Genomic DNA, 69,936 nt, shown 5'->3' with positions numbered 1-69,936 from the left:
AATCCTGACGTCGTTAGTTTCAGGTCACCGGAAAAACATTTTTGGACGGAAAACTCAATTTTTTTCCCGAAAACTCAACATTTTTATCCCGAACATCTTGGTAACTTTGTATTGGATCTTTAGTAATCTTTTTCTAGCAAAAACCCCAATTACTGAGGTCGTTGGAATCCCTAGAACCATCGTCTGAATCGGTTGATGGTGCTCAAGCGGAGGTAGTTAGTTGGCGGTGAGTCAATTGGTGGTGGTTGGGGACTTGGGGTGTTCAAGTAGTGTTTTCCAGCAACAAATTTGAGTTTTCCGGCCAAAAATGCTATGGATCTATGTTATATTTAGTGCATGAAACGGCTCACTCACTTGTAGCCTATGTACATAAATATATCAATCGTGTTAAACCGACGTTCTTATCAACTCATTTAGACATCAAACAATGATGCTTAAAGAACCACATTTACAACTTGAATTTCTATGAACAAATATGGAAATTTAAACTAATTTTGCAAAACTAATGCACAATGAATGAAATCTTATTAATGTTTTTGGTAGTTCATAACTAACAAGAAAAAACAAAAACCAAAACAAAATTGATGAGATTTTAGATTTTGGAAACAATGTACAACATCTTCTTTCGTTCCCCGCTCTCACCAAACAACTTCAAGTGTACAAAACAATGGTTAAAAAGACAAATCTAACCCATCTCAGGATAGCAGAACCCCATGTCAGACCAGCACCAAACCCAGCAGTTGCTATGGTTTGACCTTGTTTGACTTTCCCCGCTTCTGACCGCTTCATCTAATGCCAGTGGTATAGAAGCTGCACTCGTGTTGCCATAGTTTGCAAGATTTGATATCACTCTATCCTTTGGAACTTCTAGTCTTGTTGCTACTCCATCAATGATTCTCTTGTTTGCCTGCAGCGGTCAAATAAAGTCAGAGTTGGCAATATCGACCCACTTACGAATAAGTTGATTTGGGTTTATCCCTAACGAGCCAGACAGGAAAATTTTGCTTAAATAAAATGAGTTGAAAGTTGCCCCAATATTGTTACTGCATTAAACCTAGGACTGTCCAAAAAAGCTCGTATGTAAACGAACTAAGCAAAGCCCGAGCCAAGGTTGGCTCGGCTCGTGGTTCGTTCATAACTCATTAACTGGCTCAATGGCTCGCCCTTTTGACTTGTAAAGATTAAACCTCAAATTAAAACAATGATAATAACATACAAAAATATTGGGGGAAATACAAAAAAAAATACTTCGAATTTGCCTCTAGATCTTTAAAGAAGTTGAAAAATAAAAGCAAAAAATAATACATAAAATATTATAAATTCTCTAGTTTATAACTTTTGCAATGTATATGTTAAAAAATACTTTTTTTGTGTTATATACATTAATATGAAATAAAAAACTACAAAAAAAAAATAATGATTCTGCTCAACGAGCCACGGGTGGCTAGAGCTTTTACAAAATAAGGTATTTAAACCTTCTGAATAATTTTATTCAAAAAGATTATTACTGAAATAATATAACTTTATAACCATATTTGACATACTAATTATCTCTAAAAAGCTCTAAAACATTAGAGAAAAAGGGTCTCCAGTTAACTGTACAAATAACTACTCTTTGACTGGTCTATTTTGCCACCTCTGTGTGGGACGCACGAGAGGGTCCTGTTCATACCTGATGGAGCAGTAGCCAATCAATATCTGAACGGTCAAGACCCGCATTTGCCAGTGATGCCTCAATGGTCTGTGGCACAACACTAACAGCAAACCGAAACACTTCAGTTCCATTCATTTTAATGCACGAAAAAGACGAGCGTTTCGGTGGGAACCCGAGGACCGATCCATTTGTACCCAACTCATGATGTGTTTCATCTTCTTTGACTCCAGCATTCAGGTGCCTGTTTGGGAGAAGGTTATGAAAAAGTCAACATTTTGACTGCATTTACAGTCAATAAAAAAGTTATTTGGTTTTAGGATTTTATAAACACCTGTTTCCGTCACCGTCACTGTGCAAGTCAAAACCGAATAAACCGTCCTCTTCACTATCACACGCCTGCAGAAAATGTGCATGAATTAGTGGCCCGTAAATTTTGGGAAGGGGGGGGGGTGTCAAATGGGTGACACTCAACTCATTTGACTAAAACGCTTTATTCAGCCCGGTTGGCTAAAAAGTTTTATTCGACCCGATTGATAAAAAGGTTTTTAATGATCCATTTGGCAAAAAAGGTTTATCGGGCCCGTTTGCTGAAAATGTTTTATTTTGAACCGTTTGGGTAATAAGTTTTATTCGACCCGTTTGGCTAAAAAGTTTTATTTAGTGCGTTGGTGAAAAGGAGCTATTTGACCCTTTTGGCGAAAAACTTTTATTCAACCCATTTGCGGGACTTAAGGAATAATATAAAAAATATATTCGACCCGTTTAGCTAAAAGGTTTTGATCAACCAGTTTGGGTAAAAAAGTTCTAATCGACTTGTTGGCTAAGTTCTATTCGACCCGTTTCACTAAAAAGTTTTATTCGGCCAGTATGGCTAAAAGGTTTTAAGCGAGCAGTTTGGCTTAAAAGGTTTTATTCGGCCTGTTTGGCTAAAAAGTTTTATTTGACCCGTTCGGCTAAAAAGTTCTATTCAACCAGTTGGGCTATTTGGCCTGTTTAGCTAAGAAGGTATTATTTGACCCATTTTGCTAAAAAGTCTTATTTGACTCATTAGGCTAAAAAGTTTTATCAGGCCCGTTTGAATCAAAAGTTCAAAACACAAACCAAACCAACCAACTCATAAGTAAATGGGCCGAAATTGCCACATCTAGTGTTGAATAACCAAAAACAATAAAAAAAAAGTAGTTAAAAGGATGATTAGTTAACCAAGAAAAAGGCTTGTTCAATATTCATTATTTCCCTCCATTAACTATTAACCAATGTTTATGGTGTGGGCCCCATGTTATCTGCTACTCAGTAGGACCCACTCAAATGTAGCAATACCTGAACCAAAACCGCACCAGCAGCATCACCAAAGAGAATGCATGTCCCTCTATCGGTCCAGTCAACATAACGAGATAGTGAATCAGCTCCAATCACAAGTACATTTTTGAAACCTCCTCCTGGAAACAAAAAAGTAAACATGGTCAAACTTACCCACGCATCATTTTGACCTTTAACCTTGTATCGATTACCTAAAATAGAACTAGGTTATAATAAAGATGGACCCAAATGTGTGCATGTGACGGTTTTGGACTCAAAACCGAACCAAAAACCGAAAATCCGTTTTTTGGGTTTTTGAAAAGCATTCAGTTTCGGCTTTTCCGGTTTTCACAATGTTTTTAGCTCTGTTTCGGTTTTCTCATTTGGGCTTGAAATTTTGAGCCCAAATAAAATTGGCCAAACAAATTAACTTAAGCCTAAATTTTTTTGTTAATTAATGATTAATTGATTATTTCACATCTGGGCCAAAAACTTTTTCGACCACGCCATTTATGATTTTCTTTATAAAAGCACTTTAACATTAAAAAAATTTAGAATCCATAAATTGAATTAGAAAGTTGGTTATGGTTTTATGGATTCGGTTATAAAAGTCGGTTCGGTTTTTACGGGTTGGTTAAGTTTTTTTCATTTCGATACATGAAAAAACGTAACCGAACCGGAAATTCAGTTTTTGAAAAAACATTAAACCAAACCGTCTGTTTTGGATTGGGTTTGGTTACTTCAGTTAGGTTATAACAATAAACGTTTTTTACCTCGAATATAACATGAAGCGGATACAAGGCCCAATACAAACCCGCTACAGGCAGCTGTAATGTCAAAAGCGAGTGGATTTCCTTTACATCCAAGTGCTTTTTGAATCTAAAATAACAAAATAATTAAAAACATTCTAAGAACATTTACAAATCAAGAAAAAAGCTTTATAATAATATTTGTTACAGGAAAACAAGATTAATCCATATCATCACGTTCAACCTGTGGAGCACCACCAAACAGATCTTCTGGAGTTGATGTGCACAATAAGATAAGATCCACGTCATCAGGTCCCACTTGTGCCATTTCAAGTGCCTTTAGAGCTGCCTCCGCAGCAAGACCGGTCAAACTTTCGTTCCCTGTGGTTGACCACACCAGATTACACCCATATTATGGAATAAAGAATAGTTTAATACAATAATAACAGTAAGAATAATGATAATAATAATAATAATAACCTGTAAGGATACGTCTGTTGCGAATGCCTGTTCGGGCAGATATCCATTCATCATTAGTGTCAACAATTTTTGCAAGATCATCATTAGAAATTTGGAGATGTGGTACAGCTGATCCGCACCCAACTAGTTTGCACCCTTTGCTTACAAGCCTGCAATTTATCAAAATTGAAAAAGAAAACAAAATCTCGAATTAGTAAATCTTGTGAATTCATAATCAACTACAAAATACAAATAAGGCTAAACAATATTTGATGCTAAATTATCTTTGACCAGGTACAACCAAGTAAGCTTTATTTGCAGCAAGATTTCATATCTCCAGTTGGTTTTACAAATAAAATTTATTTATCAAGTAAACCTTTCATAACTTCTTCATCCACGGATAGGCCTGTTGAGCCTAAAAAATTAATCTGTTGAGCCTAAAAAGTTAATAAAACTTAGACTAAATTGTAATGGGTGATATTACATTTCTTTATTATTAGACTAATCAATTGTAATGAACCTAAAAGATTTAAATGAATATACACACGAATGAACTTAAACAAATGGTAAATGAATAAACATAAAGTTCACAGACATAAATAAATAAAGAAACGAGATATTCGTTCATGCTCATTCATTGACTAAAAATGGTTCACAAACAGTTCCTGAACGTTGTTCGTTTACAAGCCTATCCATGAACCCTAACTTTTACCAATATGAGACGCGCCTTTTTGCCCTTGGTGTGTTTTTCTATGCGCAAAAGGCGAACCTTTAGATTGAGATAATATATAAATATCTTAACATAGATAAGTAACTACAAGGTTATACATTCTTGGTTTTAACTTTCATAGTCTATTCTACAAATCCAACCAATTTTTATAAAAAAAAAATCCATATAATAATAAAAAGAAGCACAAAAGGAAGCCAGATTGACCTAATGCTATAACCCTAAAAAAAATACAAATTTTGAAGATAAAAATTAATACTTGTGACCTCAAAAGCCAAAATGCACATAAAGCAGCAGTACAATAATTGCAGCAAGCAAAGATTGATTGACAATAAACTAGTCCAGTGTCTTAAATGAGAAAGCACACTAAACTAACTGACCTAATGATTGAACCCAACAAATATATACAAACTTTAAAGCTAAAAGTGCACATAAAGGCCCAAATCAAACAGAATATGAACCTGGGGAGACGAGGTGAAGAAGTCTCAAGTCCTTGTGAGGTGGTGGAGCATCGTATCCTTGAAGAAACCCTGCTGATGCTTGGAGCAAGAAACCCAGATGCATTCGCCATTCAAAGATCCAACTGTATTGTCAATTGGGTGTTTGATTGAGTGATTTATTTATAATAATAATATCGTCGGAGTAGTCGAAGCAAAGGAGCAGAGAAGGCCACTGTGACAACTGCAATCTGAGAGGAAACTCCGAGGCCAATTAATTATTTATTTATATTTTATATAAAAACAACAAACAAACAAACAGTGGTGGATTTCTTTTTAACAAATCTACAAAATCCATAGTATAGTTTTATATTATATGTTTTCTTAACCTTTTTTTTTATTTTGGTTTTTATGTAGATTTGCAACATAATAAAACAACAAGCTAATTAACTCTCTTGTGGCTAACGGAGTGATAAGATGGGTTTAAACCCTTGCAAAAATTTAGTCGTTCAAAAAAAATATTAAAAAAATTCTCTTGCAAAAATCCATCATTTGTGGTCTAGTGGTAGGAAGGTTTGGGTTCTCCGGTGGTGATTCGAGTTCGATCCTTACTTGTGTTATTTTTGGTGTATTGAGAAAATGAAAGATTTGAGCTAGGCCTTATGCAAGGTTACTAGTTTAAATCCTGAGCCAACCAGGGTTTTCGTACCACGGTGTGTTACGCCAGATAAGTCTGCTTATCTAGCGGCACAATGACTGTTAGGTGGCAGCCCACAGTATGGTTTTCCGGGGAAACGTCCAAGGCAAACTCTGAAGTCGGTGTGGTCACTATTGAGACAACATAGTCGGCCAAAGTGGGGCAGCAGGGCTCTCCAGTTTGGGATATGCTGTGGTTTAAACTCAAGAAAGTCGCCTTTCAGAAAAAAAGATCTCTTGAAACAAGTAATTTGTATTCACAAGGTTTTGTACTTGTGTGTTCTGATGTGTAGGTGTGTTTGTGCATTTACAGGTAGTTGATAACTCGATATACAAAAGAGATACGACAAGTGCAAAACCTTGTGAATATCTCACTAAGATGCTTGTACCAACTAATTCATGATTGGCGGACGAAGCGTGAGACATCATATCAAATCTTTCTTTTGGGTTTGATGCATGATGTGATGCTCCAAAAAGGTCTTCTTCCTCATGTTCTGGATTCTTCATAAATTCATCTTTTTATCTCGTCAGCAGAAATCTGATTCATAGTTAAAGTTTCTAACAAATTGAGAAAACCTTATGTCTTAGTACACCTTCTCATGAAAAGATACCATGTGTTATTTGGTTCGTTACTTGAATCAAGAGTCACATAATTAAATGATCTTGTAGTAAGTTGAATTTTGAGGTTATCATCTCCATATATTATTTTTAGTGCAAAAGAATCATTCTCAACAATCTCTTTGTGTCAAAGCAATATGGTATTTACAACTTATCTTTAATATAAGTTTTAGGGAAGTATAGACATCTCCTTTTGCTTCTATAAAAGTGACAAAATCTTTATTTGTGCATCAAATGCCCACACTGCCATAAGCAAGTTCTATGAGACTTTTTTACCTATAGAAAATAAATTATAAACTATTTAAATGTAGAAGATGGTGAATTTAAGCAACACCATTTTCCTCAAGGCACCTGATATAGAAAAAGAAAAGAAAATTAATTGTTACTTAATAATATTAATAATTTTGGATGTTGGAATCAAGTGCTGGAATCTTTAATTGAAGACTTGGTGGTGAAAGGTATAGTTTTGATGAAGTTGTCGATGAAAAATTCTCAAAGTTTAAAATCTGAAACAAAAACCACACTATATAAATGATTCCCAACTCTTAAGTCTTACCTATATCAACTATGAGTCTATGACACGTATAAAAATTGCCACCTTAGACATGTTAAAGAATTAGTACTTTTTAAAATGTATGAAAGTCATCGCATAAAATCAAGTTTAGGCAAGAGAAAAGAAAAGAAAAGAAAAAAATTGTCGCTGATGGTTCTCACAATCCCTCCCAAAATGTTTCAATTTTCTCTCTTGAATGAGCTCATGTGTGGCCCATTTCGCAATCAAAGGCCACACTACCGTGGACGATCTTTGTGTGAGCCAGGCAGGCTTATGGCCCACCCAGCTTTTGCACTCGGAAGTTTAATTTTTCCTACAATATATATATATATATATATATATATATATATATATATATATATGGTAAGGTTAAAATGAAAACCCACTTGAGTTGTGAAAATCCGCGAAAACCCTATGTAACATCGTTTTTTTTTTGTTACATGTAATATATGTTGTAACATTTAATACAAAACATCGAAACATCAAAAAAAAATGTTTTGCTATTTTTTTAACATTTTTTTACTAATTTTTATGTATGTTTTCAGAAGAGAGAAAAAGTTGTATTTATATTTACATTTTTTATTTACTTTAATTATGGACCACAAGATTTAAACATTAATTAAAAACATGTGGTTGAGAATGAGTTTCTAGAGTTTTCATAACTCAAGTGGGTTTTCATTTTATACTTAGCCTATATATATATATATGTGTGTGTGTGTGTGTGTGTGTGTGTGTATTGATTCCGGCCAATCTAAATTATTGTTCAAAATCCTCCGGCTCACCTATATCATGTGTTCAAGATCTGCCGCTATACACTACACGTCTACACTATACCCCCGACGCTAAAAATCTGATGATTTCGACAATAATGAATCACAAGAAAACGAAGAATATGACAAATAACCAGAAGGGCCCTGGGTTTCCTCACTTAAATGTGTGAAAGGTTCTTAGAAGTAATTTAAAATGGTCTCCAATTCTGGAAGGACGTCGGGTTTACTACCCAATCTTCATAATGAACGAACTCATTGTCTTAAAAAAACATACACAATGTCTTCCAAAGCTCAATTTCCAGCCATCGACCTCAGCAGGGACCTCAATGAAAACGATAAAAATTTCTCAAAAGAGTCGGAAATATTGCAATGCAGAGAGAAAAAAAATGCAACATCATCAACCATCGATTCTGAATTGGTAAACGTTACAACTGGCTTTACATATTTTAAAAAGGAAATTAGGACAAGAAAGAGCGCGTTCGAGTTGAGAAGTTGTGTATCGTACAAGATGCGCAACAAAATAAAATCGAAAAAGCAAAGCGGCTGTGCACTTTTGGAAGAACAGCATAGGGTGTTGCTTGAACAACAAAAGGAAAAGCAACTAGAGTCCTTTGTCAACCACATGATAATTTGTCCGACCGGTGTTGAATGCGGTTTTAACCTAGAAATAAGAAATTGTTAAATGCCGGGGATGTTAGTAAAATGCTTATCTCAATTTTATTTATGTTTTTAATTTGGCATATCTTGTATTTTTTTTTTTAGTTTCAATTAATGGATCGTTATTTCTGTTCGTAGTTACTTATTTATGAATAATTTTAATTTGGTTTTTATTTATTTGAATTAGTTAATTAAAAGATTGTTTAGAGATGAAGAAAGATGCATGTCACTGTGATTAGGGATGGTTAAAGATATAACATGAAAAAAGTGATATAATTACCTTAATATGGATAATATAATGATCACAGATGATTAGGGATAGATAGGCAGTTTCCTTCTAAGATTATGTGTAGTGGGTGATAAAATGGGTGGAATTTGGGTGATTCTGGGCGAGAGCATCAACCCCTAGACAACAAAGGGGCGATTTGTGTGTGGGGGGTGGGGGGACATACATTTGTCGCTTGCTTGTGTATGATGACTGTTGATGCGGCGATCAAGTATTGGGGAGTGGAGCAACTTGTGGGCTACAACACTGCCCTCTGGCCACGTGTCAACCCTCCTCATTTTATAGCTCTTCATTACACATAGCCTAACATATACTATGTATGCATGCATTTTTGCAATCCATCTAAACTTTTAGATCAAACGTTTCGATGTAATTATAGTGTATACAATATTACAATATATGCACGATAATTGCAGCAAATATAGTGATTAGTAAAGAAAGCATGCTAAAAGTAAAGGTCACTGTCTTCGGTATAACAAAATGGTAAGGTGAATGAAATGAATTATTATCATTTTATTGTGTGGTTTGGAAATGTAAAAAATCACTGTTGTTAAGACTTTGGTAGGCATAAAAAGATAGAAAAAAAACAAATGATAAAAATATTTATGGCTCAAAATAAATAAAATTTACTAAAACAAAAAATGATAATGGTGGCGACGGCGGTGGTGTGGCGAAGGTGGTGGCGGTGGCGGTCGTGTAGCGGTGGCGATGATGGTAGCAGACTAGCAACGGCGGTGGCAATGGTGGTTGTGGCGGCGGCGACGGTGTTTAGGTGGTGACGAGAGAGAATGATTAAAAGAGGAATTGAGTGAAAGAAAAGCAAAGGGTACTGATACGAACCAACCCCATAACCATTTCTTTTGCACGTTTACTTTTTATATTATTTGGTAGTTTCCAATTAGTTGGTAGTTTCTACCATGATGCATGTTCCCACGTTAGCAATGTTTGTTTAGGTTTTTCTGCATGTTTCCATTTAGTATTTGTATTTAAACCTTGTAGTTGTGAAAAGAAAGGGAAAAGAAAATTGAAGTAAAATTATATCTTGTTCTCTCTATTTTTTTGGAGTCTAACCCGCTCTAAGGGTCACTATCTTGGGAGATTAGCCATCTCGAATCGGCTTCTATCAGGTACGAAGAAAGGATATTCAATGTCTGGAATTTCAAATATCTGAATTTTCACGTGTCTAAGATAGCAAGTGTAATAACAAAATACTTTCCAAATTTCCGGTTGCTCGACAACACGGTTTATGGTTCTTAAAAGAAGACACATAAGAATTATGCATCGTGTACAAAAGAAGACGCTAAATATGTTTATAGAGAACCACATCAAACACATGCCTCGGCTTTCTGCTTTACCCCTTTCTTGACATTCCTTTTTCAATTGTAATCCTTTGTTTACTTTCTTTCACACGGGTTTCGTAATTTACTTTATCATAAAGTTATGAGCGAATTATGAACCATTTACCTGCATTCGATAATTGTAACCCACTAACCCACATCAAAAATCTTATTTTATTCACATGTGTCTTTAATTCCATAATGGCAATACAGTCTTTTCACATTATAGGATGTGGTTACGAGTCGTCGTGAGTAGATGTAAGAGAAAATGTTATACGGGAAACGTTAAATTTGGATTAATTTAAAAGTGGTTGTTTTATATATATAGAGAGAGAGAATTCTTTTTTAATATAGAAAAATGAAGTTAAGCAAGCGGCCATTTCGCGACTCAAACTGCATCTTGAGATCCTAATTGCCATGGTTCCACTGCATCACAAGGAGCAATTGTGATAAATAGTCATTCTAGAACAATCATTTGATCTGTTTCATTCTTTGACTGCTCTGCTCTCTCAAAAAAAATGGAGAGACTTGTTCTTGCTCTTCCAATTCAGAAGTAAAAGAGAGAGAAAAAGTAATGATAAATATATAAAAATTTATTTATTATGTAATTGAATGGGAAGGTTCATATATATTTTAATCTTAACATGAGAACGCGGAAAATAATATCAATTTATAAAAAAAATTGAGAACGTTAGAAACAATACCAATCTACATAAACAATGATTTATAATAACAAAGAAAAAAACCTAATTAAAAATTACAACAAAATAATCAAAATGAAGAACAAAATTCATAACAGCAAATACCAGCAAAAGAAAAAATATAATAACAACAAAATATAAATTAACAAATATTTATAACGTCTCATAATTGAAAACTGGCAAATACGAACAAAATATAACAGCAAACACCTATAAAAATAAACCTAATAATAACAGCAAATTAGTTCTCACTGTTTTCATATTAAAAATAAAATGTATTTGATTTTGTTTCTGTAATTAAAATGAAAATATAGCACCTTTTAGTCTAATTATGTGAATATGAACAGGAAATAGACCATAAATACTACCTTAAGATGTTTTCTATTGTATAATACTAATTTGATTCTATTTAGTATGATTTTATACCCTACTTGTACATTATGGCATTTTCAAGAACAACCCCTCTATGTATGTTTTTATGTGTCCATAGTGTGATTTGCAAGGAATGCGAAAAGCCAAAAGTAACCGATTATATATGAAAATAACGTACATGACATGAGTTGTATTCATACAGATGCAATAACTGTTGATATATTGTCTCATCATATCACATAAATTGATATAAATTACGAGTTATAGTGTAAATAAATAGTCATAAAGTTAATCAAATTAACATAAACCGTAACCAACTTTTTTTTCTAGTTTTATGACAATTTATGTCTATATATAAATGCTATTAATTTACAATCATGTAATAAAAATGTTATTTAAGACAGTATCATATTGGTATAATTCAATCCATAACAAAAGTGTATCTTGAAATACTTATAAAAAGAAACATATTTTCAAATTCATAAAAATATTATCTGCTGAAACTTATAAAACTTATATTTTAATTAGAAAACAACTATACAAGAGGTATATATCTAGTTATATAAAGGGTGTGCGGGCATAAGTAACCCAAAAGGTCAATGAACTTTCTTTATTCGTCATCCATGCCCAGAGTTATCATAAAAACATGTCGAGCTCTTTCTCTTACAAAAGTCACAAACCATATCCTACACTATTCTCTCATCCCCTTTCGTAGAAGCGTCCCTTTTCTTTCTTGGGACAAAATGTGATCGACTCTATCTCTCTCTTCCACGTCTACAACTCGTTTTCTTATGTTTGGGTGTGAACGACCCCATTATAGATTCCCATCGTTCACGTGGTTTAAAGATATGATAATAAAAGATTAAAGAATATTTAATAACGAGTTTACTTATAACAAAGATAAATGATAAACCACACAACTATGATAAGAATGAACGGACAAAAATAAATGTAAGAATAAAGATAACAACAAATGAAGATGATAATACCTATAAGGCGCTACTAAACGAAACTTTTAACATATTTGATGCTTGCTTAATACATTAGGTTTTTACTAATAATAATAATATAAAGAAATACGGTTTCTATTGGTAAATAAGGGTGTCACACACTATTTTAAGTTTCATTTCCGACCCTTATGCTTATGGAATATGAGTATTCACACCCTTAAGCAATAAAGTTGCAAACCTCTCTCACCAAAATACCTAATCCTCCTATAAATACATGACTTGCTTCCCTCTATTCATTTTCTTTCCTCACTCTAATATTCCATCAAATCCACCATTCATTTTTTTAAAATGCTCATATTGTCGTCCGGCAAAGATGGAGAATCCTCGGACCGTATCGACGGCATCAAATCCTCACTTCGTGTCATCCCTAACTTCCCGAAACAAGGTACGATCATCTCTTATAATCACATACATTCATGATCAGTGACAAATGCTAGCTTGATTATTTTATGATCATCAGGTATGGTGTTTCTGGACATCACTACATTGCTGCTTGATCCAAAGGCGTTCAAGGACACCTTCGATTTGTTCGTTGAGCGTTACAAACATGAAAATATATCGGTAGTTGCTGGTAATTATTCCAATTTCATTTTTTTTTTTAGATTTAATATCCAATCTCAAAGACATTGGCAATTCCCTAATAAAAAACACGAAATTTCAAATTAACCTTTTAGGTTTTAATCATTTATCCGATGTGTAGTGGCATGCTTCGTAGTTGTAATGTGAGTGCAGAATTTTAATGGCTTTGCTTTTGTTGTTATTATTATTATTATTATTATTATTATTCGTTATTTGGTTAAAAATCACACTATATGTCCTAAATAATATGTTGGTTAGTGAGTTTGTAGTGGGCTTTTTTATGCTTTTAAGTTACAAAAAAAATGTCTTAAAAGAGCAAAAAAGTGTCCCATAAAATACCCTTTTATGCTTTTGAGTTTTAACTGCAAAAACCATGTGAGGGTTTAGGGAGAATAATAAAAACAAAACTATTTTATATATATCTTAACTTTTTGTTATAACAATAAATTATTTTTAAAATTTATAAATTTTAAATAGTATAGGGGATGGCTCACGCAAGAAGTGATGTTAATACGAGAAATGGATCTTAACCATTGATAAAATGTAATCGCTGGTCTAAAATAAAAAATGGCAAACTTGTAACTAATAAAAAGTAATTGATCAGTTTTAATGAGAAAGGGCTGTGAGGTCTTGAATATTCTTAAAAGTCATGATGAGTTATTAATGATATTAATTGGTATTAATTACTAAATAAATCAAAGTTACAAACCAATTTAATTAAATTTAATTTATTTTTCTAATCAAATATGTTGTTAATCAAATACCAGAATATTTTTCATTCATAATTCGTCAACTACCTTAAGTACCAAATTTATGTTAGCTTAAACAGATTCATGTATTTCCTGCATAAATTCCTATGATGGTGACATTATGAATATGTATATAAAAATGTTACAAATGTAGATGATTAAGGGAAAATTTCTAAAATAAGCATTTATGAAAACAAATTTCTAGTTTTAGATATCATTTGCAAAAAATTTCAGAAATAGGTATTATAAACTAGTCGTGACGAGTAGTTTGTAGAACTAATTAAAACTTGTCGCGTATCCTTAAACTAACCGTAACAAGCACGTTCACCTATCATTTACTCGTCACGACTACATAAGTTTCATGCCTTGTAATCAACGCCCACGAGTAACATAAGTCCTTTAGTCGCGACGGCTAGTTTACTCGATTTACATTCCCTACACGAGTAGTTTGTTAGTAGGTAACTCGTTGCGACTAGTTTAATCTTATAATCTACTCGTCGCGATTAAAGGACTTATGAATTACTCGTGGGCGTTGATTACGAGACATGAAACTTATTTAGTCGTGACGAGTAAATGATTAGTGAACATGCTCGTTACGGTTAGCTTAAGGACACGTAGCAAATTCTAATTGGTTTATACAAATTACTCGTTACGACTAGTTTATAATACATATTTCTGGAATCTTTTGCAAATGATACCTAAAACTACAAAATTTGTTTTTATCAATGCTTATTTTGGGAATTTTCCCGATAATTAATATGTTTTTTGTTTTATGTGTAAATAAAAAAATAATTTATTTTGTTTCTATGTAGGTTTATACATATAATTTGTAGGTGTTATTACAAATTGATCGCATAGATTGTTGGTATTGTGTAAGTTTACAAATTGCCTATACGTATTGATAGTTCCTTTCATTTTCATCAGCACGCAACTAATATTTACGTACACATAGCTCGCATTTGCCTACACAGATTGTTAATTCATTTTATTTTCACCTACACATAACTCACAATATGTCTAGACATAAGAGATTAATTAAAAAAAAATTAACAAAACATGATTTGTAAATTCCCAATAAAAGATTGATTAAAAATCAATTAAAATAAAATTAAAAAAAAAGGCATGTCTTGGCCTTATTTTGGCGTTAGTATATGATGATTTGAACACAAAATTTGGATAATTGTAAAAGTGCTTCTATACAAAAGACAAATGATTCGTCATCGAAGATCATCAAATTATGAAATTGAACATAACTTTAATTATGTTGATTAATTGATGGATCAGCCCATCGTTTTTGTTTTATCTTTGTTTGTTATACCTTGATTTGGATAATCCATCCGTCAATTTCGTTATAGAAGAATAAATTTCTGACATAATATCTTTGTTGAATTGAGGATGAATGTTAAAGAAGAAACTTTTAGGTTAAATCTAACTATATTATTAAATCAACACAAGTTGTCTATATGACATTTAACTAGGCACTTCAAATAGGTTGCCAAGTAGATGTCATGCCACTGTTTTCTATTATTTATTATATTATGACACATGACCCGTTTTCCTATTATAACCCATGATCCGTAAGGCTTTATAAAATTTTGAAAAATATATTATTGTATGGTGCGGGTTTCAAACACAAGACATGTTTCAAATCAAATGTGCTTACCAACTCCAATAAAATGGTAATTTTATTTGATTTCTTGACTTAACATATATAAATGTGATTCTCTTAAAGTATAAAACCAAAATTATATTTAACTGTTAACATTTTCATAATTCACAGTATGACATTGTCTTCTAATATCTCTTTAACACAACCATTTAAGATTGTTCATCGTATCTCTCTTTATTTTAAAATATAATATATTTTTATTTATTTTCTTTTACAACAAAACCTTAATCTTTGTAAATTTAGTTTTTAAATATGTGACAACATTTTGTTATAAATATCATTTTTATACATCCAATATTTAATATAACAAAATCTGTATGAATGATTTGTTTGAAATAAATCAAAAATCAAGATTTGGTTTTCAACTTAAAATTATAGTGCATAATATATCAAAAACTTAATAAAAAAGTCATGAATAAACATTATTATATGAAACAATTGAATTTACGTATTACATATAATAACTTTTTATTTTTATTATATTTTTCACCCGTATGAAGCACAAGCTCCAAGCTAGTCAATTAATATATCGACAAACAGGGGTTTGTTAGACTTTGAAGTAGACTACAAAGTTAGAAAATTGATAAATTATAAAAAGTAATAATCTAAAAAGTAATATGTAACTTTTTCTAAATGATTGATTGTTTTCTACCAAAAATATATAAAAATCAGTTTTTACTAATAAACACCCATAATAAAATAAATTAAAAAAATTAAATTATGACTGATTGGATTTATTTCTCACATTAAGATCAATTCTTCCATGAACTTAAGTTTATATAAAGTTATGGATTTATCAATACTTAATTTTAAGTTTAATAATTTAAAATTCTTACGATAATGTTTTTAACTTTTTTAGGTATTTCATTATAAAAGAAAAGATTTTTTCGAGCTATAAACTTTTATAAGCATATGAAAACCATAACACAAACATAATAACCCTTCACCCAAACAAGAGAGACCAACCACCCGAGAACAATTACATCAAAATAAAAGAACGCCAATTTAACCACGTAACCGACCAATATTTCGATCTATTTTTGAATCATAAATAACCCTAAGACTTAAGAATAGTAATTAACAAAAACTAACTTATATCTATATATATATCTTAACTTTTTGTTATCAAAATTAGTTTTACTTTATATAAAGCTTAAATAATCAACTATATAGTTTTTTAATGCAACAACTTTAAATTTGTACTAGAATGTTATACCTTTTTAAGTGGGATATAGGTCTTCAATACTTCCAACTTTCATCTGTTTGCTGATAACACTCTCAACTTTTGATTTGTTACCCACCGGCCACCACTCCTAACTTTCACCCTATTTTCTTGTACCACTCCCCGTCTAACAGAACACTAACCTCGCTAGTGTTTTGGACATAATTAAAATGCCATTTAAATTAATTGATGGGTGAAAAAGAACTCTAAATATCACTAGCTCTAATATTTAAAAATTTAATATATAAAAATAAAAACAAACTAATATACGATTGAAACTGATTTGTAAGAATTACAACTTAATTCACACACCTAGGGTTTATGGAAAGTGTATGGCAGACACAAGACCACCTCCACTGTAAGATAACATAAACCATATGTTGATGAAACTGTTTGGTCTATTCCAGGAATTGAGGCTAGGGGCTTCATGTTCGGTCCGGCAATAGCACTTGCAATAGGAGCAAAGTTTGTTCCATTAAGGAAGCCAAAAAAGTTGCCAGGTATGTTACATCTGCAACCTATTATGTATTTTGAAAATTATATGGTTTATATGATTGCAAATATTTGAGAGTTATAAAACAGGTGAAGTAATATCCGAAAAATATGAATTGGAATACGGGTCGGATTGCCTTGAAATGCATGTTGGAGCGGTTAAATCTGGAGACCGTGCGATCATTCATGACGATCTAATCGCTACAGGTGGCACCATTTGTGCTGCCACGAACTTACTTGGTACCCATCAAACTTTATCCACTTGGGTTGACTTGGATTGACCCGAAACTTATTATATTGTTTATAAATAACCAGGCTATTAACTCATATATTATATATATTGAAGTAAATATATATAAAAATTTAGGAATTTAAAAAAGCGAAGTGTCCTACTAGGGACACCCAGAACCCCCTCCCCCCCTCTATACGCCCCGGGCTATACAAAGCGTATTATGGGTGCTTCAGCAAAAAAGGAAGTGTCTCTAGAACTCCCCAATAAAAAAGATTTAGGAATTAAGAAACAGAAATAAGAAACAAACTTACTTATTTAATGAAGAAATAAAGGTAGGAAAAATAAATGAGAATTGTAGAATTATTGTTGGCGTCACTCTCATTTACTTATTTATATATTAGATAGGTAATTTGATTTGAAAAAGGAAAATATGTAATTAATTTTATTGGTTAGAGAAATATGTAATTTATGTTGTTTTAGTAGTCCCTTTATACAAATATGTAAATATAGAATAGTGTGTTAAATCCGATTAAAAGATCATAATGTTTTGATATTATTATAATTTTTCTAAACAGAATGACTTTTTGACTTGTGAGGTTATTTGCGTTGAATATACATTTTAGTTAACTTTCGACCGAGATCACTATAGGGGTGTGCATGAAGTCAAAAATCCGATTTGTAACCCAAATGATTGAACCGAAATAGCCAAGTCAAACAAAACCGACAGCTTACTAATATGTGTTCGTAAAAACTAAATGTTTTGTTTGATTTCAATTTCACAACTGAACCGGACCATACTTCTGGATTTTCATTTTAATTTTGAATGCTACGTAGTCCATAAGAAATTAATAAATAGTATAAACCCAATATTTTATGTGAGGTCTATACTATATAATAAATAAAGATTTTTCTTATCACCTGTCATTCTCCAATGCACTCTTATTCTTTATTTCTGTCTCTTTCTCTTCTATTAATTATACATATCTTTAAGCTCTTTTTATATATTTTTTTTTGTTTACTGATTTCTGTAATTGCTATTACAAAATAAATATTTTTTATAAAAAAAAGTTAGGTTTGTTTATAAATCATTTTTATAAACTGAACATTTATTTAATTTGTCTAATATAAATTATATCTATACTAGTCTATAAATAAATGTTTTCTTTTGTCACGTGTCATTCTCTAATGCATTGTTATTCTTTCTTCCCGCCTCTCTCTCTCTCTCCTATTAATTATACATATTTTTTAAAGTTTTTTTTATATATTTTTTGTTTACTGATTTCTATAATTGCTTTTACAAATATATTTTTTATAAAAATAAGTTAGGCTTGTTTATAAAACATTTTTATAAACTGAACATTTATTTAACTTGTCTGATATAAATTATATCATTTTTATATACAAGAAAACATTTACATATATATGAAACATTTTAACTTCTAAAACTTACTCAACGGTTCATTGTTAAAAACACGAGTACCTTTAACTTAGCCTGACCTGCCATCTTTTCCCCTGTAACCGTAATCTCCTATTGATTCTCTTTTAGTGCACATTATTCGATTGATCAAAAACTTTCTTCCATTAATGACTGGTTCGTTTTGTTCCAATTGTACCGTTTATGTTATAATAATACTATTTTACTTAAGTTGTTACCATATTTTTAGTGTGCCATCTAATGTTGTATTGAAATAAATATTTAAAGATTTATGTCTTATTTTTAAGTTTGTGAATTGTAGTTGTAATTTATCTTTGTACTTTTCTAATGTAATACTTTTATTTGTCATTTTTTTTATTTATAAAGTTTTCACTTACAGAATTTAAGTCATTTAACCCATGTAGAACATGATACATAATGTAGTGTATAATTAATCAGCTACTCAAAACTGTACGGCATCCGATATTTAATAACCCGAATTTTTGATCACTCTGTTTAAACTTTGAACCCAAAATGAACCCAAATCCACACTCCTACCGTCCACCCAAGAACTTTGTACTTTTAAACTATATATGTTTTAGTTGTTTATGCTTAAACTAACAATATCGTCATTTACATGATTTTGCAGAGCGCGGGGGAGCCGAGGTCGTTGAGTGTGCTTGTGTGATTGAAGCACCTGAGTTGAAGGTACTTTCCGCATAGTAATTAACTAATACCATATTAGAGAGAGAATAATTACAGTTTTGGTTTGATTTTTAAATACTGATGTAGGGTCGCGAACGATTGATGTCACGCGGGAAGCCATTGTATGCACTTGTTGAGGTGCGGTCTAAGCCAAGTTGATGAAGGTTTCGTGCATTGAGGGAAAGGTGTACGTTAGAGGAGCCTTTATTATTATTATTTGCGTCCTAATATGTGTCTCCATTGGTAATTTTGGTGATAGTACCTTGGAGATTTAAGATAAAATAATAAAGATCAATCTTATTTCTTTTTATCTTAATTAATTTAAACACATATTAACTTCTGATAAAAAAATTATGATGATTCGATCTACTTATAATTATTTATCCATGCTTTGTTTGGTTATTCATCTTCTTGCTTCTCGATATTACATGCGTCATGAACCAAGCACGGGACATGAATAATATTTGTTGATTAATTGACTTAAAATACAAATAGAAGTTGAAAACTTGACTAATCCAGGTTAATTTGCTGATTAATTGGCTTAAAATAGAAGTTGAAGGGGGCAAATGGAACTTTACCAAAACATTTTGGTTATAAGATTAAAAATGGGCTAACCAAATCTCTTACTTTACCAAAACTGTTCATTGTTAGGACCTCGATTATTGAAAACACACACATAATCACAATGTCGAAAGTAAATGAACATTAGACACAAGGATTTGCATGGCCCTATCTAAGTTGACATACGTCCACGGGCTGCAATCAATTTTTTTTATTGCTTTATACTCTTAACACACACGATGGGAGATTACAAGTACAACCATATGAATGTATAGAGACTAGCATAGGTAGTGGCGGATTTAGAGTATAATTTTAGAGGTAGCATAATTTTTTTTAACCGTACATTAAGAAGTTTTTTGACTTGTTTCTTCAGTACAGCTTCCGGTTATGCGTTTCGCGTGTATCGGGACCAGGTTACGAGTTCCACGCATACCGGCGCCCAGTTACGTGTTTTGCTCGTCCTGGGCACTGTTTCACATTAAACATGTGTCGGTTCCGGGCTACCCGTTTCGCATGTATCGGTTCCGGGAGTTGCCCGTTTCGTGCGACGTATCAGCGCTCTGTTACGCATTTCGAGCGTGCCTTTGCCCTATTATTTAAGTTGGGCTTTTAAATTGTAATTAACCAGTATGCTTTTAATCATCTTGGGCTTTTAGCCTTTTAATAAAACTTTGAAATGTGAAGTTTTGGGCTTTCAAAATTTTGATATGTAGCATAATATAAATTCAGGGGTAACGTAATCATAAAACGCAAAAAATAAAATACAAAATTGCACTTCGCCGAAAAAGTTGAGGGGTAGCGAGACCATTGAGCTACATCCGCCTTTGAGCATAAGGTTTCTAGCTTAGTAAACGAGAAAACATAAATAAGTTCTAATATATAGATAAAAGGGCCAACGTAACAACCTCTCATTTCTCCAATTTTTATTGAACCCAAGCATATCTTCAACCAACCAGGCTTAAACCTGCACAAACACGACAACCCACAAGGCTTTTAGAGAGAGTAAGTTGTGATCGTGCCATTTTAGCAAGGGTTGAAGGCATGTAAAGCGGAATCTATCTTATTTTAAGCTTACTTGAATTGATTAACACCCCCTCTAGTAATTAAATTAGTTCTCCAATCTTCATTAAACCCACAACATAAATTCAACTAACCAAGCCCAAACTTCCACAACCCCAACATCTCATAAGGGTTTTAGTGAGAGTAAGTTGTGACCGTGCCATCTTAGCAAGGATTGAAGGCGTGCAAAGCGGAATCTAACCTATTTCAAGCTTGATGAAAGCTATTTGAACTGATTAACACCTCCTCTGGCAACTAAATTAGTTCTCTAGTTTAAGTTTGAGATTTAGCAAGGATTGAAGGCATGCGAAGCGCATAATCCAATACTAGTTGTATGCATTCAAAATATGTCATAAAATACACATTATCATTTTTGTTGAACTGGTTTAGTTTTTATCTCAAATAGGCTATTTAATATCTAATGGGATTTCAGATAATTTCATAAGCTTAATTAGGTAAGTTGTATGTAAATCAAAAAGTCTTTCCATGGTATAATGATCAGAACAAGTGATGGTTAGGTGTTGCTTATCTTGTTATAATATTAGGAGTAATATGCATATATATATATATATATATATATATATATATACTATAAGATATAACTCGATATTAAATTCCTTGTATTATATGAATAAGTTATTGCCTCAAATATGAAATATCGACTATGAAGTTGAGAACCTCTTTTTATGTCATTTGTTACTAACAGGTCATATGGGCCGTCTGAACAAATAACTAGTTAAGAGGGTATAAAACATATTATGATTGGGACAAAATCACTTATGTATTAATAGTTTTTCTAGTCTAGATTATTTATAAGTGAATTATAAGTTTGAGATGGCAAGTGTAAATTGATCTATTGATATCATGTGTTCAGCAAAATGAAGTGAAAATATTTTTAAAATAACGTTCACAATTGCTTCGTCTACAACGAGGTTCATTCAATAATAAAATATGATCAAAAGTAAGATTCTTTATTGTCATGGTGAAACCTAAGAGGTTTGGTGCCGAATAGGGATGACAATGGATCGGGTTTGGGTCGGGTCTAGGTATTACCAAACCCATACCCGGTTATAAAAGCCTATCCCAAACCCGTCTCAAACCTGACGGGTTTTAATTGGGTAATTACCCATCGGGTTTCGGGTTTTCTCATTGGGTTTCAGGTTTCCTATCGGGTTTTAACAAAATATAACTAATGGATTACAAAAATGGTTACCATAAAGGTAAAATATCTCAAATAATTGATATAAACAAGTTTTGACAACTAACATATTTGGAATATAGTATATATATAATATAATAAGCTATATCGGGTACATCGGGTATATAATCGGGTAAATGGGTCTATGTTATCACGTAATCGGGTCGGGTAATCGGGTATATTAGAAATCCCAAACCCGTCTCAAACCCGCGAAAAATTTCAAAACAAATCCTAAACCCGTCCCAAACCCTAACGGGTCGGGTATTACCCATCCTATTTATGTCGGGTTTTGGGTTTTCCCATCGGGTTCGGGTTTAATTGTCATCCCTAGTGCCGAAAGCAGAAAGTCCGACAAAATTACTCAACCGGAGTCATCCACCACCCATGGATGAACCACCCACCGCTGTCGGCGGCAACATCAATCTTCCGCGACATAAACAACGTCATTATATAATATTTCTAGCATGGTTGTAAAAAGCCCGCCTAGGCGCACGGTTAATCCCTAATTAATCGCCAGCCGATACCAGACCAACTAGACGCTGATTAACCCTTATTTGGTCCAAATTGAAAGTTTTATGTATAAAATTTGGTATATATACGTATATTTAAAAATTTACATGTAAATTTGCAATCCAATTAACCATATAAAAAGACATATTTACCCTTCATTTAATGTTAAAACACTAACGGTGTCAGCGAACTGAACAATATTGACAACAATTGGGAAACTTGAAACTTAAGTGGTCCAACTGCAAAAAGTAAACATTTTGAACGAAAGTCGCAAAAGTGTCCGAACTTTATGTACGACTTTGACAGTTTTACACTTTTTTAAATTAGCTGAGTTTTAAACTTTAAAAATCCAATAGCCCATAAGACCTTACTGGGCCTATATTCTAAAAACCCAAACCGGTTAAAACTAAAATCACACTCTCACCATTCACCGGCAACCAGACACCACTCATTCTCGCCGGCCACCGGACTCAACCACAACCCATGGACCCACCACCACCGGAAACATCAACCATCCGCCGCCTCACCAACCTCGACACAACACTCTCCTTAACCCTCTACAACCTCACACAACCCCTCCTCCCTCGCCCCATCCTCAAACTCCTCGAAATCTCCGGCGACGGCCGTCTCTTCTTCCCCATCCTCCTCTCACCTCTCCCGACCACATCCCCGACACTACTCTCCATCCTCGTCAACCTCCTCATCGGATCCGTCCTCGACCTCATCATCATCGGAACCATCAAACACCTCGTCCGACGACCTCGTCCCGTCTACAACAAGCACATGTTTTTGACCTTCGCCGTTGACCACTGGTCCTTCCCTAGCGGACACGCTTCTAGGGTCTGTTTTATTGCGTCCTTAATTCACCTTTCGTCCGATTTAATTGGAAGTGTGAATGGGTTGAGTCTGATTGTTATTACCTGGGCGTGTGCCACGTCGGTTTCTCGGGTTTTACTTGGACGGCATTTCGTGTTTGATGTTGCTGCGGGTGCTGGGTTAGGTGTGGTTAATGCGGTAATTGTGTTTCGGTTTCTGAATTGCGAGTTTTTTACCTCGGTAATTTCGACCAAACTGTTGAGGTAATCGTATTGTTTTGTATTGTATTGAACAATGTATACAATTTATATGAGATTACTATAATTGGAATCATGTCTACTACAGCTTAATTGATTACAAACTGAATATTAGATACTTTTTGGATGTTATCTTTGCACTATGCAATTGATTTGATATATTGATTCTCTTGTGATTAAATTAGGGGTGGCAATCTTGACCCAAACCATTTCAAATGGGTCAATTTGGGTTGTTTTAAAAATCATATGGGTTGGTTTGGGTCATAGATTTTAATAAGATGGGTCAAAATGCGTCACTTGAATTCTACCTTATTTTTGGGTCAAAATGGGTAGACAAATTTAAAGAAATGGGTCGATGTGGGTTCGTGTCTTAAGGAAAAGTGGCAGGCTCGGGTTGAAACGGGTTTTGGATTGGAACGAGTTCGGTTTAGGTTTCGAGCCGACACGAGTTTTCGCACCAGACGGGTTGGGTTTTGGTTTCTTTTGTTTGGTTTCGGCCTTTTGTTTCGTTGTGGTCGGTTTTTTCAGTTTCATTTCTGTTTAGTTTCAGTTTTTTAGTTTCATTTTGATTGATTTTTTCGGTTTCAATCAATTCGGTTCAGTTTTGGTTTATGTTTCGTTTTCGTCGACTTTCGGTTTCAGTTCATTTCTCGGGGTTTTTTAATTTTTATTTTATTTTATTTTATTATTATTATTTTTTTGTAGAACGAGGGCAAAGGCGGAAACGTTTTTAGTTTTTTTACATTTTTCGTTTTTGATTTATATTTTGAGTTATGATTTTTTTGAATTTTTTTGGAGGGGTTTTTATTAACAATAAAAGCCCCTCCAAAAAAAATTCAAAAAAATTAATAAAAAATCATAACTCAAAATATAAATCAAAACGAAAAATGTAAAAAATTAAAATGTTTCCGCCTTTGCCTTCGTTCTACAAAAAAAAATGCATTTAATCATTAAATACATTTTTTTAAACTTTTGGAGTTGTAAGTTATTGACTTGCAGGCATCCAATTTTAAGCTGGATCAAATATTTGTCACATATTTAATAAACCATTTTCTCTCTTGAAGTTATATGGTTTATAGTTTAATACCTGCACATTTCATTTGATGATGAACAGTGGTTGATACATGTTTGGCGGGTAGCGATTGATAGAGGACCAACCCTTTAGTGTATCTGTTATTTCCAAATGCTTGACTGATCTCATAGGGTAGTATTAATCAGTTTTATCTGTTTATAGTGTTACATGTACTTAGGCATTTAAACGTGCCGATTGAACACGAATGAGGGCTGTTCGTGTTCGTACGTTTAACTCTAACTGAACAAACTTACAGAAACATTTAAAAGGACGGATTTTTGCTGACAATGAACGTGCTTGTGTTCGTTTATGACTTTATGTTTATTCATTTTTATTCTAAACGAACATAATAAATGAATGAAGAAAATGAGCGTGTTCTTTTTTGTTAGTTAAATTCGTTATCGATTACCCGAGATTTGGGTGATGGTTGATGATGATGGACGGATAATATTGCTAATAAATAAATAAATTTATACATAAACGGGTAGACATAAATGAACAAATGTAAACAAGCGTAAATGAGAGAACATAACATGTCTTTATGTTCATTCATTTATTAAAGTAAACGAACTCCCGAACAGTCGCTAAATTGGTTCATTTGCAGGCCTACAATCAAATGCACTCAGCAATTTCTTTTTATTGACAGGCAAATCCTTTGTGCCTCCATCAATACTATTCTTTCATTACATTTTTTGTCACAAAGGAAACATATCAACCTCCCATTTGCATTCCTTTAATAAGCCCTTAAATCATATGCTTCATATCTTCTTATCATCATATGTTGGCATGTTGCTTTGTACCAAACAGAAACAATTCTTATAATATTGCAATTATGTTGTTGAATTTTGAGACACCCCTCAACCAAATGAGTTGCAAAATGATATATTTTTCCCTCCATGAATTGATTTGACCTGTGAGGGTGCTTATATGGGCCAAAAACTTTGTTCATTTAGTTAAAGAAGGTACATGAACACGTCTCGTTTGTCAATGTTTGTTTACGTTTGTTCATTTAAATTCGTTTGTATTCCTTTATGTTCGTTAGTTTGCATTTGTTTAAGTTCGTTAATATGTTAGGCCCGTTACAATTTAGCCCTTGTTGTTCACAATTACTTTTTATTGGTTTTAGGGCAGTTATGGTGCGTTCGTTTAAGTTCATGAATCATCCGTTCATATGGTTAAAGAACGAACATAAACGAACACCAACACTTTCATTTTCTTAAAGAACAAACACAAACAAAAGAAAACCCCATTCGTTTACTTGCTCGTGTTCCATCGTTTATTCAGTTAAACTTAAACAACCGAACAAGTACATGCTTCACTTGGGTTTGGTTGGTTCGTTTACAGCCCTAACCTCGGTTTAAACAATCGTGGGTTCGCCACTAATACTACATGAATAAAGCCTTAAGCAAAGTTTCTTTAATCTGGGTGTCCTAAAGTTGTTTTTTTACCCGAAAGTTTTGATTGCTGGCATGTTTTATAGCAGATTGCAGAGTGGTCTTTTATCTAACCCTAGCTAATGGCATCAAGCATCAAATTTGTAGTGGTAATTATCAATAACCTTTGTATAATTGGCTTATTTGAATGTGTGAATGGTCCCAAAACATAGCATGTTTTTAGGACACTGTAACCCTATATCTTGCTACTCATAAGGGTTTGCCAGATGCTATTATAATTTCTGTATTTATGATTTTATGAATAGAGTGTTAAGTTAAGATGGTACCACAAAAGATGCTTTTAACTCACATTGATGGTATATGCAGGCAAAATGTATTGAATTATCTTCTTGTTTCAGTTCCTTGTTGTGGACCAAGCATTTACAGTCATTTATATACTGACATAGTGACATTATACTGCATGTATATTTATTTCAAGTGGCAAATGTGAAAATAAGAAGGGTTTCTTTTGGTCTGACTTTGACTAGTATATTAAAATGTGAATACCTTCATTAGCCAAAAATATAATCAATGAAGAAACTACCCACATATCTGAGCGAGTCTTTTTAAGATAGGATGTTAATCGTCCGTGTAGATTTTAACAATTCACGCTTGACTCAAACCAAGAATATCATCAATGAAGAAACCTTCAAATTCTAAGCCTTAATTATCACCTCGTGACATTGGACTAGAGCCAACTGCATATTTATGTTATCGAGCGAATTTTTGTTCAATAAAGATCAATAACTAATTTATCAATTGCTTTTCAAATTTGTTAATTCTTGGTGAAAGTGGATTTTATATGTTTTTTCACCGTTTTTAAGGGAAAATATTCAAAATAGTCATTTTGACTAATCACTATTCAACTTTAGCCATGATTTTCACGTAATACCCAAAATGGTAATAATCCGTGGGAAGCAAAATGCCATTAAACGGATTAGACGGGTCTCTAAAATCTCGCCATGTTTCATGATGTTTGGTCTTTCAACGAAACACAAAGCATTTTCGTCTTCCGATGTAAAACTTCATTTTCTACATCTTAAACTTTAAACCTCTATAACCAACCTTCATCTCCATATTTCTTATTTCTCCACATAATCGAACAAATCCATTGTTTAAATTGCTTAGTTTTACAACCATAGTGTTTGTTTTTCACGAATCACTTTTGTTGATCTGCGTAAGAAAGTGACGAATCCTTTAGTTTAATTTAGAGAAATTCGATGGAGGGGTAAAGCCATCGGATCCGACAGAAGTAGGAACCGCACCGTCAGAGAACACGGTTTAATCTTCTGCGCAAGTATGGCTAAGATTGTAAAATGTTAGATTAAAATGACTATTTTAAGGATTTCTTTTTTTAAAAAAATCATATTTTTAGAGTATATACCATTATTATATTATTTTATTTTATTCATCAAAATAGGACCACATCTGGATATTTGACCAGAAAAAAGTGATAAAAGTGAAGAAAATGAAGCTACTTTTGGTGCGTGCATTTAATGACCTCAATGTTGATTCATTTTTTTTTTTTGAATGTTTAAAAAAACATAATCGGTCCACGTGAGGATGTGATGAAGATTAGGGTTTAAGTATAAAGTGGACCGATGGTGTGGTGAATTGGATTGTGGTGTGGGTATTTTGTTAATTGTATTGGGCTAACAAAGGAAGCCCATATGTTTTATATATATACATATATATATATAAAATAAATTAAAATAAAATAGTTCGAGCCTATCGAGTCGAGCCGGGGCTAGCTCAGGCTCGGCTCGTTTAAAAATCGAGTCGAGCTCGGCTCGGCTCGTTTGTAATCGAGCCGATTTCGAGCGAGCTTTTTTCGAACGAGTTTCAAACGAGCTTCAAACCGCGAGCTTTTTGAACAGCCCTACATCATATGCGTGTGAGGAAATGAAGTGGACCCCATGTGGTCATTTAAATTAATTTAAATTCCTGCTTCAATTATGTGATTTGTGTCAGTCCAAATTTCTCTTCTGAACACCTCTGCCCATGTTATCTACTATCAATCATGAATCAACGCCATCACCATTTTGGTGGGATGGTAAAGGCTTTGGCCTTTGGGTGAGAGGTCTAGGGTTCGATTCCTGGCATTGGCGGTATAATGTAAATAGCAGGAGGAAAGCTTAACGTGAGGATGTGATGAAGATTAGCTTTCCTCCTGCTATTTACATTATACCGCCAATGCCAGGAATCAAACCCTAGACCTCTCACCCAAAGGCCAAAGCCTTTACCATCCCACCAAAATGGTGATGGCGTTGATTCATGATTGATAGTAGATTAGAGTCGCTCCCCCTACACTCTGCACGGTGATTTAGCCGTTGCCGGCCTTCCCCAGTCCGCACGCTGCTGGCTGCTCCGCATATCCGCCACTCACGACTCACGACGCTGAAGGTAATCCACTAAATCCTATTTCTTGAGTGCAATTTCTTCATATTTAGGTTTAGACTAAGACACGGTATCATGTGTTTCTTGATTTTCTTGCTATTACCGCTTCAAAACTACTCTACAAATTAACAGACACGGTATCATGTTTATTGGTATAACTGTATAAGTTACTTTGGTTGCATTTTATTGACATATTTGAAATTGAAACAAGATTTGAATTCGGGTAATCTAAATAGAATAGGAAAAGAAATTAATTATAATATTTGAACTCATGTTATTTGGATAATTACCAAATCTTAATTCAATTTTCAGTTTCCAGAATGTGATATAAATTGTATCAGATCTTTTGTTTGACCATATAGTGATTGGAAAAAAAATTTTGAACTCAAAATTTTAAATCTTGATTCAATTTTCAAATTTGAGTAACCCGAATAAACGGTTAAGTGACCCCAATAAGCACCTCCATATCGAGGTCAGGTGTTACCATAATGTGGAATAAATTGTACCAGATCTTGCGTTTGACCATATAGTGATTTGGGTTTATTATGGTTAATTTATTTGTTTAAGTAGGATGTCTTCTTTTAAAGAATCTGTTGGTGGAATTGGGACTCAAAGTAATGAACCGGTTGATTTAAGTGATGGAGAAAGTGTGGAGTTGGTTGATGATTTGAGAGATGAGGTTAATGAGCCTGAAGCAAATGATGCTAATAAAGACCGTCAAAGACGTAGGAATCCATCTGAAGTTTGGGAACATTTTGTAGATGTTGAAGAAGAGCACAAAGGAAAAAAGGTGAAGAAATATGAGTGCAAACATTGTAAAGCGAGATACGTGAATTGTACCGGACTCCCCACACCAACTCTTAAGCGACACATGAACAAATGCCATCACATTCTAAAGCAAAAAGGTAAGAAACGGGGTTTTAATTTTGAAGCATGTGGTAGTGATGGTATAAATAGTTTAAACATGAATGGGGGTTATGAACATAAGAAGTGTAAGGAAATGATTGCAACGATGATCATAGCCCATGAGTTGCCTTTTTCATTTGTAGAGTACCACTGATTCAATCAGTTAATGAAGTACAACAATCCCTTGTATCAAAAAGTGAGTAGGCCGATAATTACTAGAGAATGCATCAATCTTGTTGATGTAGAAAAAGAAAAGATGAAAATGTTTTTTAAAAGTGTCGATGTTATCTCACTTGCAAGTGATTGTTGGACATCAAACCAAACTGTAGGGTACATGTGTTTGACAGCCCGCTTCGTAGATTTTGATTGGAAATTGAGGAAAGTTATAATTGGTTTCAATGAGCTTGAACCACCTCATAGTGGTGAGGTTATATCGGATGGTATTTTAGAGTGTTTAATTAAGTGGGGAATTGAAGACAAAATTGGTACAATTACTCTCGATAATGCCTCCAATAATGATAGGGCAGCCATGTTTTTACAAAATAACTTTCAAGGGAGAGGAAAGTTACATTTTGAGGGGCTATTTTTTCATATAAGGTGTTGTGCTCATATATTGAATTTGGTGGTGCAAGATGGTTTAGCAACTATTGATTCGTGCATTGTTAAAATTAGGGAAGGTGTAAAATATTTAAAAAAGTCTCTGGGCCGTTTATTGAAATTTGGTGAAGTAGCAACAACACTTGGTATCAATACTCGTCAGTCTTTATGTATCGATGTAAAAACTAGGTGGAACTCAACACACCGCATGCTTGAATCGGCTATTTACTACAAACGAGCCTTTCAAGGTTATGCGTTGAGAGATCAAAATTTTGAATGGACCCCATGGATGCCGAGTGGACTAGAGCTGAGAAAGTTTGTGAGGTGCTTAAAGTGTTTGTACATGCTACTAATCTCTTTTCGGGCACTTCATATCCAACATCAAATTTATTTCTTATTGAAATTTTCAAGGTGAAAAAAAAATAAGCAGTTCTTTTGCATCAAATGATACGTTTTTGAAAAACATGAGTGTGCCGATGTATGAGAAGTTTGAGAAGTATTGGGGGGAAATCGGGGTGCTTATGTCTATTGCATCAGTTTTAGATCCACGCTTCAAAATGGAGTCAATTATTTGGACTTTTAAGCAGTTGTATCCATCTAATGAGTTGAATAGTCGAGTTGAAGATGTGACTACAAAGTTAAAGTTTTTTTTTGAGAAGTATGCTAATGCATTCATGGTGACTAGGGCTGCCACAATCAATTCAATGGCCCCTTCATCCCCTAACCATGAAGCTAGACAAGAAGATGACTGTTTTGCTTATCTCAAATCTAAGCCTATTGAAAGTTCACAAAAATCTGAACTTGATGTGTATTTAGAAGAACCCAATTACATAGGTTTGGAGGACAAAGAATTTGATGTGTTAATTTGGTGGAGCCAAAGTTCCTCTAAGTTTCCTATTTTAAGCAAAATGGCTCGTGATATTTTTTCCATTCCAATTACAACCGTGGCATCAGAATCTGCTTTTAGTGCCGGGGGTCGTATTTTGGATGATTATCGCAGCTCTCTCAAAAAAGATACGGTGGAATCGCTTGTATGTGGAGGTGATTGGATAAAGGGAGCCTCAAAATTAACCTTGCAAACATTATACGTAAGTTCATATTCACATTTTTATGCATTTAGTCATTTACACATCTTTAATATTTGTACTAACAATTGTATTATTTTTATTTGTAGCAATCTGCAAAAGAGGAAGAAAACTTGGAAATAGAGATACCGACGAATGATCTTACAAACAAGTGACAAGGTATTTCTTGATTAGGTAGCAATTCTAAAAATTGATTGTGTAGCACTGTAGCGTTACTTTTGTGAGGTTGCGTAAAATTTGAAAAAAGTTTAATATTTATGAGTTTATATATATGTATTCAATCTAGTTTTGAGAAAGAAGATTATACATTTGTGAAGCTTATCCCTTTCTTCTTTTTAGTTTATATTTTAACAGAAAACAAGTCGTTGGATGCGGTAAGTTGTGGGAGTTCAGAACTGTGGAAGTGCGAGTTGTTGCGGGCCTTGCGTGGAAGTTTGGAACTTTGGAAGTGCGAGTTGTTGCGGGCATTGCTTTTGAACTTAGTATTTCGTTGAACTTTGAACATGTTTAATTTATTTTGTATTTGGTTTTATTTAGACGTGTTGAACTTATTTTGTTTTCGATGGTGCTGTATTAGACGTATTGAACTTACTTTGTATTTGGTTGGTGTTGATCTTGATGTCTTATTTATTTAGTTTAACTTGAAGGTTTCATGTAACTGTTATTATTATTGGTAAATTCGAGCCAAATCGAGCCGATCCGAGCTGGCTCGATTTAAAATCGAGCCAAACTTGAGCTCACAATTTCAGCTCGATTGAGTATCGAGCTCGAGCCAAGCCAGCTCGATTGATTATCGAGCTCGACCTCAAGCTGGCCTTGGCTCGGCTCATGACCATGCCTAATATGATGCCACAGAAACTCAGGTTCTTGAATGGCTTCTCTATATTGTGAAACTCCTTATAGTTTTTTCTATTTCTTAACAGCCAAATTTTATAAAATATGAGACTAGTAAGTTGATAGTCATCCAAAATACACACCAAGTTTTCACCTGATTACAACTTTAGACACCAAAGTCTAGACTACATCAAAATTCAAAATTCTTAAAATAAGAAAGAATATCACATCTACCCATCCAACCTAACCATCTTGCCTTTACTTTTTACCCATAAAAATGAGAGTCGTCTTATGTCTTCTTTAATTCGATTGATCGACACCCGTGAGCCATTGAAGATAGTTTCATTTCTTCCCTTCCATTAGTTGTTCAGGTGACGCTCCAGGCCCAAGATTAGTTGTCCAGGTGATGACATCTTATGAGGCTATGATCTTTGGATATGGCAAGTGATGCTAGACTGTCGCTATCTAGTCAAAAACTATTAAATCAGTGTTCCTAATCACCTAAGCAAGCTAGGGTAAGTAGGGTGTCGAACCACGAGGAGTATGTGGTCAGTGTGCAGTGACAATGATTCCTAACATTATGAAGATATTCAATTAACTAAGTGCTGATCACACTAGCAAACAAGTTGGTTTTAATATTAATTAAACAAGCAAACTACTTTCAACAATTAACAAAAGCAAATCACACCCGGGAATCCAAGCAGTTAACCTAACAGCAAACTCATGCAACTTAACAGATTAACAATCAATGATCAATACCGATTGACTAACTAGATAAACCTTAGGCATCCACGCTTACTAACACACGGAAATGATTATCAAACAGTCCCTACCAGTGTGACTCAACTAAGGGAAAGCGTATGCTTCATCACATTCAACTAGTCAAAACAATCCTATAAGCAATTATCATAGCAACTGGCACAATAATCGTTCTGATCGAAATAAATCTAAACTGACTGAGTGCACAATAATACTAGACATCAATACTCATAGATTAATCAAAGATAGTTACAATCAATTCGTTCTTAATACATGAGAAAAACTGAAAGATACAATACTCTACATCCCGGGTATGACTCGAAGGAACTAGCTGCGCATCGGCATCTCTCGGGCTTCGGTTATGATCTGGTAGGCTATGTATGATGCTTAGAGATGATTGGAAGTGATGGGGGCTCTCTCTTCTGCTCTGAAAATCGCCTTGAAGGTGAAGAATGGCCTCTAGGGTCGTCAAAATATTGTATAAAACAAAACCCTAACTTTCCCAATTTTGGGGACCATCGCGTAACGCGATGGTCCTCTCTCTTGGTCCATCGCGCTACGCAATGGACCAAAGTCAACGCCGTCATTTACAGGGCATCGCGTAGCGCGATGCCCCACCTTCAACACCCATCGCGCTACACGATGGGTCTCTTTTCTCAGCAACTTCACATGATTGCCTCGGTAAGCGTGCTGGACATTCCGGGTCTTCATTCCATGCTCGTATAGGCCCAAATTAAGCGCGTTAAGTACCCGTGACCTGAAACACAATAAACATGTATGAAGTACCAAAGTTCCTAAACTAAACGAGTAAAACGAGTACGTTAACACATGAAAATATGTACAAATAAACCGAACATCACATCCCCACACTTATATTTTGCTTGCCCTCAAGCAAAACTCTAAAGTAAACATTAACCGCCATCATAGGTCAACCAATTATCACCATTAATACTAGCAAGGTTTAAGGTCATACCCAGTTTCCCAGACTGACACTTTCTAGATTGACAACCCACAAATAAAGTTAATGCTATCATAAAACTATAGAATCGCCCAGACAAGTGTACTTTGTTTTCGGTTAGAGCATACATGTTCACACCCCTCACACTATCAACACTCCTCTCGGTTTAATATCTGGACTGACAAAAGGTGTGCCAGTATATGTCTCTGCCCACAAATACCTAATATGAGTTACAACTTAATATGCTTGCAAGTCAGTCTTATCTCCACCCATTAACCACCGGTTGCATAAAGACTCGGACTAAGGTTTTGCTGAGGCTAGGTTTGGGTGCGAATTAGGCTTATTTAGTGACTCAGATGGATGAAACCCAGTTAAACAACCCAATATACAGACTCACAAAAACAAACGAACTAGATACAAAATCAACAGCTACTAACAACTGCAATACTGAAATGATAACTTCTTTTTGTCTTTTTGCTGATTTTTTTTTTTGATAATTACGACTCAGAACTTGACAACTTTACAACTCGTATAACTAAGTACAACTCGATATATATACAACTCGATAACGAACTGGATTTCATCACACGGGTAAAGATAAAATAAAGGCCAAGGCTGAAATGGTGTGTAATGTTCAGTTTAACAAACGAAAAAGGAATATGGTCCAAAGGGGCTCTTAGGGGATAATGTCGGGTAAGGAATTTATTTAGTGAGGAAAATATGTACGGAATGGGTTTTCTAAAGTCCTAATCTCCATACAGGTGGTGGTATTAAGATCTCAAAAAGCATGTGACAAGCAAGTTCAAATTCTGTAAAACATACCGGTTTCCCTCAATAAATGACAAGACATGTTTTATATCTATTATATAATATGTGTATTAAGTGTAGGGGCTAATCTCACATATGTCTGGAAATATGGGCTGCCGATATGAAACATGTATACCCGTCCCCTTGACTCGTTATCCCGGCTTAAACGATTCCATTTTCAACTTCTCATTTTAAAAACATTTGTCGGGAAAACTATCGAGAAGCTGAAAAACCAACCATGACCAAAAACTTCTAACTTGGCATTAATAGCAATAAGTGACAGTTAACAACTTAAGTTTCTGAATACTGTTCGAGGTACTATCGGGCTAAAAATTTTCAATTTCCCCCCATCCCCACACTTGAGGTTGACATTGTCCTCAATGTTAAAATAATAATAAAACAATTAATAATCATTTGGGGGACGAGGTTGAACTGACAGTTTTACCACTTAAAAACCTGGGGAACAAATGTAATGAACTAACACAAATACACAATTACAATTCTAAAAACTAAAATAAAAATAACAAAATAGTTTATGAAACCGAAATCACATGATAATAAAGACAATGCAATGGGAAACTCGGCCCACAACTCTCAACACACTCGTGACACATGTCTCCACCACTGACCAATTCTGTGTAACCAAATCTGCACAAATCTCGAGACATGTATAAGTAACCACTCACAAGTATAAGACTTAGGTCTTTTGAGAGTTAATATTATTATTATATTATAAAAATCATTACCGAGCCGAGTTAGTCAATTTCATAAAAAATTTTTGTTAATTAATTAAAAATAATAAAAGACATAACTCACTTTCATAGGAATCACGGTTGCATTTAGCGTATGCAACAAGCCCTTTAAACCCCCCGGTAGCCCGGGTGGACGAGTGAGGTCTCGTGAGGGTTTATAGTGAACACACCCACAAAGTTCCAAAGGAACACAAACAAAAATAGAAATATATACAAATATACATATCAAATACAGCAGACAAAGTGGGATGGCTGTTATATATAATTATTATTATATTATTATTACTTATTTATTTTAAATATTTTTTTTCGTTTTTTTAGAGATCCGAGGACCCATCGCGTAGCGCGATGGGTCAGGTAAGCACACGTCGCGCTACGCGACCCAATTAATTCAAATTAGGGTTTGGACCCCATCGCGTAGCGCGATGGGGTTGGTCATGGCGTCATCACGCTACGCGATGACGTCAGATGTCTGGAAAGTCCCAGCCACCATCGCGTAGCGCGATGGTGAGCTGTCCAGGGCCATCGTGTAGCGCGATGGTCCCTAGTGAACAGAAAGTTTTTGCCGAATTGGGGTCGGGCATTTTCCGACCCAGTCACTTTTCGACATCCCGACAACACCCTGAACATGCTTCCGAAGTCGGAATTTGCAATACTTACCTGGAAAGCCGTGAAATTAACCAATTACTTACTGAACCTCCAAGACGCACACTGCATCAAAAGCCTCCCCACACTTGAGATATGCTGCACAGAACTCGAGACCAAAGTCAAACAACGACACAACGAAAAGAAAATAAAATGGAACACACTTACAAACCCCGGATTGCCTCCCGGTCAGCGCTAAATTGCGTGTCTACAGCTCGACAATGCCTCGAATGCTTCAAGTAGCTTCATAAACCGGTGAGGTCACCATAGAACTCACCGATTTCTTTCCTCTCCTTCCTTTCCTCTCACTGCTACCCTTCAAGTCGTTCCTGTCAGTTACAAAACATCCATCTCTTTTATGATTTGTGCACGATGGTACGCACTTGTCAACAAGAGGGTTAGTAGCATTTTCAAACAATAATAACCGCTTAACACGGTTCCCACACTTAATGCCCAAAAATCCCTCAGCACAATCAATTACCGCATGTGCTGTGGCAAGGAACGGCCTGCCTAGTATGACTTCAGATTGTTTAATATTACCCTTAGCATAATCAAGTACCAGGAAGTCAACTGGGTAGCTAAAATCGTCCACTTGAACCATTACATTAGTGACCATGCCCCGGGGGTGTGTATGAGTTTGATTCACCAACTGGCCCCATACTGATCATATAAACTGCCGGGCATGACACTAACACATGCTCCAAGATCTAGAAGTGCCCGATCAGTTTTGAAATCTCCAATTTGAATTGATAAAAGTGGCACTCCGGGTCTTGGAGTTTACTTGAGGTGGTATTATCCTCCACCTCCTCATCTTCCGTGTTGGTCAATTTTGCATTTAAACATTTTTCACAAATGCAATTTTCACAAAAAGTTGATTCATTAGAGTTCGATTTCAATTCATTTTGAGAAATTGTTTCCTTTTGACCAACACATTCATTCTCATCATTAACATCATTCACCACCGCCTCAACAAACTGCGGTGGTGACTCAACTTCAACACAAGTAATTTCAAAATGAGGTACAAGACTTACTGCGTTGATGTGCACATTGTTACTCTTCTTCGAGCTTGAGCTGGCATGTTGCGGGTTAACTGTGGTATCGCTTGGTAGCTGACCCGCGTTCTTCTGAAATCTCGCCACGTCTGCTGCGAGCTAACCAATCTGCTTTGACATCGCTTCTGTTGACTTGTCTCTCAACTCGAACTGTTTCTGCGTTTCCTTCTGATTATCAGTCACGAGCTTCAACAACGCATCGAGTTTCGAATGAATTGACTCGTCTGAATTTCTTGAACTACCCTTCTGCTGGTCCTGATTCTAATTACCCGACGAATTGTTACCCCGGTAACCATCTTTGTTATACTCCCGACTGTTATACTGACTGTTCGAACCATCCTGACGATAGCTGCTCTGCTGTCGGTTCTGACTGGACCCCTGAAAGTTCGGGTTCGACTGGTTTGACGCGCTCCCGTATTTGAAATTTGGGTGATTCCTTAGGCCCGGGTGATAAGTGTTCGAATTGAACCCTTGGCCCTTGGACTCCCCGTACGCGTAACTGACTTCCTCCTCATCGGTATACTCGTCATCATCGAACCCGGGGCAATCTTCAACCTTATGCCCCAATCCACCACAATCTGAACAAACCGGGAATTTCACCCCGACTTTACTAACCTCCTTCTTTTTCTCTTTCCGATAACCCGCGAGTTCCCGTTCCAACTCTTCAATTCTGACTGACTCGCTCGAGGCTGATTTAACCGTTCGGGTGACCCCGACTTTTCGTCTTCGGTCTGCTGCTGTCTCTGCCTTGGAATCTTCACACATAAATTCCAAAAATTCCCAATCATCTTCCTCGGGTTGATTCAACAACTGACTATTACACGAAGCCTTCAAATGCTTTCTGTCTTCATACGTCAACCCATCAACGAAACACTTAACCAACTCCTACAACTCAATCTGATGGTGCGGGCACTTCCGAATCATTTCCTTGTAACGAATAAAGGCCTCATGGAATAACTCACCCGGTAGCTGTGAAAAATGTCTAATCTCCATTCGGGCCTCAATGGTCTTCGACTGCGAATAATACTCGTTAAGGAAAACTTGCTGCATCTCACCCCAGTTCTCAATACTGTGCATCGGTAGCGAGTTGAACCAGTGTTTGGCTTTGTCTTTTAATGAAAACTGGAACAACCGCAACCGAACCTCATCCTGATCATACGTACCATTACCAATAGACCTGCAAATAGCTGAAAAATCTGACAAGTGTGAATACGGGTCTTCTGATCCCAGTCCGTGAAAATGGGGAACTATGTTGATGTAGGACGGACGGGATTTAAATGTCGTCTGTCCCTAAACACGCACCTGTGGGACAATCGGTGATGCACCATCTGAAATAACCGGTCTGAACCGACTGTTAACACCCTGAACCGGAGGCATGTAATTCCTTTGTTTAGCCCTCGGTTCCTCAAAACCTCCCCGATTAACCTGAATCGGCTGTCTCTGTTCCTCCCGATACCTGCCTATACCACCTCGATCAAGATTTCTGTTCCTCCACCTGTTACCTCTCACCCTAACCGGTTCCTCAACCTCTTCAACACGCAAACCCACATTTTCATTTCTCGGGCCAAATTCCTCCTCATCTCCCTCTTCTTCATCTTCAGTGTGAATACTGACATGGTCAAATTCTTGAATAATCGTCTGTCGGTGACGAGGGGTATTGTTTGGGGCTGATGGCCCGGGTCTGTCATGGTTTCGGTTTCGGTTTCTGGAGTGTCGGGCTGAATTTTGTGGTTGTTGATTGGTGTTTATTGGTGGTGGTGGATCATTGTTTGGTGGATTCAGTTCGGGTTGGAAAACATTAATTTCGGGTGGTGGGTCGTGATTTTGGTTTTGGTTCTGACCTTCCATATCTGGCTGTCTAATCTGAGCTTGATTCTGCCGAGCTAACCGTTCAATTTCTGGCTCGTAAATCAGTGGAGATAGTCTCCCTGAAAGGCGGGTGTGCATAAACCTGCTACCTGCACAAATAACACACCCCACGTAAAATGGGAAAATAAACTAAACTAAAATTAAAAACAAAAACTAAATTAAACTAAGAAATCAATTAACACAAAACACTAAGCGCACTAACTCCCCGGCAACGGCGCCATTTTGATGCTAGACTGTCGCTATCTAGTAAAAAACTATTAAATCAGTGTTCCTAATCACCTAAGCAAGCTAGGGTAAGTAGGGTGTCGAACCACGAGGAGTATGTGGTCAGTGTGCAGTGACAATGATTCCTAACATTATGAAGATATTCAATTAACTAAGTGCTTATCACACTAGCAAACAAGTTGGCTTTAATATTAATTAAACACGCAAACTACTTTCAACAACTAACAAAAGCAAATCACACCCGGGAATCTAAGCAGTTAACCTAACAGCAAACTCATGCATAACAGATTAACAATCAATGATCAATACCGATTGACTAACTAGATAAACCTTAGGCATCCACGCTTACTAACACACGGCACTGGTTATCAAACAGTCCCTACCAGTGTGACTCAACTAAGGGAAAGCGTATGCTTCATCACATTCAACTAGTCAAAACAATCCTATAAGCAATTATCATAGCAACTGGCACAATAATCGTTCTAATCGAAATAAACCTAAACTGACTGAGTGCACAATAATACTAGACATCAATACTCATAGATTAATCAAAGATAGTTACAATCAATTCGTTCTTAATACATGAGAAAAACTGAAAGATACAATACTCTACATCCCGGGTATGACTCGAAGGAACTAGCCGCGCATCGACATCTCTCGGGCTTCGGTTATGATCTGGTAGGCCATGTATGATGCTTAGAGATGATTGGAAGTGATGGGGGCTCTCTCTTCTGCTCTGAAAATCGCCTGGAAGGTGAAGAATGGCCTCTAGGGTCGTCAAAATATTGTATAAAACAAAACCCTAACTTTCCCAATTTTGGGGACCATCGCTTAGCGCGATGGTCGTCTCTCATGGTCCATCACGCTACGCGATGGACCAAAGTCAACGCCGTCATTTACAGGGCATCGCGTAGCGCGATGCCCCACCTTCAACACCCATCGCGCTACGCGATGGGTCTCTTTTCTCAGCAACTTCACATGATTGCCTCGGTAAGCGTGCTGGACATCCCGAGTCTTCATTCCATGCTCCTATAGGCCCAAATTAAGCGCGTTAAGTACCTGTGACCTGAAACACAATAAACATGTATGAAGTACCAAAGTTTCTAAACTAAACGAGTAAAACGAGTATGTTAACACACGAAAATATGTACAAATAAACCGAACATCAACAAGTATTTTTAGTGTTGTGGGATAAAACAACGATATTAATGTTTAAGAAGAATCACTTATTTTCGACGACATCATAGATAGACTTTGGCCTTGGCCCGAGTTTACATTTATAACAAATGATGTAGAACATAAATATGGATATTATCTTGTTGATGGTATGTGTGCGTACACGCACGCGCGCTTCTGTTTTTATAAAGATTACGTCACATTTGTGAAATCATTTGCATGCTAATAACATGAAAAAGGAAAGAGTAAATTCTTAAAATAGGCCAAATGAGAGAGAGAGAGAGAGAAAGAGAGAGAGAGAGAGTCGAAATAGGCCAACAATTTAACTAAATTCCAAAAGTAATCCTTCAAAAACCATCCGCGTTGATGCATTTGGATTCCCACCTATGGTTTTCGTCTACCAATGTTACAATGACACGTGTAAAGGACCTGACACATTCCAATGGTTTTCCAATAGAATCCGTCTGGACCGATAATTTTGAAATGAAAATCATCCGGTTTCTTAGCTCCGGATGTCGTGGACCTTCTGAACAGAGTTCAGAAAGTCAAGCATAGTAATTTATCGGCCCATAAGAGCCAAAACTTTGTTTTTAGTAAAATTGGATTTGCTATCCAAAAGGGGGTTGTGGCGAAGCTTGTTGCCCGCTTACCTACCACTTCATTGTAAATCGTTTGGTTGTTTTTTAGTGTGATCAAGAAGAAGCAATCTCCAAAAATCATCGAAATCCGTGTTTTTTTGAAATTCATCTGAGCTGATGAATTTCAAGTGAATTTCGTCTTGGTAGACGATTTTCAAAAAAACATGCACCACCACCATCATCATCATGATCGCCACTTTCCGGCCACCACCACACCCATCACCACCACCACCACCACCACCATCATTCCCACTTTTCTGAAACATCACCTCCATTACCCCTCCCATCATCATCATCATCATCACCTTGATTGTCGGAAAAATGGTCATCGTTACTATACTACGCGGGCGGCAGAGAATTAATCAACGGCGGCCTTGTTCTCAAAAACTCTGTAACTTCAATTACTCTAAATTATTTTAACGTTTTGATGTTTACTATTATTATTTTGTGGAGCAGGCTACCGTGGCTGATTTGCAGGAAGCAATTCATAACCAAAGTAAGTTTTACTCATTAAAATGATCAAATACAATCAATATATGGTTCACCCGATTGACTCATTATGGATCTAATACAATGGAGGTGATGATGATGGGAGGGTAATGGAGGTGATGTTTGCCGGAAAAGTGGGAATGGTGGTGGTTGTGCATGTTTTTTTGAAAATTGTCTCCGAAGACGAAATTCACTTGAAATTCATTAGCTCAGATTAATTTAAAAAACACGGATTTCGATGATTTTTGGAGATGGTTTTCGTGGAGATGATTTTCATCCCAAAATTATCGGTTCAGACGGATTTCATTGGAAAACCATTAGAATGCGTCAGCTCCTTTATACGTGTCATTGTAGCATTGGTAGATGAAACCATCGATGCAGATGGTTTTCGAATGATTACTTTTGAAATTTAGTTAAATTTTTGGCCTATTTTGAGACTCCCTCTCCTCATTTGGCATATTTTAAGAATTTATTCAAAAAAAAAATAGTTCTCAAGACACGTCAAGAATCGGCAAGAAGGATACTGAATGGCGATTTCTTGATTCAAAATTCATAGTTCATAGGCTAAAAGCCTTTGCTCTATATCCTGTTTCTCGACTATTAACTCCCTAGAGACCCTAGTAATATGAAAATGAACTAATTAACGGGCTGGTCACTAAGATTTGTTATGAAAATGAACTAATTAACGGGCTGGTCACTAAGATTTGTTATGGCCCAACAATCAACACAAAACGAAGGTCCGAACAATATAATAATTGAAAAAACGCACAAAAAGTCCCTCTCTTTTTCTTGGAACCCGATGATAAAAGAACTAGAACATTTATTTAGGGGGTGTTCGGAATTTCGTATTTTATCTTCTTATAACTTTTTATTAAGTTAATAAGTTACAAAAGTGTAACTTATGAAATTTTTTTTCTCACATCAAAAGCAATTCCAAACACCTTATTCGTTTTCAAAAAGTTAATAAGTTATAAGTTAGTGAAAATAAGCAATCCCAAACACCCCCTTAAGATTAGCCATAAAAGGTTTTAAAGGTTTAGGACGAATATGATACAGTTGATACTCATTCAATTTCCTGAACAACTTAAACTCCTTATCCAAATTGGAACCGAGTATCTTAATATATTTTTATAATCTTAAAAGGAAACTTATTTAATATTACAAGAGTGTAATTAGTAGAAATTTAGTTGGATTTTTTGTATTTAAATTTTGTCTTTTTAAATAAGTTTAAGATGTCGTTTCAAATAATGACATCTCAAATTGTATTTTTACTTAACGACATAAAATCACAGAGGGTTATACCCTCTTGACCTATTGGTGTTAAGTAACATCGGACCCCCAACATAATATCATTTACCTGGTTTCGCACATGGTGGGTGTTCATTGTTTAAGGCTAAATTTGTGAAAAATATATCAACTGGGATTGTTACCTATGTTGGGACCGATTATTTTTGGTCTCAGCTCTCAATTCTCAACCCTTAAAGTTAGTTTGGTGAAAGTGTTGATTACACAAAACATTGATGAAAACTTAACAAGGATAACATTTATGTCCTGTATTCATGGTTTGCGAGTTCTTTTTTCATGATAACAACCGATTTTAATTTTGTCTTTCTTATATTATTTTGTCATTTGTGTGTGGTTCGCATGACTCGTGATATTTGTGAACAATAGTTTTTGATGTGATTGTTCATGCATGTTATCTTAATGCGATTTTGTTGATTATTCATAAGACGACATAATTGACGGTCAAATGATCTTGTAAACTTTACTATTAGTCGGTTTAATTAAGAATAAGATGGTTGTTGTGATTAGACATATTCTTTACAAGAACTGGTTATTAAAATAATATCTAACTCTATTTGATTATGAAACAAACATGGTTTTCGGACTATCTAAAAATTAATTTTAATTGTATCATTTTCTATTTGTTTTTCATGTTTGAGTCTCTATAACTATCTTCACATTTAAATTTTAGAAAAAAATATAGAGAATAGTAAAAAAAATTGCCTAAAGCATCCCATTATCTAAAACTAGTGTAAAACAATTTAGAGATGGTACTATGAATCTCCATATGTGAAGAATCACTACTCATTCTTTAGATAATTCACATATATTACTCATCATCTCTAAAATGTGAACGAAAATACAATTTTTCAGTTATATATTTTACGTCTTACTCACTATCTCTAAAATATACGATACGGAATAATAGTAACTCTCTCTATATAATTATGTGAATGTGAAGAAAAACAAAACAAAAAAACTAGAAAATAAGTGTTTGCGAGTAAGATATGGATAGAGTTGTAAGTTTTTTTTTAAATATAAATAAAATTTAATGATAATGATGCTCTTAGTTCAATTATATATAGATAGAGATTAAGATGCTGCTTGTTTTTACATGAGTAAAATGTCTGCAGTCTGTGGATCATACTTACAGAAACCTTTGCAGTCTACAAGAAAAAGACGGTTTTTTAAAGTCTGCAAACTGTTAAAATAAAACATAAATTTTTAAATGAGCCGAAATTTAAACGCGAGCTATCAATTTTCAATCCAATGCTGCAACAACCACCCATATCCAATCGATTCAAAACACACCAAATTTGATTGGATATAAAAGGGGTTTTTTCGGGGTGAAGTCTCACTGAGGCATTTAATCAAATTTGGTGGGTGTGATCAAAAATCAAAATACAGAGTAATATGTGTGAGTAGGGTGTTAAATAGTTTGGTTTGGTTCACGAGAAGGTTTGTGGAAAGAAACCCCAAAGACGAGAGGTTTGACTTGAATCCATTAATTCTGACTTGCAAGTTGCCATGGTCATTTTCTACACCACCATCTTCGTCAATTATTAATCAATCTCTCTCTTTTGTCTTTACTCTTTATTGATTGGCAAATCCGAAAAGGGTGATTGGATTAAAGATGAGATGGATGGAGAGAGCAGCAGCAGCGTGAGGGCAGGGTGGAGAAGATGATCAGCGGCGGTGGTTCAAGAGCCGCGGTGGCGGCAGTTGTGGAGGAGGAGAGGTCGATGGTTGGAGGTTTAGGAGAGATTAGAGTTGGAGGTTCTAAACATATGTTATGTCTGATGTCAAAAAAGAATAATAGAAAAGGTTAGAAGACTATGGTCTATGTCTTCTAGAAGAAGATGTCGCCCGGACCTTTTTTAATGAAAGGTCTTCCGAAAAATAAACACATTCCAGACTATAATATCTGCGCATGGTCTGCGCGGCCTAGACAAAAAAGGTCAGGAAGAGCTTTTGAAAAAAACCAAACAGCCCCTAAGAAATGGATGGGAGTGCTCTCATAGCATCTCTATAAATGTACTTTTGAAAAGATTGTAACTAAGCATACAATATGAGCAAACCAAAACCATTGAAACCATTTATGTAATTAACTCTAAAAGAAAACAATGGATATATATATATGATAAATGAAATAGGCTAACAATTGCAAGGCTTTCAAAATTATAGAAAATCCTGTTATTTACTATTAAATATGCTTGCTTAAGAAAGATCGTCTAATGATAAGCACGGTTTAGGTTTCTAAGGCAATTTGAGTAAACTACAAACCAGTACTACCAAATCAATCAACCTTTGTGAAAACATCATGTTGAACTAAGAGAGCATGATTGATACACGTTTCAATTTGTGGATTGACCAGGTGGTGAAAGCTCAATTTCAATATTAAAAAATGTTACTATGCCACCACTTTATTAGACATCATCCACATCTATCGTTAAATATCACCAAGAATAAAAAATGTGTGTACATCATTAATGGTATTGGGTTCTCATAATGCAAAATGAATATAAATTTCAAAGTAATTGAAGATTAAATGTGTGATACTAAAAATCACACATGAAAAGATGGGTATTACACATGGTGATGGTGAAGGTAAAGGTGGATACATCAATGTGTGATACATCAATTTGTTAACAACTATGCTTCACCAATGGATACATGGTGTTTGCAAGCTACTTGAATTTGAGGATTATCTGGAAGCACATCTCTATCTTATATGCTATATTTATTATCTGACTACGTCTCAACTTTCTAAGACCCTGCTAAATACCATTGCTATTCGCGAGATTTTATTGGTATGATTGTCGTGTGTGTGTCTATATATCCATATCTATACTCTCTAATAAAAAATTACAAGTTTTGTTACTTGTCACTCCCACATTAAACCTTATCATTTTTAACAAATTTATAATAGTAAAATAATAGGACTATTGGTTTTTATTGGTCCCAAGTATTTCATTTTTGCCGGCGCTGGTCCCAACTATCACTTTAACTGCCAACGGTCCCAACTTTCACACATGTGTCTGCCACCAGTCCACGACTAACCGAGTACTAACTCCGTTATGTTTTAGATGACGTGTCCATCCTACGTGTTAAAAAACCTTGACGTGGCTGCCTGCGTGTATATTAATAACAAAAAACCAATTTCCTTTTCTCTTTTCTGTTTTGTCTCCAGTCCCAGGCCCCCCCGTTTCCCGGCGTTGCTCTCCGGCTGCTGGAATCAGTAGCTACGTGTCCACCCTATTATCTCCTCCTTCACAAAATGCTTCCAAACTCCAATTTTATTCATCCCCAAACACCCCTCACCATATGGCCGTCGCCGCTGTCACCGTCGCTTCTGCCACCACCACTCTTCAAAAATATCCGGTCACATTTCAATCTCGATACCCACAAATCCATTCCGTCAATTCACCAACTCTCTCATTCTCCGGCGGCCTCAGGCTCCGTGACCTAACCATCAAAACCAAACCCAGATCTCACCGCCTTCCACAGTCAACGCCATCGCCGCCTTCCATGGCCGACTCCACCATCGCCCTCGACAGCCGATGGATTCGAGTTCAGTTGAGGCGACGGAGAGGGTGTCTCGGTCGGAGAGTTTGGTGAGGCTGCCAATCAACACATATAAATTGGGTTTTTTGTTATTAATATACACGCTGGCAGCCACGTCAAGGTTTTTTAACACGTAGGATGGACACGTCATCTAAAACATAACGGAGTTAGTACTCGGTTAGTCGTGGACTGGTGGCAGACACATGTGTGAAAGTTGGGACCGTTGGCAGTTAAAGTGATAGTTGGGACCAGCGCCGGCAAAAATGAAATACTTGGGACCAATAAAAACTAATAGTCCAAAATAATATTTACAATTTTTAAAATTTATGTTCTCAAAATTTATTAAGTTAATATTTACTTCTTATTATTTTTTCAAATATTTGATATTTATAATAATCTTTTACTTATAAAATTGTTTTAAAAACTATTATACAACGACTGTGTATTAATAGTGTTTAATAGGTTTATTGTTTCTTGTATATCAATTATTTATTAAATATTATATTTTCAAAAACTACTCGTATAGTAGACGGGTCTCAAACTAGTATATAAGATAATGTATATTATGTAAAGTTATAGGCAAATGGCAATATGTTTACAAATTAATATCTCAATCAATACTCAATAAATATTTATGTGTATGCTTATTATTACTTTTATTTTTTTCATTATTGAGTTTTAACTTGATGAATGTGATCCTTTTAATGTGATATTACTTGTGTTCAAACTATTTGAATTAATCATTAAATAAATTATATGAGTGCGACTTAAGCAGATAGCACATCAATCATCTTGAATAATCAATTGTACTATAGGTTTGGTAATAATTAACAAATTGATGTATGATAACCGTATATCAATCTCATGAAACTTATTTCACAAATTGAATATATATTATCTAACTATTGAGCAAACAAGATGGGAAGAAGTCCTCACAAAATAAGCAATTTGCTGATAATATTGCATATTAGTGTAATGTTAGACCATATGAATACTATCATACAAGAGCCCTATGCTTATAATTATTTGAATTGCTTAAGGATGCGATAAACACGTTGACTATGCTACACAACATCTCTTGCACTTAAATATAAACCTTTCGGTTAAGAAAAAAAAAGTTATTTGTCAAACATATACTATAAGTTAATCATATTTAACTAAGTTCTATCAACAATCAACATGATATGTTACACACTCCTTTTTGTATAGTAGTAGCTAACATTTAAATATTCGTTATGCCTATTAAAATGGTTGATCCACACGTATTTTTCATATTACTTTTGTAGAAGTAACTTACATGTGGTAAATATGAAAAACCAAATTAAAAATTGTTGTTAGATGAAGTTCTTTCAGGTTCTCACATACTTAAGTGGATTCATCATCATCATCGTCGTCGTCATCATCATCATCGTCGTCATCGTCATCGTACTCAGTATATCCCACCAATAGCAAAACTATGGTAGGGTCTGAGGAGGGTAAGATGTAGACAGCCTTACCTCTACCCCGTAGGAATAGAGAGACTGCTTCCGGTGAGACCCCCAGCTTAATAGTTGGTTAAGATGGCGTAAGATCAGGAACAATATCTCCATAAATGAATACTATATATATAGGAACTTCAATTATCAGCTATCACTAGTTAACATATGTTGATAGCAAGCGTGCCTTTAATGTAGCAAGCGAGTAGTTATGAAAGAGTTAAGTGTACGCTTACTCATATTTGTACTTGTTTTTAATTATGCCCTCATTTAATCAAAACTAAAAACAAGTTCAAGTAATTACCTTTATAGTGCCTAAAGCGTACGTATAACCATTTTCACCATTTTCATGTTCGAATTCCGGCTCACGTGCGCATTTTGAAATATAGACAACATCACTATAAAAGGGATTCGAACTTGAGTAATGGGGTATAGCAAGTGCTATGATTATTTGGGAGAACACTGCCACTTCAATAATTGTCTTTCAAAAATGAATATATATTTGAGAAAGTATAAACACAGTAGCAAGAAAAGCTAACATTAGGAGTTTCTCATATTTAAACTTGATAAAAGAGCAAAAATGATGCGAGAACAACACACGCTCAATGCACATACCCAACAATAGAACAACCATGCTAAGACACAAATAAAGCCAGGCAAGCCTCAAATGATGTTAAGTACAAATTCCATGTAATGAAAAATATTTACGTTAAGGAAAAGTTTGTAAATATGTTGCACATGGCACTAGTGAAAATAAATGTGTTCATACTAAGTAGATGATTTGTCTAATGACTAAGTATTAGCTTAGATGGTTTATCCAACTAAATGTCTTTAAAGCTATTTTTTTCTAAGTGAACATAACAAACTTCCAACCAAGTATTTGTTCAAATAAACTTAGTTTAATATATGAAAATAAACATGATGATTTGTAGGATTGTAAAGTCTTGGTCAATTCAGGTACCAAAAGTCCTTTCCAATTTCAGGTACCAATATTCATTTCTATCGTGATAGAGTGGTAGGGAGTTTAGGTTTTTCAATGCAGACCCAAATTCAAATTCGGGAGGTTGGGTTTTCCCAGAATTAGAGATAACTTGAAAGCGCTTAAGGGCTCCGTACAGTTGTGTTCGGCCAGCTGGCGGTGGCCTTTAGACATTAGGTCACCTTGTATAGAGTACCTAGACATTCTATGTTTTGTTGGTCATTAAAAAAAAAAAAAAATTCAGGTACCAACAAATAATGGATGAAATGAGGCAGAGAGAACACTTGTCATCATTTATCTTCTAAGCACGTCTTTTAAAAACTATAAACAAAGTTTTACTTATTGTAGCATATAATTAGTTTGGATTGAGCAATTTTAACAAGTTGTATCTATTTAGAAATTAGAAAACCATTCAATCTACACTTAAGCCATGACCTTGGGTACAAAATTGATTCTTAATCATTATTAAGTAATATTAAACCCTTCTAGCATTTTATAAGAGATCATAAAAGCAAAACATTCAAATTGTAATACATTGAAACTATTATGTATATGAATGGTGACCACACCAAAATTAGTGAAATTCATAGCAACGACATCTACCTTAGTTTCAAAGAAAACTAACAAATCACTATTAATATGACAAACAACTACCGATGTTAAAAAGAGTTTCATAAAAACAGTTTCTCACAATTTAAAAAAGAATAATGAATAAACTCTTGTATTAAAAATAATAAATGAACAACATGTGGATTACATAAAAAATATAAAAAATTAATTTGATGACATCTAATTCTAACAAATAAATATAAATAATCATAATTTACAACAGTGAAGCTAGCAAATTAAAATTCAATGATATATATATATATATATACATAACATGTATCTATCTGCATGTACATCTGTTTCTCTCTCATCTGTTGAGAGAGTTTGACAGACAGACAATGAGGAGAGCATAATTAAGCTAACCTAATCTAATCTCACTTCCACCAAACCCCCCCTGCATCCACCTCCAATTTACACTCTTGCCATTCACCCTCTCAAAACACACGCACTATTAATATTAATTCATATGACGATTTGATCATATACCCAAGCTAGGGTTTCAAATCCAATCAACCAACACAATGCGAGTTAAGGAGATGTACCCACTCTGTTGCATCTCACTCGAGAGCCCGGCGATCGGAGACACCTCGCCGGAGCCCACGACGGCGTTGTCGCGGTCGTGCTCCGTCGTGGATTTGCCGTCGTCCGGATCCGATTCCGGAAATGGGTTCGCCGGATTTCTGCATAAGTGGACTAATTACGGTAAAGGGTGGAGACCCAGATGGTTCTTTATACAAAACGGTATTCTTTCGTATTCCAAGATCCACCGGCCGGAAAATCTCGCCGCCGGTGATGACGTCAGGTTCATCGGCGATGTGGGTAGACTCAAACGACGTCGTAATAAGCATCAGAAAACAGTTGGAACCGTTCATCTTAAGGTGGGTGGTTAGTCATAAATTCATAATCAATCAGATCATGATTTGGTCAAACTCTTGGTCAACGGAGAAATTGAGGTTTGATTTATGAATGTGAAGCAAAATGAAATGAAATTATTATTATTATTAGGGGATGGAATGATGGATCTTATGATTTGGTCAAACTCTTGGTCAACGGAAAAAATGAGGTTTGATTTGTGAATGTGAAACAAAATGAAATGAAAATATTATTATTATTATTATTATTATTAGTGGATGGATCTTGTAGAGGTCACATCAAGAGGGCCACAACACAAAGTGGCTAACCAATACAATGAGTTTACTTTACTATGTATATATGTATATAACCAACCCTACACCTCTTTATTATGTAATAGTGACACTAGCACAACATTTTGTGCTTATTTGATCATAATCACCACTGGTTTTTGCCTTGTCCTTGAATTTCATACCTTCTTTTCATTTGACCCACTTTATGCACTCTTTTCACTTCATGTTTATATAAATTCATTTACTTGTAAGTGTTAACATGATTGTTGTTATTATTATTATGCATTGTTGATTTATTTCACTTTTTTTTGACCACTTAAATCATCAACTTATTCAAAGATCATGACTTTTTATCTTGAAAACAAAGGTTAAATTGACCACAGAAAAGATATGTTTTTGACTTTTTCCAGTTATGTTATTGGTATAGTTTTCTTCACCTATTTGTTTATAATTTTGTCTCATTATGTTTAAGGGTTTGTGTTGTATGCAATTGGTAAGAAGAGCACATCAATGGCTAGTAAATAGTAATAACTATTTTAGGAGTTATAAACAATCTGAATAACAAGTTTATTGATACAGATTTCGTCTTTTAGAGAAAGCAGATCGGATAGTAGACGGTTTTATATATTTACTGCTACAAAGACACTTCATTTAAGGTGTAGTTTGAAGGAAGAAAGAGTTGCTTGGATAGAAGCTTTGGCTTCTGCACGAAACCTGTTTCCTTTAAGAAGATTGAATGATAAAATTCCAGTTATACCCTCTGATATATCACTCTCAACCGAAAGATTAAAGCAACGTTTACTCGAAGAGGGTGTTAATGAGGCGCTAATCAAGGATTGTGAGCAGATTATGGTCTCTGAGTTTTCAGAAATTCAAGGGCAACTTCGTCTTCTTTGTGAAGAACGATCGAATTTTCTCGACACCTTAAGGCAGCTTGAGGTAAATTTGTTCTAGTTTTAGGGTTAAAGCTGTAATTTGATTTGTATTAAACGGATGTTATGCGTTTTCAGGCTGCTAATATTGAAACCAAAGCCTGTGGAGCACCTGAAAACGAGTACCATTTGACACAACACGGTTTTTCAGATAGTCAGCATGCAAAATATAGTGGTAACTTGCGATTCATTCTTTAGGTCTGTAAACGAACCTAACGTCTAGTGAACCGTTCAGCGGGAAGTTCGTTTATATTCGTTTGTTTAATAATTGAACGAACACGAACAACGTTTATTGTTCATTTTGTTAAACAAACGAACATGAACAAATGTCTCGTTCGTTCATTTATGTTCATGAACGGCTGCTTATATGTTCGTTAGTTTACGTTCATTTATGTTCGTTAGTTTATGTTTTTTAAGTTCGTCCGTGTATATATAAACATTCGAATCTTTAGATCCATTACTATTAGTCTAATTTTATGAAAATATTTTATCAACCATTACAATTTTGTCCAGTTTTGTTAAATTTTTACGTTTACCTTTAATTAGTATTATTCGCTTAATTATGCTCTCGTTCATCTATGTTCAGTTATGTTCTTTCTTTACACTCATGAACCTTTCACTTATACTAACGAACGAACATGAACATTGCCTGTTCGTGTTCTTTGTTTCGTTTCCCTATAATCATTTTTTAACTATGTTGCTCGGTTCTATGATTTATAACCATAAGTTGATTAATGATTAATATTCAGAATGGAGTACAACTGAATCATCTGATGATGTGGAGAAACAAGATCTTGAAGAACCTTCAGAAGATGAAGAAACGTTCTTTTTTGATACGAACGATCATTTTCCAGGTGTAGTGAACCAGTCTGATATTATGGAGGAAATAAATACCAAAAATTTGCAATTCGAAAGACGAACGAAGCTTCCTGATCCTGTTGAAAAAGAAAAAGGGGTCAGTTTGTGGTCAATGATTAAAGATAATGTTGGCAAGGATCTCACACGCGTATGCTTACCTGTTTATTTTAATGAACCTATCTCGTCTCTCCAAAAATGTTTTGAAGATCTTGAGTACTCTTATCTTCTTGAACGAGCGTATCAGCATGGAAAAAAGGTATAACAAGTAAACAAACGAGGTTTTCTTGTTCGTATTCGTTCTTTAAGAAAATTAATGTGTTCATGCTAGTTTATGTTTGTTCGTTAACAGTATAAATGAACGGTTTACGAACATAGATGAACAAATATAACTGAGCTAAAACCAATTGAAAGCACAATGTGTTGTCTAAAACGTTACTAAAATTGTAACAAGCCTAAAAAGTTTAAATGAATATATTAACGAACATAAACGAACGACTGAAACAAATGTAATGTCGCAAACATAAATAAATGAAAACGAACGAACATTCATGAACATAAATGAACAAAGGAGAAATGTGTTCATGTACGCTCGTTTATTAAATAAACGAACTTACCGCCGAACGGTTCACTGAACGTTTGGTTTGTTTACAGGGTAACGGTCTACAAAGACTCTTGAATGTTGCAGCGTTTGCGGTTTCTGGATATGCTTCATCTGAAGGAAGACACTGTAAACCGTTCAATCCTTTATTAGGGGAAACTTATGAAGCTGATTATCCTGAGAAAGGAGTTAGATTCTTTTCAGAGAAGGTTTGTTTTTCTAGATGAATCTTTGTTTATATAATGTTAAATGGGTGTTTGGACGTTCGATTTTAAAGTGATTAGCTATGTGATATCCAATAATCTGAATCAACAAACACAAACCGAGAATGTTTGTGTTCGTTTGTTTAACTTTAACTGAATAATCAAACACGAACAGTTGTTTGTAGGGGTGGCAAATGTGACCCATTGGGTTGAATGGGTAGTAATAAAATGTATATAATGGGTCAGAATGGGTCAAACTAAAAAAAGAAAACGATTGAAACGGGTTGACATTTATTGAGTGTTTTTTTCTATTTTTTTTTATTTTTTATGGAACGAGAAAAATGGAGGAAACTTTTTAGTTTTTTTACTTTTTTAGTTTTGATTTATATTTCGAGTTATGATTTTTTTTTTTTATTTTTTTTTTTTTGAATTTTTTGATTAGAGATTTCTGAAATCTCAACCCATTTCAAAAACCCCTCATTAAAAAATAAAAAAAAATAATTAAAAAATCATAACTCGAAATATAAATCAAAAACGAAAAAAGTAAAAAAAACTAAAAAGTTTCCTCCGTTTCTCTCGTTCCATAAAAAAAAAGAAAAAAAAACTCAAGAAATGTTAACCCGTTTTGACCCGTTTCAATCCTTTTCTTTTTTTTAGTTTGACCCATTCTGATCTATTATATACATTTTATTACAACCCATTCAACCCATGGGTCACATTTGCCACCCTTAGTTGTTTGTAATCGTGTTTGTTCATTAAGAAAATGAACATGTTTTGGGCTTGTTTATGTTCGGTTGTCTATGCTACATAACTGAACATATATGAATGACCATTAACCAGTTAAAATTAATGTAAAGAACAATGTGTTGGGCCTAAAATAGCTATTAAAGCTAGCTGTAATGGGCCCAACTTTAAATTAATATAGCAATGAGCATAAATGAACGAACATAGCAAACGTAATCTAACATAAATGTATGAACGAGACATCTGTTCAAGTTCGTTCATTAAACTAAACGAAGAAAAGTTGCTCATGCTTGTGTGTATATTAAATACACGAACATATGGATTTCTCGCCGAACTGTTCACTGAATGCTTGGTTCGTCTATATATAGTAAATAAAACATGATACATATTCTGATAGAAACACGAAAATAAAGCAAACAACAGCAGACTAACTTCTTTATTGAAACAGAAATGATAAGGCCCGATTTGAGAGGGGCTCGGTCTCCGATTACAAAGTGTAGTAGTAAATAATAATGAGATACTAAACAGATAGCTAGTCTGCCTACTTATAATGAAAATATGAAAATAAACTGATCCTAGAATTAAGGTGTGATTTATTTTAGAATTGAGCTGATTGATATCAGTTGCTACTATTACCGAATGGGTTGAATAAGTTGCCAAAAATAGTGTAGAACTCCTTCTCACTCACAACTGTCTTGATTTTCTTCCCTTTTTTTCTGAAATATGTTTTTAATGCCTCTGATTTCCTTGGTGATTGGCCCGGGATTGTATCATTACTTCCCCCCTGGAAATTAGCCTTGTCCTCAAGGCTGAAAGTAGGAAATTGCTCAGCCGATAAATCTTATGGTTCCCACGTAGATTCTTCTATCGGGCGTGATTGCCATGAGACTAATACTTCCAAGACAAGTTTTCCATCTTCATTGACCCAGCGATGAGCGTGAACAGCAGCTGGTTGCACATGTAATTCCCAATCGTTTGTGATGGGTAATGGAGGCGTTGGTGTGGACGATAAATCACCATGAGCCATTTTGAGCATGGAGACATGAAATATCGGGTGAATTCTTGCATCAGCAGGGAGTTCCAACTCATAGGAAACAGGGCCAACAACCCTTTTGATACGATATGGTCCAAAAAACCTTGATGACAGTTTCTCGTATTTCTTTTTGGCCAGCGTTTTCTGTCGGTAGGGTTGAATTTTTAAAAAAACAAAGTCCCCCACTTGAAAGGAAACATCGCGCCGCTTTGTATTAGCTTGGTTCTTCATGCGGCTTTGGGCTTTTTGGAGGTTGTCCCGCAATATCTTCAGCATATCATCCCGGTCGATAAGTTGTTGTGCTAAATCAGCGTTTGTAGTTTCCCCCACCACATAAGGAACCAAAGGGGGAGGTTCTCGGCCATAAACGACTGTGAACGGAGTAGTGCCGGTTGATGTATGGTACCCCGTATTATACGAGTACTCAGCCCATGATAAATAATCACCCCATTTCTTCGGTTGTTCACTAGCAAAACAGCGCAAGTAGGCCTCCAAACAACGGTTTAAGACTTCCGTTTAACCGTCTGAGGATGATAGCTAGTACTTAGTTTGAGCTTAGTTTGACTCAAACGAAAAAGCTCTTGCCAGAAATGGCTGATAAAAATGACATCCCGATCAGAGACAATGGACCTAGGGAACCCATGTAACCGGACAACCTCTTTGCAAAAAACTGCAGCTACGGTTTTGGCCGTGTAAGGATGAGATAAGCACATGAAATGTGCATATTTGCTCAAACGATCCACAACAATCAAGACCGTATCTGCTCGATTAGAAGGGGGTAACCCCACAATAAAATCCATTGAGACATCTTCCCATATCCGTTCGGGAATGGGCAGTGGTTGGAGTAAACCGGCTGGAGACAGTGCTTGGTACTTTTGTTGTTGGCACACTAAACATTGTTGTACAAAAAGTCGCACATCAGCTTTCATTTTTGGCCAAAAATATCGGACAGATAACCTTTTGTAGGATTTTAAAAAACCTCCATGGCTAGCACTTGGAGTATCGTGCGCCTCCTGTAACATTTTGATGCAGAGATTGGGGGTGGCTGGTATCACCAATCTGCCATGGTAAAATAATAATTGATTGACCAAAGTGAATCCCGAAGTATTGTCGGGTGCTTCACTTAATTTATCAATCCAATTTCTGGTGAACGGGTCTGTTTTCAAGCCTGCTTTTATTTCTTCTATTTCAGCACAATAAGGAGTGATCAGTGCTGAAAATTCTCCTGTGTGGGGTCTTCTTGAAAGTGCATCAGCTCCTTTGTTTTCTTTCCCTGCTTTATGAACAATGGAAAAATCAAAAGGCATTAGTTTCAACAACAATCTTTGTTGTTCAGTAGTTGTAATCCGCTGTTCCAGCAAAAACTCCAGAGTGTAATGGTCTGTTCTGATGATAAAGTGGCGACCTAATAAGTAATGGCTCCATTTTTGGACAGCCATCACTAAGGCTAGTAACTCCCGATCGTAGGCCGACTTAAACTTGTTTGAAGGGGAAAACCCTTTGCTGAAATATGCCACGGGATGATCTTCTTGAGACAAAATAGCCCCTATGCCTTCTGATGAAGCATCACATTCCACCACAAATGACTTCGAAAAATTGGGTAAAGCTAGAACAGGAGTAGACATCAAGGCCTGTTTCAGAGCTTCGAATGCTGCCAATGCTGTATCCGACCATATAAACCCATCCTTTTTGGTTAAATTCGTGAGAGGGCGGGCTATAATACCATAGTTTTTGACAAATCGTCTATAGTACCCCGTTAACCCTAAGAAGCCCCTCACTTCTTTAACATTTGTTGGGATCGGCCACGACTTAACCGCTGTTATTTTTTCTTCTTCCACACCAACCCCATGTCTATTGATGACGTGTCCCAGAAATACCACTTGATCTTGCCCAAAACAGCATTTCGACATCTTGGCAAAGAATTGGTTTTCTTGTAATAGCTTCAGGACCTGTTTTACATGCTCTTGATGCTGCTCAATGTTAGCACTGTAAATTAAGATGTCATCGAAGAAAACAAGGATAAAACGACGTAAAAAGGGTCGAAATAAATCATTCATAACAGCCTGAAAAGTGGATGGTGCGTTTGTTAAGCCGAAAGGCATAACTTTGAACTCATAATGCCCGGAATGAGTTCGAAAGGCTGTTTTTTCAATGTCCTCGGGTGTCATTCGGATTTGGTAATAGCCTGCCCTTAAATCCAGTTTTGAAAAAATGGTGGATCCATATAATTCATCTAATAATTCATCAATATTCGGGATCGGGTATTTATCGGCAATAGTCACTTTGTTAAGGGCCCTATAATCCACACACATTCTCCATGAATTATCTTTTTTTTTCACTAGTAATACGGGACTAGAAAAAGGGCTAGTGCTGGGTTGGATAAAGCCATCGGTGAGGAGCTGGGCAACCTGTGTTTCGATCTCATTCTTTTGGGAATAAGGGTACCTGTAAGGGCGAATATTGGGAGGGCTGGTGTTGGGTAATAGAGATATGGAGTGTGTTTGGAAACGAACAGGTGGCAGGCTGGTGGGTTCGTCAAAAACCGTTCGGTATTGGTCAACAATCGGCTGAAAAGGGACAGGTATGGCTGGTGTAGATATGGGTTCAATGGCTAAATGTTGAAAACTTGATGATTTATGAGGACCCGATTCAATACCACACAGCTTATATTTCTTTCCTTCAATAGTAAAGACCATGAACATTTCCTTCCAATTAGCTTGCACCGTGTTTAAAGTTGCTAGCCATTGGATTCCCAAGACTAAATCCGCCCCACCCAATGAAAAAGGATGAAAGTCTTGGGTAATTTTGAGGTCATCCACCTCTAATTTTAAGCCCTTACAGATCTTGCTACATCTTATGATGTCTCCATTCCCAATCTGCACACCAAAGGGTGCAACAGGTTGGGTAGCCAGTTGTAGCTCAGTAATGAGAACATCCGATATGAAATTATGTGTTGACCCCCCATCCACCAGAATTAGTACTTCAGTTGCTTGCAACGTACCTTTGATTTTCATTGTAGTTGGAGGAGTTTTACCCAGAATAGCGTGCAGACTAATCTCTGCGGTGTTGACTTGATCAGAATCTGTTTCCATCTCTTCTTCACAGATCTCTCCCGCCTCCTCCTCAGCCTCTAATACTTTGAGTGTCCCGGTTTTGCATCTGTGACCCGGGCCGTATTTCTCCCCACATCTAAAACATTCGCCTTTCAAGAATCTCTGTTGTTTGTCGGTCTCACTGATTCGATTGCTTCTGTTGGTATGTGTGGTGGAGTTTGAATTTGGTAGAGAATTGGGTCGGGATTCAGAATAAGAGTTCTTGTTGTTGGTGGTAGCGGCCGTGTTTTATACGGCTCGTGAGTGGGTGAGTTTAGATTCAAATTCCAATGCCAAACTCATCGCTTTATACACTGTGCGCGGCTTGTGTATTCGTACATCGGCTTTCAGTTCATCTTTTAATCCATTTAGAAACACCCCCAATAAGCAGTGGTCCGGCCAATTTGAAACTCGGGAAGAACGTTTTGCGAATTCTTGCCGATATTCATTAACCGTACCAGTTTGCTTAATGCTACAAAAATACTCATCGGGATTTTGGAACTCGTGCGGACCGAAATTTTTTGTGAAAATCTTGGAGAATTCTTCCCAAAAACCAGAGGTTGATCCTGGGATAACCAGGAATATAGATCCAGCGCATCTCCTTCTAGATGCATAGAAGCTACTTCAACTTTTTCTTCATCGTCTATGTTGTAATACTTGAAGTACTTCTCAGCTTTCAACAACCATCCGCGAGGGTCCCCACCACTAAAAGTGGGAAAATCAATCTTGTTGTAAGGTCAATACTGCTGCCTATTCTTCCAAGAACTTTCTCCCTCTTCATTCCGGCTCCCCCCTCGTGAATGTCCTCCCGCTTTTAATGCCGCAATGTCATCTTTCATGGATTCCATGGACTCCAATCGAGCTGCAATGTCAGCCAATTGTGCAGCGATAGTATCATGCTGCTGGTTCCCTTCTCCTGTACTCCCCCGGGTCTGAACCATTGTTCTTCAATCGCTTGTTTCGTGTTTCCCGGCAATGGAACCAATGATAGAAACACGAAAATAAAGCAAACAACAGCAGACTAACTTCTTTATTGAAACAGAAATGATAAGGCCCGATTCGAGAGGGGCTCGGTCTCCGATTACAAAATGTAGTAGTAAATAATAATGAGATACTAAACAAATAGCTAGTCTGCCTACTTATAATGAAAATATGAAAATAAACTGATCCTAGAATTAAGGTGTGATTTATTCTAGAATTGAGCTGATTGATATCAGTTGCTACTATTACCGAATGGGTTGAATAAGTTGCCAAAAATAGTGTAGAACTCCTTCTCACTCACAACTGTCTTGATTTTCTTCCCTTTTTTTCTGAAATATGTTTTTAATGCCTCTGATTTCCTTGGTGATTGGCCCGGGATTGTATCATATTCATAAATCATAATCATGGCAGGTGAGTCACCACCCGACCCTGATAGCTTGTCATTGTGAAGGTAAAGGATGGAAATTTTGGGGAGATAGCAACATAAGAACCAAATTTTGGGGACGGTCGATTCAGCTTGACCCGGTTGGGCTATTGACCCTCGAATTTGATGACGGCGAGGTTTTCCAGTGGAGTAAGGTACAAACATAAATACTTAAACTTTCTCGGCTTCATTCTACTTACTGTATAACTATATCTGTTCATCTACTGCTTCCAGGTCACCACCAGCATTTATAACCTTATTTTGGGGAAAGTATATTGTGATCATCATGGACTCATGCATATACGCGGTAATCGTGAGTTATCTTGCAAACTCAGGTTTAAAGAGCAGTCTATTCTTGAAAGAAATCCTCGTCAGGTGATTTAATATGTTCATGAATTTGTGTTTTACACATAAAAAGTCGGGCTGTTAAATGGATCGTGTTTTCAGTTTCAACCAGATATGAACCTGAACACGACACGAACCCAAAATCTTGTCAAACATTTGAACCTGAACACAATCTGTTTAACCCGAATAATCTTATTTTGTCGAATATTGATATTTCTTATTTGCGTATTTAATACAAAAAGTACAAATGTTAATATAAACAATAAAATTTTAGTTATAAAATCTTATGCCAGTTTCTCTTTTTAAGTTTTAAATTTTTGCATAAGACACCCAATTAGTTAGGGGTGTGCAAAAATATAATTCATGACATTAAAAATGTTTTTTTTAAAATTAACTAAAAAATAAATGGGTTAAACGGGTCAACCCGCAAACCACTGGGCTGACGCGAACACAACCCGTTTAGCTAAATGGTTCAGCTCAAAACCGTCTCGAACCCGTTTATACTAAACCTAGACCAACAAATTTCGTGTTAGTCGTGTTAGTTTCATCTTGTGTTTGAAACTAAACACCCCTAATAAAAAGATTAGTTTATTAAGGTAATAATTGGATGGCTAATTTGAACAGGTACATGGGTTCATTGAAGATACAAACGGTAAAAAACACGCGACAGTATTCGGTAAATGGGACGACAGCCTGTATTATATAAACGGAGAGGGAACTAGCAAGACAAAGGATATGATCGATGAAAACTTATTATGGAAAAGGACTTTGCCTCCCGCTAATCTCACCCGCTATAATTTAACTTCGTTTGCTATCACTTTAAACGAGTTAACACCCAGGCTGAAGGTAGACACAACACATTTTATGTATTTTTTTTTGTATATAATTTAGTGTAAGCGCGTGTTTGATCGTGGGTGTTTGGTTATAAATGAAGGAGAAGCTTCCGCCCACAGATTCAAGACTTAGACCGGACCAAAGGCATTTGGAGAATGGCGAGTATGACATGGCAAATGCTGAGAAGCTACGACTTGAAACAAGACAGAGAATGGTACGCGTATGACGTTTTGATATTTTTTTATACTTTTTTGTATTTTTATTTATGAAAGGGGGGGGGGGGGGGGGGTTCACTGGGAGCTAGGGGTGTGCATGGCTCGGTTTTGGGCTCAAACAGAACCAAAAACTGAAAATTTGGTTTTTGAGTGTTTGAAAACCGTTTGGTTTCAGCTTTTTTGGTTTTACCATTTGAAGTTGAAATTTTGGCCAAAAAAGCCCAAAAATAATGAATTTGGGCCTATAACTTTTTGTTGATTAATCCGTATAAATTACTTAACATTCAAATTAAAAAAGTGAAAATCCATAAATACGGTTTGCTTTTTCAGTTTTAATTACATGCAAAAACAAGGCCAAGCGGAAAATTCGGTTTTTACAAAAACATAAAACTAAACCGTCGGTTTTTTGTGTTTGGTTGTTTAAGTTACGGATCAGTTTTATCGGTTTCATGCACACCAGCTGTGCTATAAACGGGCTTCTTCGGTACAATTGTTATTTTTATTAATTTTCTACTAACCTATGCTTCACAATACTCTAAAAATTCGTAGTCAAGAAAATTACAAGAAAATGGATGGAAACCAAGATGGTTTGAAAAAGACGGCGAAACCGGGACCTATAAATATTTAGGCGGATATTGGGAAAAAAGGGAACAAGGCCATTGGGATGATTGCCCTAACATATTTGGCGAATTTAGGGAAGACAATGTTAATAGCTCCAAAGTCGGAACCTAAATCCGTTAAGGTAACATGTCTTTAGTAGTTCAAACAATTTTATAAAAAGCATAGTACCAAATGACACCATTTTGATTATGCAGATGGACAGCTAGTGTATTAAGATTCTTATTGTGATGATATCAAGAGTTTAAGTGTTCGGGTTTGCAAATGGAGGTGTGAGCGGCGCGAAGTGCTTGTAATTTCATATATAGTGTAGGTGACATATTAGGAAATTAAATTAGATGAGTCTACTCTTGTATTTGATTTTGATGATAGAAATAAATGAAAAGAAAAGATGTCTAAAATTGTTTAAAGGAATTGCTTAGATACTAGGTTTCAAGAAGTTGTTAGAGAAGAATGTATTTAGGAAAAATTGTCAAAAGCAAATAGTTGTATGGTTATGCTTTGTGTATGCAAGTTTGCCTATTTTTTAATAACTGTTGCACTTTACTCTGCATGTTTTATTCTGTGAAGAATTTTTTTTTTTTAATCTTTTAAGTAGCCAGTACGTTTATTATTAGGGGACAATCGTATTAGGTTGGTGAGTTAAGCTGTTTGACTTGAACATGACTCATATTTTTATATTTTTCTTTATGTAAAAAATCAACTCACATGCACTAAGAATCATATAACATGAATATGATTTTTTCAAACTATTTATCTATACATGTCAAAAGGATTGACGTGTAATGATTTTTTTAAACCATTTATCTATGCGGGTTGTAAAAGAAAGGATTGAATGAGTCATAGATGGGTTGGTGGGTCAGTATGTTTATTAAGCATGCATTAAACACGTCAATTTGAAATTTAATTAAACATGTCAACCTGAACACAACCTACTTGTTAAACGATTTAGATATGATAACCTAGAAAATATATTTTCGTGACGTGTTTCGGGGTAATAGTTGGAATTGCCACCTCTATTTAACATGATATGTTTAAATTAATAACTTTTGATTATTACATTGTTTCGGTGTGTCCGGTGTTAATTCGGGTCTCCTTTGCTGCTTCCTAGTGTGATGTTTTGCTGCTTCCTAGATTAACATCACACGTGAAATGTTTATGCCTAGCGTGCTTACGGATATGATCATTTAAATAATGTGTTTTTATATTGTAAAGACGCAACATTTTTATAGGAGAAAAGTGCACCTACCTCTCATAATATTTTGAGACCACACCATGGATGTGATCATTAAGAGTTATGCTCGCAACATTGTTTTACACCTACCTGTTGATGCTATAGTAACTACATTGAATGTAAAAAGTTAAGGTTTTTTTTTTTCTGCTCATTTCATTATATGATCAAAAGACCCTACGGTGAGGAAATGAAGATCTGACATGATTTGGCTTACGGGACGTATTTTTCATATGAAAAGTTCAATGAAAAAAGACCATGAACTAGTGTGCCGGTTTGCATAAGGGTGACAAATTCAAACAAAACGTGAACAAGCACAACCCTTCGGATTCACAGGTTATTACTTTATTACAAAGTATTATTACATTTAAAAATGTATTAGTTTTCGAAGGTAATAGAACCCGGTTTCTTACAGTAAGTTGAGTTATATTTGATTGTTCGGTACAAATTAAATAGTAGTAGCCGTTATATTTTAAAATCAAGTTAAATATTAATACCCGATAATTTAAACAAATTCATCTCTCTCAAGGAAAATTGTTGGGATTACGGTCATCAATGATAATATTATAACAATTTGAGGTTTTGATTTAAATATAACTTGTGAATACTATGGTCTACGTCTCTACGATAAGTGAAGAGGTAGGTCTCAGCAGAGCCCAGTTGGACCCGCAAGACTCACCTTGAAGAGGGACGTCTGCGCAAGGACCAACTGGTTTCGCAGGACCAACCATGCTCAGAGATGAAGACCTTACGCGCAGTACGCCAGCTGTTCCCGCAGGAAAAGCCTCCCAATGGTGAAGTACCCGCCTGTTTCCGCAGCTGCGGATACAAGCCATCAGGGAAGGCTACCCGCACTAACAGCAAGGCTACACGCATAAGGCACTAACTCAATAATTCAGTAATGTCACCTGAAGGAATGAGCAAGGCGGGAACACTCCCGCCCAAATGAGCCAGTCCGTACGCTTCTGGAAGGTCTTTTGTACTATACCTGCCAAGGTATGGACAAAATAGACAAGATCTGACCAGAGCGGCCCATGAACCAATCACAGGGTGACAGCTCACCGACAACAGTACGAGGAGCACGCTCTAGTACAAAATGTCACTATCAGCCGCTGCCTACTCACCAACCCTTGCGTGGCACGTACATAGCCTGCAGTTGGTGGAAAAGGAACAGTACACAGCCGGCCATGTCACTATCAGCCGCTGCCTACCCACCAACTACCAGCATGGCACATGCGTAGCCCACAGTTGGTGGAAAAGGAATATTATACAGCTGGCTGTACCTGCTTGGAAACCTACCTTCGGCTATAAATACTCCAACACCTTGGAACGGTATCATTATCTTGTATCTTATCTTCTCTAGCAATCTCTCTTTATATACACTTATATTCAGAGCAATTTAGTCTGATTCTCACGTCGGAGGGTGGTCACAAGGAGGAACCCCCCCCCCTTTCTCAGTGACAAGCTCACGGTGTCTGTTTTGCAGGTCATCAGAATAACCATCTCTGCCAGACCTAACCCTTGTGGGAAACATTACTTAACCCCCAGATTATCCATAATCTACTCGGGGTCACTTAGTGTTTCTTCATTGGCGCCATCCGTGCATAAAAGCTAGAACTAATTCTCAGTTTTTTCAAAAAACCTCTGAAAAGATGGTTAACGTTACTCCGGTCCCAAGGCCAGTGAGTGACCAAGAAACCCCGGTAACCACAACCCCAGCTACTGGGGGGAACACCGGTGGTTACACAAATTTTACGAACACTACCCCTGTTACCCAAGCCGGGGCAAGTGCAGTAAACAATCTTTCACTGGGACTCACCGATGCCCAGTTGGAGAAACAGACGAGGCTCCCCCGCCAAACACTCGATCAAGTTAAGGCGTGGGCCGAAGCACGTCAGAAGGAATTCCAAGCTGAGTTGGATGAACGCTTGCGTTCACTCCAACAGGCTGACGAATTCGGAAGCACTCGACAACAGCTCAACATGAGCAGTGTGTGCGAGTACTCGGACGATGATCGGGAGGAATCCGACACCGACGCAAACCCTCGCCATAGGGCGAAAGGGAAGCATAAGGAAACGGACTTCCAACCAAGAAGGAATTTCGGAGAAACCTTCAAACCAAGGACCGCGGGGGGAAACCCACGTGACTTCTCCAAAACCTTTAGACCAACTGTTGCAAATGCGGGAACGTCCAAGTTTGCAAGGGACATTGCGGAAGCAATCGCCCCGAAAAGTGCCAAACAAATGTCCAACATAGGCACTTATGATGGTATGTCCGACCCAGACGATCACTTGAACAGATTCATAGCGGGGGCAACCGTCAGCAACTGGACGGAACCCACGTGGTGTTATATGTTCCAGATGACGCTGGTTGGAGCGGCCAGGGCGTGGTTTGATCGTTTACCGGTCCACTACATCTATGATTGGGCGGACTTTCAACACAAGTTCAGCCAACACTTCAGTCAACAGAGGAAATATACTGAAGAGCAGTGGACGATCCTCAACTGCGTCAGAGAGGAGGATGAATCTTTACTATACTTCATCACGCGCTTCAACTCCAAAAAGCTGAGTCTGGGCACCATAAGCGAAGATCTTGTTCGCGCCACTTTCATCCAGGGCGCCGAATACCCAGAGCTTATCCGCACGTTGACGGGTAAGGATGACATGCCATCCACATGGGATGCCATCATGACGGCGGCCAAGCGCTTTGCCGAAACGGAGAAGCAACTGGGTAAGGATCTTCCCCAGAATACACACCTCTACACGCAGAGGACTAGAGAAAACAACGTTCGGGCCGCTCGGCAAAACAAAAAGAGGAAGCTAGGTATTTGGCAGTCAAGGGTAAACTTTGACACCTCATCCAGCTCTCGCCCTCTAGTGGGCGGAAGGGATAACACGCACCCATCAAGCCGAAAACACCGATGGACGCCACTCACCAAAAGTGTCACGGAAATATTTGCCACCGAAAAACTCCCATGGCCAAAAGCTCCAATGATCCGGCAGCGACCTAATGCGGATCAGAGCAAATCCTGTGACTTCCACGGGACAAAGGGTCACAACACTGAGGAGTGTACATCCTTGAATGATATTGTTGAAACATTCGTCAAGGATGGAAGACTTACACACCTTGTGGCATCAATCAAGAATGGAGGGAGGAATGATAAACGATACAAAGGTAACGGACGAAAGCCCGTTGACATCAGCATCCACATGGTTCATAGAAACATCAGAGGAAGAAAAAGACGAATGACAGAACCATGCGCGTGGAAGGAAGCTGAGGTGCGCTTCCCGGGAGTGCCAGGAGGACCCAGCAAAGAAGGCCCTATCGTCATCAAAAGCCAGCTGGGGCACTACATCACTTCCCGCACTCTTGCTGACAACGGCGCCTCGTCAACGGTGATGTATAGGCAGTTCTTCGACAAGCTAGACGACGAAGACAAGGAACGCCTGGAAACGGTCTGCGCCTCGATGGAAGGGTTCGACGGCAGCACAAACACCCCCTGGGTATCCTATCTTTCCCCGTCATTATCACGGACGGGAAACACTCCCGCACAGAAGATGTGGACTTTGTCGTGATGAGGAAGCCACACCACACGTACGACATTCTCTTCGGGAGAGACGGGATGGCAAGATTCAATGCCGTGGTATCTTCAGTCCACGGCATGATGGGATGGCCAACAGCTGAGGGTGTAGCGATGATCACCGGCATTCCCCAGGTATGCATCGCATCTGTCTCATCTAAACCCAAACCAAAGATGGCTAAACCAACCATCACCGAACCGGAAGAATGGGCCTTCAATGGCAAATACCCTGACCAGGCCGTTACCATTGGCCCAACAGTCATTGATCCTACGCGCACCTTACTCAAACGCTTACTACTGAAAAACGCTGACATCTTCGCATGGACACCAGCTGACATGACTGGGGTACCTCGAAGTAAGGCAGAGCATAAGCTCAAGTGTGACCCGACTTTTACGCCAGTCATACAAAAGCGCAGAGTAATGGGGGCGGAACAAGCTAACGCATGTAGAACCCAAGTCAAGGAACTCCTTGACGCGGGCATCGTACGCGTTAGCAGATATCAAACATGGGTTGCAAATCCCGTTATGGTACCGAAGAATAACAAACAATGGTGCATGTGCATAGACTTCAAAGACTTAAACAAAGCATGCCCCAAAGATTGTTATCCGTTACCCGAAATTGATATTAAGGTAGATTCGTTAGCACCGTTTCGCCTTAAATGCTTCCTGGATGCGTATAAGGGGTACCATCAAATCCACATGGCCGTTGATGATCAGGACAAAACCGCTTTCCGGACGCCCGATGACACATTTTGTTATCAAATGATGCCATTCGGACTTAAGAATGCCGGGTCCACGTACCAACGCCTAATGGACAAAGAGTTTCATGCCCAAATTGGGAGAAACTTGGAAGTCTACATGGATGACTTGGTCATCAAAAGCCCTGACGCGGAAGCGATGTTGAAGGACATCGAAGAAACTTTCAACACGCTCAGGAAGATAAACATGAAGCTCAATCCGAGCAAGTGTTCATTTGGGATGGAAGAAGGGAAGTTCTTAGGAGTCATCATTACTAAAGATGGCTTCAGAGCGAACCCTGAAAAGGTAGAAGCCATTATCAAAATGGAATCACCGACTACCATCAAGCAAGCTCAGACACTGAATGGACGACTAGTCGCACTTAACGCTTTTTGGCAAACCATGCGGATAAGTCGTTTCCATTCGTGTCAACATTGAGAAACTGCTTAAAGAAAACGCACTTCCGCTGGACACCAGAAGCGGAAGCAGCTTTTCAGGAGATTCGGTCACGCTTGATCGAACTCCCAACGCTCACAGCACCAGAAGCGGGGGAGGAATTAATCCTATACCTTTCCGCCACAGATAGAGCAACCGGAGCAGTCCTGCTAGTAGAAAGAAAAGGCATCCAGATGCCAATCTACTATGTTAGCCGTGTCCTAACAGACGTAGAAACCCGGTACTCTACCCTGGAAAAATTAGTCTTAGCACTTGTACAGGCTTCACGCAGGCTAAGACGATATTTCCAAGGTCACCCAATCACCGTTCTCACCAACTTCAAACTTGCAAACGTTCTAGGCAAACCCGAATTGTCGGGACGCCTAGCCAAATGGGCAATAGAATTGGGAGAATACGCGATAAAGTACAAGCCAAGGCCAGCCATAAAAGGCCAGGTCTTGGCCGACTTTATTGCAGAAGTCCCCGCTTCGCGGGAGAAAGAGTGCCAGGAGGAGGCTCAACCCTTCCCAGCACAGGACATCCAGGAGGTCTGGCGACTCTACACTGATGGAGCAGCCAGCAACGAGGGTTCAGGCGCAGGGTTGAAACTTACCAACCCAGCAGGTCAAGAATATACTTACGCTATTCGACTGGATTTTCCAAGTACGAATAACGAAGCGGAGTATGAAGCATTCTTGGCCGGGCTGAGAATTGCGCGTAAAATGGGAGTGAAAAACTTGGAAGCCCACGTGGATTCCATGTTAGTAGCCAACCAAATAAACGGGACGTACACGGCCGTGAACGACACAATGGCCATGTACCTCGCACAAGCAAAGACCCTTATGCGCGATTTTAACGATTGTAAAGTCATACACGTCAAGCGTAGCGAAAACAAATCTGCGGATGCGTTAAGCAAGCTTGCATCGTTAGCCTTCACCCACTTGGGAAAGGATATCCGCATTGAACTCCTTGGAGCACCATCAGTCCCGCACAAGGAAATCGGTGTCATCCAAACCGGCACAGAAACATGGATGACACCAATAATAAATTACCTTGCGGCGGGTATACTACCAGAGTAAAAAACACAGGCAAGAAAAATACGTTGTAAAGCACTGAACTATCAACTCATCGATGACGTCCTTTATAGACGTAACTTTCTTGGCCCACTCCTAAGATGCGTGGACAACCAAGATGCTGACTACCTCCTAAGGGAAGTACACGAGGGCATCTGTGGAGTACACGCAGGTCCACGCGCTGTTGTAGCTAAGCTTAACAATGCGGGATACTTTTGGCCGGGGATGCATACGGATGCGCTGGCATACATCAGAAAATGTAGGTCTTGCCAGCTCTACGCACCCAACACGCATCGCCCGAAGAATGAACTTGTTCCAGTCACCTCTTCATGGCCATTCCAGAAGTGGGCCATCGATGTGACAGGCCCATTTCCCACAGCAGCAGGAAACGTTCAATTCCTAGTGGTAGCCATCGACTACTTCACCAAGTGGATAGAAGCAAAACCCTTAGCCCAAACAACCGCAAAACATATCAAAAAATTTATTTGGGAATTTATTATTTGTCGTTTTGGACTTCCACATACTTTGGTGAGCGACAACGGCACCAACTTTGCTGACAAGAAGCTACAAGAGTGGCTGGAAGAACTTCAAATCACCCACACCTTTACCTCAGTGGCGCACCCGCAGGGTAATGGTGAGGTGGAAAGAGCAAATAAAAGCATCGTCGATGGCATAAAGAAAAGACTCTTGGAACACAGATCCGGCTGGGTGGACAAAGTCCCACACGTCCTTTGGGCAAACAGAACGCTGAAAAAGGCCAGTACGGGAGTAACCTCGTTCAGCCTCACTTATGGCACTGAAGCCATGGTCCCGGTCGAAATTGGTTTACCCTCACCAAGGGTCTTGATTCAGCCAGAAGATAATGATGCAGAAAGACGGTTAGACCTTATGCTAACCGAAGAACGCAGAGACTTAGCCGCAGTGCGTGAAGAGAACTACAAGCGACAAATGCAAAAGTACTACAACACGCGGGTAAAACTCTGCAACTTCAATGTAGAAGACTACATATTGCGTAACAACGAGGCTTCAAACCAAGAGCGCCCAGGAAAGCTGGCTCCGGTCTGGGAAGGACCATACATTATCAAAGAAGTTTTGGGAAAGGGCGCATACCAGCTTGAAAGGCTCGATGGCACTCCCATCCCAAGAATATGGAATGGAGCTCAATTACGCAAATGTTACATGTAGATCAATTCCAAACTTGTAAAGAAAAGGCCTAGAGCCACTTCTAATGGAAATGATTCTCCTTTATCACATTGTGTTGATAGCCTTACCTTTATACTTATGAACTTTCCACACTGATGTGCCGGTATTCACCGCATAAATATGGGAAGAAGTAAGTCGTTACGTGTGGAAGGCGGCAAAACCCGCATAAACACATAAAACGGTAAAAATTTCTAAGGGAAAGATAAGGAAAACCTTCACGCAGGTCAGTTATAGGTGAAGTTTGGTCATCCTACTAAATGC

The 69,936-nt window shown here is 36.6% G+C and overlaps 2 protein-coding genes and 3 pseudogenes across 3 annotated transcripts; 4 read left to right on the top strand and 1 right to left on the bottom strand.

The window, feature by feature from the left end:
- Positions 1-592: 592 nt before the first annotated feature.
- LOC143557660 (beta-ketoacyl-[acyl-carrier-protein] synthase III A, chloroplastic-like) lies at positions 593-5,459 on the bottom strand (annotated as a pseudogene). Its single transcript, XR_013139606.1, has 9 exons — positions 5,350-5,459; positions 4,183-4,331; positions 3,947-4,083; positions 3,727-3,832; positions 2,975-3,093; positions 1,986-2,050; positions 1,673-1,895; positions 691-907; positions 593-649 (listed from the first exon to the last, which is right to left on the bottom strand). The product of XR_013139606.1 is annotated as a beta-ketoacyl-[acyl-carrier-protein] synthase III A, chloroplastic-like (transcript).
- A 7,154-nt stretch (positions 5,460-12,613) lies between these two features.
- LOC143557644 (adenine phosphoribosyltransferase 4-like) lies at positions 12,614-19,546 on the top strand. Its single transcript, XM_077046675.1, has 6 exons — positions 12,614-12,710; positions 12,786-12,896; positions 16,952-17,044; positions 17,127-17,276; positions 19,332-19,390; positions 19,475-19,546. The coding sequence occupies exons 1-6, from the start codon at positions 12,614-12,616 to the stop codon at positions 19,544-19,546; spliced, it is 582 nt and encodes a 193-aa protein (XP_076902790.1).
- Positions 19,547-23,198: 3,652 nt separating this feature from the next.
- LOC143557658 (putative lipid phosphate phosphatase beta) lies at positions 23,199-29,599 on the top strand (annotated as a pseudogene).
- Positions 29,600-29,639: 40 nt separating this feature from the next.
- LOC143557657 (zinc finger BED domain-containing protein RICESLEEPER 2-like) lies at positions 29,640-31,433 on the top strand (annotated as a pseudogene).
- Positions 31,434-49,914: 18,481 nt separating this feature from the next.
- On the top strand, positions 49,915-61,891 carry LOC143557643 (oxysterol-binding protein-related protein 2A-like). The gene is made up of 11 exons (XM_077046674.1): positions 49,915-50,271; positions 51,118-51,477; positions 51,549-51,645; positions 52,220-52,584; positions 52,980-53,135; positions 59,391-59,558; positions 59,638-59,778; positions 60,373-60,594; positions 60,683-60,796; positions 61,347-61,539; positions 61,613-61,891. The coding sequence occupies exons 1-10, from the start codon at positions 49,915-49,917 to the stop codon at positions 61,527-61,529; spliced, it is 2,163 nt and encodes a 720-aa protein (XP_076902789.1). The 3' UTR covers positions 61,530-61,539; positions 61,613-61,891.
- The last annotated feature ends 8,045 nt before the right edge of the window (positions 61,892-69,936 follow it).

This window comes from Bidens hawaiensis, unplaced genomic scaffold, assembly GCF_021521415.1.
Source record: "Bidens hawaiensis isolate Kalapana, Puna unplaced genomic scaffold, B.hawaiensis_p1.1 tig00019079_1, whole genome shotgun sequence".
Lineage (NCBI taxonomy): Eukaryota > Viridiplantae > Streptophyta > Magnoliopsida > Asterales > Asteraceae > Bidens > Bidens hawaiensis.
This window is presented reverse-complemented; position numbering and strand designations above follow the sequence as displayed.

Excerpts from the sequence above, each read along its gene's own strand:
- LOC143557644 (XM_077046675.1), top strand. The coding sequence starts at position 12,614 with ATGCTCATATTGTCGTCCGGCAAAGATGGAGAATCCTCGGACCGTATC. Across the intron at positions 17,045-17,126 it reads GAAGCCAAAAAAGTTGCCAG|GTGAAGTAATATCCGAAAAA; the intron begins GTATGTTACATC and ends GTTATAAAACAG. Across the intron at positions 19,391-19,474 it reads TTGAAGCACCTGAGTTGAAG|GGTCGCGAACGATTGATGTC; the intron begins GTACTTTCCGCA and ends ATACTGATGTAG.
- LOC143557643 (XM_077046674.1), top strand. The coding sequence starts at position 49,915 with ATGCGAGTTAAGGAGATGTACCCACTCTGTTGCATCTCACTCGAGAGC. Across the intron at positions 51,478-51,548 it reads ACACCTTAAGGCAGCTTGAG|GCTGCTAATATTGAAACCAA; the intron begins GTAAATTTGTTC and ends ATGCGTTTTCAG. Across the intron at positions 51,646-52,219 it reads TCAGCATGCAAAATATAGTG|AATGGAGTACAACTGAATCA; the intron begins GTAACTTGCGAT and ends ATTAATATTCAG.